Below are 72,089 nucleotides of genomic sequence, written 5' to 3'. Positions count from 1 at the left end.
ACCGTAGTGTTGCAGCCACATACATTGTCGAATACACAGCGGTACCTCTTCTGGAGGAACCGGCAGAATCTTCTCCAGAAAGTGTACATAGGAATGTCCATTTAGAACACCTGAAATGAAGCTGGGTCCCACAAAGTGATTTTGTACGATGCCGCACCATACGTTTACACTCCACGGCCGTTGACGTTGCACCTGACGAAGCCAGTGTGGATTTTCGGCTGCCCAGTACCGCATATCATGCAAATTTGCGTTAGAGTGGCTACAGTAAACACCAAACGTTTGAAAAAGGTCCTCTCTCATTTACTGAAACGCAGACCGACAAAATTCTTTACGACGTTCGAAACCACGGTCGCCGAGTGCCTGATGTAGTGACAGATGATAGGGGTAGAAATTCTGTCGATGCAGGATGCGAATGACACTCTTCTAGCTCATTCCATGTTCCTTGGCAATATGTCTCGTACCACCGTGCGGATTCATTAGCGTCATAGCCTGAACAGCTACTTCGTGTTCTCTGTCAGTTGCAGTCTTCGTTCGTGTCCTCTTATTGACTTTCAAGCAGCCTGTCCGCACTAGCGATTTAATAATTCGTGTAACTTCCTGGCGCGTCGGACACTGGAAATCCGGATAGGTATTGCTGTACTATTTTTAGAGTATGTCTTTTACATTCGGAGTAGTGTATCTAACTTCTCCTCATTGGTGTACAAGCATGCATGCAACGAATGTTGAAGTAGAAATGAGTGGCCTGCAGTGCAGACAAGTAAACAGGCATGTGTGTTTACATTATAAGAGAGCGAAGCTCGAGAGCTCTGCTTGGCGGTGTTTGCACCGTTACTGCCGATTCCGGCAACCGTGCGCTCACATTCTAGGACATTTCTCGAATTCTTTTACAACAGGTTTCAACGTCAACATCAACAAACGCTGTATCACTGTGATTATCATCTCAAGAGCTATCGAATACAGCTATAACAGGTATACTGTTTCATTTAAAAAAACATACTTGCTTCAATATCTCCATCGATTCCATCGCCAAAAACATTAACCAAACAAAGTCATACATGGCCCTCGACACTCTAACATTTGCCGAAGACCGTGTTTCGTTATCTGTAACCGTTCACGAAATAAAGGAGGTGTTACGTCTTACGTGACTCACATCGTATATATATGTGGCTAACGTCGTAAATTACGTAACCATGTGACGACCTTCTTGTTCAGTATGTACAGTCGTGCTCAAAAGTATCCGAACGACCTGAACTTCATTTCGCCAGATTCGCACGCAACCCACATAACCCAGCTGTCTAGCAGGTCTTCTAATCGCTCCTTGGTACAGTCGTTTGACTATTGAAAATGGTTCCAACAAGTCACCTCTAGAAAACACTTTCTGTATCGCAATAACTCAAGATGTAAAGTAATACCACAATACTAGAAATATCAGGGAACATCTTATCACAGATAAGACTGTCACTAAGGCTTGTAAGCTCACTTTTATTGCAATAAATGACATACCTGAAATGTTACCACTCTCATTATTACGTAAGATAGGTAATGCACGTAGTAAGTTCGTCGTATTCAGGATTTTCTCTTTAAAGTAACATACCGCACTTGTTATTTAACACACGAGCAGCTAGTTGAGAATATGTATGAACTTCAAATGACACGCAGAACCGTCTCGCCCTGCACATGGATTCAAACCCAGCTCATGCAGACTAAGATTTCGTGAGTGACGGAAACTAACAGTCATTCCGGGCTAGGCACGCAGAGAGTGATATACCTCGATTTTAGAAAGTATCAGTTAGCAAATATCAACTTTAAATTACATAACGTAAACATTTTTAACGGACGCGAATTGCTACCCAGCATCTATTGTCCCTGTCAACGAACTACGAGAGATGTTAAATATTGCTTCTTCACAAGTAACTTACTTGAAATGTCGTGAGGTAAAGCTTTGTGTTGGACAGGGATTCGAACCCAGAACCTAATCGGATTGTTATCGAAGCACAATCAACTGTGACATATCGGATTTTCTCGGCAGTAGCTAGATGTTTTAACTGAAATGACTAGACGAAACATTAGTTTTTCCTTCCCAGGACTCCAACCCGGCACCTACCGCTGTTATATTCCAGAGAAAACAGACGTTAAATACGGGTTTGTTACGCCAGCAGCGACATGTGACCATGTTTGAACAAGAAATAATATGACGAGGAGTTCAGTGCTGAGTGGAATCGAACCCCACACATATCGTTGTTGACTACACACACACACACAGACGTCAGCTACCGAATTTTTCTCCACCAGCAGCTCGGAATAACATCCTTGAACTTACAGTGATCTCGCAAATAGTTATATGTCTCACTGGGAGTCAAAAAAGTCAGATATCGTTAGTGTTGACAACGAATGAAAATGCATTAAAAATCAAAATTATTATCCACCAGCAGATAGGTGTTCTCATGCTAGAGCTTGGTAATTCATAATGAAAACCTTAGTGCCCGCCCAAGATTCAAACCCATTCACGCGCAATATGTGGAGATCTTGAGGAATCTGCAGTTTTGAACAAACAACAAATTGTAGTCGAGCAGTATTGTCACGAAGGGATCAAATTCGTCGTTAAGGGCGGTCTGAGTTGCATTCCCAGTTCAGAACCAATTTTATCGGCGTACAGAAGCTCAAATAAAAGATGGAATAAGTGTCCTGTGACCCTACATAGCGTTTGTTTCGTTACTAGAAATAAATAACTAGTATGAGAAAGGATACTGGTGATAGAATTTCTACATTTCGCCACCCCTGACTTTATTGTGGTTCAACCTAACGTCTACTTGGTAGAGAAGAAATATCATGTTTAATGTGAATTTCGGACAACAATTCCTTTATACCTTCTCCACTTGGCGCATCGAGAAGCGAATAGAGTCTTTCTCTCCCTATAAAAAAAAATCATCGGCAGAAGGTGGAATCGAATCTAGACAGTCAGTATACGAACGTAACACCTTGTTTTTTAACAGCTTTAACTCAGAACAAGTTTTCTACATGCATGTATCAATAAACTGCATGTGCATTGTCAGACTGTTATAGATAACATCAGAGAATTCGCATATATCGTTGATGATTAATTTCTCTCTCATGTTTAGTATTGTTTTAACAATACTAAATGAAACCTTACGAAAATTGAGCACTGTATTATAAGAAATGAAATAAAACTACCCACGATAGCCTTACGACGAAAGTCTGTTTTGATAAATCTGAGTATCTGAACACGAGTGTGCCTCTATCGGCACAAATTAGTAAAATACTGCTCACTTAGATTTCGATTGGGTATGTTTTTAGTTGGTATGCTGTGTCATACTCAACAGGTATGCAAATGTGGCATTTCATAAATAAAGTTATGTATTCCTAGAAACCCAAAATTTGTTTGTCAGCAGCGGAAAGAAGTGTTATCTGTTGTGCAGCATTGTAGGTTTTTCACCATTGCACTATGAGCTGAAAGTATTTTCTTGCGATTTGCTTATCAATTCATTCCCTTCATACTTATCACCCTGACTTGTGAGTCTTAGGTGAAGAACAATATTGAATTTCGTATCGTTGACGGTCGATTCGAATTTCTTCAGAGACGCTTGTATTGTGAAGCACCTTGTCAGTCAGAAAGCCGAGATCTATGACCATTAACACAGCTTACTGAGTCGAGCTGCCAAGAGGATTTGATGTGTGAAGGTTTTCTTCTGGCTTCGTTACAGAATTTTTTATGGTGATTCGCAGCTCCATAAAATGAGCCGCGGAGAAATCTTCGCCCACGCTGGCACGTGCCATGGTTAGAACTGACGACTCTTTGTACGGTTGTAATACGAGACATAGGCGGTACCACGGGGCTACGAACCCAATGCTGCCGGCATGCCACTTTCATCACGGTATTGGTCGCTCAGCCTCATAACTCATCGTAAACGATAATAAAAGTTGTCACTTATGTAAAGAATAGCATTTCTTTATTCAAAAAATTGAATTCTCTGTCTCTGTGTATTAGTTTACATGAGGATTATACAGCACGAGTCATACAAATGGAAAGGGAATATCAAGTAAATTTAGCGAGTCAGTTCAGTACCATACGCGGAAGTGATTGCACTGTCACAGTGTTGCCAAATGTTTGTGACTATGTTGCCAATTCTCAGCTGTGCTAGTAACAGCTCTGTAGCGTTGTAGGAGGAGAATCCCATGCTGGTGTCATAGGTGTCATAGGAAGATACGGAGAGGAGGCACGGGGTTTGGTTAATATGCAGCGTTTTCTCCTACCATTTGCGTCAAACATTCAGGTGTGTAATCTTCCATTACGATTACAGTTTCCCACAAAATATATATGAATAAAACACTTACCTTGTTACTTTGTGACAAAAGATGATTTCAGTACAATAAAAAATCTTTGGAAATCAACTTTGCCCACCTGTCACGAAAAGTAAGATACCAAATATTTTGCACCTCGAAATCGATTGCATCTATGTGCAGTCTTGTGATCATACAAGTAGAATTTCATGAATTGCACGAGACTGTAGAAAAATGTTGGTGCGAATGGAAGATGTAAGAATCGCAGTTAATTAATTATTCTGTACCACGCATTAATCAATTCATTTGAAAATTCAGAAGAGAAGAAACCAAAAATTATGCCCATTAAGACAGAACCTATAGTGCAGATGCGGGCACTGTGCAGATCTGGGCTTTTTCTTCTTCAGATCTCTACAAATAATGTGTACTAATCAGCGTATTCATTGCTTTCGTAATGTTTCCCTCTTGTTTAGTCTTCTAATGATGAACTGGATCCACACCCATGAGTCTGATTGTTTCTTTGTTTCCTTCCATCTACTATCTTTGTGTATTATTGTTCGGTATTCAAAAAGCAAAACATTATGCCTGCTCCCACGAGGTATTAAATAAGGTCGCAAGAAGGCTAACGAATTATAATCAAAATACCGTGAGACACCAATTTGTCTGTCGTCAAGGTGTTAAGTCTACAGAAATAGTTGGGTGTTATTGCCTGCATCCCCGGCATCCCATTGTCGTCTTCTCTTATTGAGATTTTCATATGACCCTGAACACAAGACGCCGAGATAAATGTGTATCTTCTCCGTGACGAAACATCCCACATTCCATTCATCTTGATCCATTCGTTACGTGCATCTGCGGTAATGAGTGATAGGAAAGCTGTTGTGAGGTGACGAAAAACAATAACAATGGTAGTAATAATAAATCAGTACTCAAGGATGTTTACTGCATTACAGACGGTTAACAAAATAACCAAGAAGGGCTGAGTGTTTAATTGGCGCACTGCGTAGGTGTTCTTACCACTTTGTTACTGAATTCTGATCTGGTTGTTTGCAGAGAGGAAAGAAAGAACCATGTGTCCATATATATCGCTAGTACAATGAGATATTACCTATCAACCATCCTTTCTTTACATCACGAGACGAAAATGGCGTCACTGAGCTGATATTTGGAATACATTCCTGTTCTCTCTCTCTGTCTGTCTCTCTCTCCTTTAATTTTTGTTTTTTGAGGAAAGCATCGAAAAGCGTGAATAATAAGCAAGTAGGCATATAACCTGTTTACAGTTATTTTCATCGAGATATGTAACGCAAAAATACAACTTTTAAGTGTATTATTGCGAAATTCCAAATATTGACAGTCTATTCGTAAGCTTGCTCGCATTCAGTGGGGTGAAACCTATCACAGAAGCAAGCAAAACACAAATATTTCTTGCACCATGCGCAACATACAAACGGAATATCACTGCACTGATGTGTTGTCCGATATATTGCACGGAATACATATCTGATTCATGTTTCTGAATACAGCTCTATCACATATCAATTTGGATGCGTACCAAGTGTACACTCCCGGAAATTGAAATAAGAACACCGTGAATTCATTGTCCCAGGAAGGGGAAACTCTATTGACACATTCCTGGGGTCAGATACATCACATGATCGCACTGACAGAACCACAGGCACGTAGACACAGGCAACAGAGCATGCACAATGTCGGCACTAGCACAGTGTATATCCACCTTTCGCAGCAATGCAGGCTGCTATTCTCCCATGGAGACGATCGTAGAGATGCTGGATGTAGTCCTGTGGAACGGCTTGCCATGCCATTTCCACCTGGCGCCTCAGTTGGACCAGCGTTCGTGCTGGACGTGCAGACCGCGTGAGACGACGCTTCATCCAGTCCCAAACATGCTCAATGGGGGACAGATCCGGAGATCTTGCTGGCCAGGGTAGTTGACTTACACCTTCTAGAGCACGTTGGGTGGCACGAGATACATGCGGACGTGCATTGTCCTGTTGGAACAGCAAGTTCCCTTGCCGGTCTAGGAATGGTAGAACGATGGGTTCGATGACGGTTTGGATGTACCGTGCACTATTCAGTGTCCCCTCGACGATCTCCAGTGGTGTACGGCCAGTGTAGGAGATCGCTCCCCACACCATGATGCCGGGTGTTGGCCCTGTGTGCCTCGGTCGTATGCAGTCCTGATTGTGGCGCTCACCTGCACGGCGTCAAACACGCATACGACCATCATTGGCACCAAGGCAGAAGCGACTCTCATCGCTGAAGACGACACGTCTCCATTCGTCCCTCCATTCAGGCCTGTCGCGACACCACTGGAGGCGGCCTGCACGATGTTGGGGCGTGAGCGGAAGACGGCCTAACGGTGTGCGGGACCGTAGCCCAGCTTCATGGAGACGGTTGCGAATGGTCCTCGCCGATACCCCAGGAGCAACAGTGTCCCTAATTTGCTGGGAAGTGGCGGTGCGGTCCCCTACGGCACTGCGTAGGATCCTACGGTCTTGGCGTGCATCCGTGCGTCGCTGCGGTCCGGTCCCAGGTCGACGGGCACGTGCACTTTCCGCCGACCACTGGCGACAACATCGATGTACTGTGGAGACCTCACGCCCCACGTGTTGAGCAATTCGGCGGTACGTCCACCCGGCCTCCCGCATGCCCACTATACGCCCTCGCTCAAAGTCCGTCAACTGCACATACGGTTCACGTCCACGCTGTCGCGGCATGCTACCAGTGTTAAAGACTGCGATGGAGCTCCGTATGCCACGGCAAACTGGCTGACACTGACGGCGGCGGTGCACAAATGCTGCGCAGCTAGCGCCATTCGACGGCCAACACCGCGGTTCCTGGTGTGTCCGCTGTCCGTGCGTGTGATCATTGCTTGTACAGCCCTCTCGCAGTGTCCGGAGCAAGTATGGTGGGTCTGACACACCGGTGTCAATGTGTTCTTTTTTCCATTTCCAGGAGTGTATAAAGGTATATCTTGAAATACCAGAAGGGCATATAGAGGTATTCGATTGAAACATAGCCATGGCCAATATTGTAACTGGGGTCGACAACATCGTCGTCTACCACCTTGACAACTCGAACGGTGACAGTGTTCGGCCGGTTACTCACGTTTACTGGTATCAAAGCTACAGGATGAAAACACGAACATGTTAATAACCCGAAGATCATTAATTTTGGAACCAATAGAAAGTAAAGCAGTCATCAGTCGGAAGAGTTGTTTGAACACCACAGTGCTTTAATAGGCACGGTCTTATTGGAAGTGGTATGCCGTTGCTTTCCTCCGACCTTTACTTACCTAGCCAGTTAATAGGGGAACCTACAGTTTAACGTGGCTTTCGGACCACAGTGTAACTCGGCATTTTCACATCAAAAAACACTGCCCGAGGGGAAATAAGTGTAAAATGGCACATAAAAATCGTAGGACTGACAAGGGATCGATCCTGAGACCTCCATATCCGTAGTCTTGCTCTCTATCACCTTGCCACCAAGCAGCAAACAGCGCGGTTTCTGCTTGGCATTAAAATTGGGATCTCCGTTTGTGCCTGCGTTGGCACTTGCGTGTCCCTTAGGACACATCTTTGGGATTACCCTCGTACACGTGTGTGTAAACGCCTTCCAATGCCCACTCAAGAAAGTCAAGGATACACAGTCTAGCTTCAATATTACAAACACGCCTCAGTTTGTGAATGAACGCAGACTTACGTTGATAATGAATATTTAGCAGTACTACACCCGTTGGTGTTAAACTCGTTTTCAACCAATGATTCCCATAGCTACAGGAGCACTATTTGTGATACCTCGCAGACAAAATAGTTACGAAGTGCTATCAGACGAAAAGATCAACCTGATACAAACTGTGCAAAGTTTTATTTACAACCTTAATAACTGGATAAAGAGCTTTTCCTATTTGAGATATCTGTGAACGTTGCTGCATAAGAAGATTTAAGAAGAAACTAAATTCCTTCAGCTACGCCAATGTTTAAAGAAATCGTCTTAACGGCACTAAATCGTGGTTTGTGAATCGTTTATCGGCCGTACTCTCCGCATTTCGCTGGTTGGAAGGCAAAAAGCTTACTGACAAATTTCACAGAAGGAAAAGCTGGGCGAAATGTCTCCCTCTGGAAGGTCTTGTTGTTTCATTTAAATGATTACAAAATCAGGTAAAACGAACAGCGAGGTTGTCAGTATAAGCACATTACTGTTGTCAATATGATGTTGCACCGCCCAGGGCCTGTAATGATAAGGTCCCGTTTAGGTTGGTTTGGTTGTTTGGGGAAGGAGACCAGACAGCGTGGTCATCGGTCTCATCGGATTAGGGAAGGATGAGGAAGGATGTCGGCCGTGTCCTTTCAGAGGAACCATCCCGGCATTTGCCTGGAGTGATTTAGGGAAATCACGGAAAATCCGTTTAGGTCAGGCATATTGTATACAGAAGTGGAAGAGAGAGCACCACTAAATTCTACAATCCGTATATATTGCATACACACAGAAATTACCGTTACTGTGTACTTATGGAGCCAAATGAGTTAATTGCGTATTTTCCGGTGAGAAAGAGCACTGGCGAACAGTCTCCGCTACATTAGGTTACCTAAACTGGTGTCACTCTGACCTAGAATTTGTGGACAGCGACTAAGTGTGAGGACAATGAGTCGGATGCGGGTTTTGCAACTGTGAAATACTTTCCTACATTATAGAAGCGAATATTAAATTCGAACTAATATTGCGAAAATTTTGGGCTTGGATTGCTTAGAATGAAAATCTTTCTGTTTATTGCAAAGGAAAACAACTGATTTTCTAATACATTCTCTGTCATACACAACTTGAAACAGACCACGTCGACCAAATCATATTGAAGAACTGACAGCGACGTATATCGGAAGGCAGTAAGATTCCTTGGCTTTTGGTTAGGCAGTATTCGACAGCCATTTCTAGGCGCAAGTAAATGAAGAAGGCCGCGCGTTTTTGTTATCAAGTAACGTCTTCATCAATTACTTTAGTTTTAATGTGATCTACGAGTAATTGCTGATGTTTGATATTAACATGAAAAGGATTCCGTAGACAGGGAAAGAACCTGTTCTTGGGCAACTACTTCTATAATGACCAAAAGGCCTTAAATGATCTTCAAGCACATGGGTTAAAGCAGCGGTATGAAGAAAATGATAGTAATAATGACGGTAATAGTCGAATTATCCGGTAACTTCACACTTCACAGTGGATTTTCTCGAACTAAGAAATTTGCTGAATTAGTGAAAATTTCCAAATGGCTTCACATCGAGGCTATGATGCCTAGAAGAGTCTTTACATCCAGCTGACATGAGAATAGCATAATCTTCACGTCAGAAGCTTGCTTCTACTTAATCATTTAATAGACTCGCATTTTTTCCACCATGACTAATTTTGTAAGCGAAGCATATCATCCTTTACAGTACATCCCTGGGGCTGGGAAATGTGGCCACAATGGTCTGGCGGAACGAACTATCACAGGTGCAATGCGTGGGTTCAGGCATTTACTTTTAAGAGGCACAAACAGATTTACTTTACCCCCGGTAACATCAAGAGAAAGACGTTATAACTCAGAATCCGTATTAAACGTCACGTTCCTTCATTACCAACTGGGCAGAGCCGGTTTACGTTGGAAAATGACATAGGTGGAGGTCATGGTAAACAGAAATACTGTCGCCAGTAAACTTACTTACATTAGAAAATTTTAATTTATTTAATGAACCGATAGCCATTTAAAGGGACAGGGGTCTTATTTTACTTGTACTTGATTGAACTAGAGACGTTGAAAAATTTGGTGCTGGACTGCGATTCGAATTCGTATCTCCTCTTTCGAGGATCTGAATCTCTCGGAACGGTATAGTTCAATCATTTCGTTCCTTTCCCCAAGACTGCAATATTATCTAGGTCTCCTCCAAAGGTAAGTGTGTAGCTCCGAATCCTGATCCAGTACAAAATTATTCATAATTTCATTTCAAACCCTATCACATGCACGCCGGCCTGCTAGTGAAAATCTACGTGCATTTTTAATGTCTGTTCATGTGTTGCCAACAACTTCTGGTCAAACACGCACACATCTTACTGTTGGTGAGTAAGCAGTTCATACTTTAGCTATATTCGTGGACGATAAAGAAGAACGATAGGATTGCGGTTCGATTGCGCTCAGGCACATAAATTTGTATCCTTATTTTAGATTCAAACACCTAGCAGCTGGTAAGAAAAACCGATACGTAACATTTGATTTTACTTAGTCATCAATCCGATTACGTGTTGGGTTCGTATCTCCGTCACAGAACTTCATATCATGCGCTTCATCTTTAAATGCACACGCACTATGTTACTTCTGAATTGAGGTATATCAGACATCTTTCGTGGTTAGTTAACAGGGATGAAAGGGTCTTGATAGGAGTTCCGGTTTATTACAAAAACTGTCGTCTTTTATTTTCAAGTTTAGATTTAGTTACTGATATTGGCGAAAATTTCGGTAATTCATGACTTTTCATGGCTAGTCAGCAATATGATATGATTAGATTAGATTAATACTTGTTCCATTGATCATGAATACGACATTTCGTAATGATGTGGAACGTCTCATTTTAATGAATGATTTCTTCACATATCAGTATTCAATTTCTGTACAACAGTTTTTTATCCTCTCTCTCATTCTTTTTTTATTTCTCTCTCTCTCTCTCTCTCTCTCTCTCTCTCTCTCTCACACACACACACACACACACACACACATTCGTTTTTTATTTTTGTTTGTTGTGCTCGTCTATCGGCGAGGCACGGAAACGTCCGTGAAAGAGTTTCTTAGTTTTGAGTACAGTTACGAAAGAAATATAAAAACAACTATTAGAGTTACTGATTTATGATGCTTAGTTAGCAGTCACTTCTGAGCATTATTAGTAACTACGCTCCAGTCCCTAAACCTAGTTACAGAAATACGAATCAGACGCATTGCGTATTCCAGGCCGTAGCAGCCGCGTCTTTGAGACGCCAGCTGTGGTCACTTCCCAGCCCGCTGTAGGATCACATCGGTTCGTCTTCTTCCTGATGGTACTGTAACTGAGATTTGGCAACAAGGCAAGGTATGTTTGGCAACACTGTGATCGACGAGTTACTTCCTCGTGTGCACGGAATTAAGCCTCAAAGTTCACTTGATTTTTCCTGTCATTTCCATTGAATAATCTGAGTTACTATCGCTTGAGGTGTAACAGAAGATTGTAAATTTACGGTTTTCAGCCCAGAAAAGTAGTTGCACGTGGAAATCGCAACTAATCTCATTCTTTAAATAGTGGTTTACGAGTTCTAGTTACTATTGGCCTTGTAAGAGAAGGGAGATCACATGCTTCTTCGCTGGTCCTGTGGAGACGTGCTGACCCGTGGAAAAGCGTCTGTTATGATTCGCGGTTCCAGTCTGGCTGACTGTGACGTTTTTATCCCATCTGTGAAAGGGCTACAAGCAATCAGATTAAATATCGATTAGCAAATTGAAAGAAATACTTTCAGCTCAGAGTGCAATGGTGAACAACTTACAATGCTGTACAACAAGTAACGCATCTTCTGCTGCTGACAAACAAATTTTGGGTTTCTAGGAATGTTGTTGTTGTTGTGGTCTTCAGTCCTGAGACTGGTTTGATGCAGCTCTCCATGCTACTCTATCCTGTGCAAGCTTTTTCATCTCCCAGTACCTACTGCAACCTACATCCTTCTGAATCTGCTTAGTGTATTCATCTCTTGGTCTCCCTCTACGATTTTTACCCTCCACGCTGCCCTCCAATACTAAATTGGTGATCCCTTGATGCCTCAGAACATGTCCTACCAACCGATCCCTTCTTCTGGTCAAGTTGTGCCACAAACTCCTCTTCTCCCCAATCCTATTCAATACTTCCTCATTAGTTATGTGATCTACCCATCTAACCTTCAGCATTCTTCTGTAGCACCTCATTTCGAAAGCTTCTATTCTCTTCTTGTCCAAACTATTTATCGTCCATGATTAACTTCCATACATGGCTACACTCCACACAAATACTTTCAGAATTGACTTCCTGACACTTAAATCTATACTCGATGTTAACAAATTTCTCTTCTTCAGAAACGCTTTCCTTGCCATTGCCAGCCTACATTTTATATCCTCTCTACTTCGACCATCATCAGTTATTTTGCTCCCCAAATAGCAAAACTCCTTTACTACTTTAAGTGTCTCATTTCCTAATCTAATTCCCTCAGCATCACCCTACTTAATTCGACTACATTCCATTATCCTTGTTTTGCTTTTGTTGATGTTCATCTTATATCCTCCTTTCAAGACACTGCCCATTCCATTCAACTGCTCTTCCAAGTACTTTGCTGTCTCTGACAGAATTACAATGTCATCGGCGAACCTCAAAGTTTTTATTTCTTCTCCATGAATTTTAATACCTACTCCGAATTTTTCTTTTGTTTCCTTTACTGCTTGCTCAATATACAATACAATATACAGATGTTTCTATGAATACATAACTTTATTTATGAAATGCCACATTTGCATACCTGTTGAGTATGACACAGCATACCAATTAAACACAGACCCAATCGAATTCTAAGTGAGTAGTATTTTACTAATTCGTGCAGATAGAGGCACGCTCGTGTTCCGATACTCAGATTTATTAAAACAGACTTTCGTCGTAAGGCTATCGTGGGTAGTTTTATTTCATTTCTTATAATACAATGCTCAGTTTTCGTAAGGTTTCATTTAGTGATGTTAAAACAATACTAAACATGAGAGAGAAATTAATCATCAACGATATATGCGAATTCTCTGATGTTATCTCTAACATTCTGACAATGGACGTGCAGTTTATTGATTACATGCATGTAGAAAACTTGTTCTGAGTTAAAGCTGTCAAACAAGGTTTGAAGAAGATTAAAATGCCACTACCAGACGACAGTTAACGTAGAAAATACTTTTCTGTCTATTTTGGCACGATGCGCTCTCCCCAGAAATAATACTAAAGCATCGAGATGAGTGCTGCCTGGCCGTCTATTAAACCTAAAAAGAACTAAATGTCGCGGAGAGCCCTTTATCCACATGCGAATATTTTGGGTTGAGAAGTGAAGGGAATTATGTTCAAAGTTCCATTAAATTGATAACTTCAGCAGACAGCAGAACTGCGTTTTAAAAAAAAGTAGCAGCGATCGTAATAGAACTCGCGACGCCCTATCAAGAGCGCGCGGCGCTTACCGTTACGCAAGTAGCTAGCAGCTACAGAAGTCGACAATAGTTCCTCCAGAATTTCCGCATTCCTCACTGCTGTGAAACAATGCATAAGGCCGGATCTAGAATTCTGAGAGACAGACAGCTACACATTTTCTTTTGCACTGCACGATGGTTTCAACAAACAGATAGCTCAAATGGAAAGGAACACTTCCTATTTAAATTTCTGCATCCTACACTGTTGGCAGTTCTGTGTAGGTGGCAGTTACGTTATTTTATTTCGGTGATTACAAAATAGAGTCGAATGTGTGCATTGGATAGCCGAGGCAGCTAGTTCATGGCTATTCGGTCAACCAAGTAAATGACTGTACTGAACATGCTGCAAACCACTACAGGGAGCCTGTGTGTCAGAATTCTCATCGAGTGTGCGGCACGGGTGTTATGGTGGAAAAATGGGTAACTGAGAAAACGATTTGGTGGGCTGTTGGATTGGTGATAGGTTCGTATACTGACGGTCTAGGTTCGATTCCACCTTCTGTCGATGATTTTTTTTATAGGGAGAGAGGGATTCTATTCACTTCTGGCTACGCTAAGTGAAGAAGGTATAGTGAAATTGTTGTCCGAAATTCACATTAAACATGATATTCCTTCTCTACCAAGTAGACGTTAGGTTGAACCACATTAATGTCAGGGGTGGCGAAATGTAGAAATTCTATCACTAGAACCCTTTCTTATACTAGTTATTTATTGCTAGTGACGAAACAAACGCTATGTAGGGTCACAGGACACTTATTCCATCTTTTATTTGAGCTTCTGTATGCCGATAAAATTGGTTCTGAATTGGGAATGCAACTCAGACCGCCCTTAACGACGAATTTGATCCCTTCGTGACAATACTGCTCGACTACAATTTGTTGTTTGTTCAAAACTGCAGATTCCTCAAGATCTCCACATATTGCGCGTGAATGGGTTCGAATCTTGGGCGGGCACTAAGGTTTTCATTATGAATTACCAAGCTCTAGCATGACAACACCTAACTCCTGGTGGATAATAATTTTGATTTGTAATGCACTTTCATTCGTTGTCAACACTAACGATATCTGACGTTTTTTACTCCCAGTGAGACATATAACTATTTGTGAGATCACTGTAAGTTCAAGGATGTTATTGCGAGCTGCTGGTGGAGAAAAATTCGGTAGCTGACGTCTGTGTAAGGCATTTCAAGTAAGTTACTTGTGAAGAAGTAATATTTAACATCCCTCGTAGTTCGTTGACAGGGACAATAGATGCTGGGTAGCAATTCGCGTCCGTTAAAAATGTTTACGTTATGTAATTTAAAGTTGATATTTGCTATCTGATACTTTCTAAAATCGAGGTATATCACTCTCTGCGTGCCTAGTCAGGAATGACTGTTAGTTTCCGTCACTCACAAAATCTTAGTTTGCATGACCTGGGTTTGAATCCATATGCAGAACAAGACGGTTCTTCGTGTCATTTGATGTTCGTACATATTCTCAACTAGCTGCTCGTGAATAACTTAAATTTTTAATGTCATTTTGTGTTAAATAACAAGTACATATGTTACTTTGAAGAGGAAATCCTGAATACGACGAACTTGCTACGTGCATTACCTATCTGACGTAATAATGAGAGTGCTAACATTTCAGGTATGTCATTTATTGCAATAAAAGTGAGCTTACAAGCTTTAGGGACAGTCCTGTCATAAGGTGTTCCCTGATATTTCTAGTATCGTGGTATTACTTTACATCTTGAGTTATTACGATACAGAGCAGTATTTTATAGTGGCGTCTTGTTAGAACCATTTTCAATAGTCAGACGACTGTACCAAGGAGCAATTAGAGGACCTGCTAGACAGCTGCGTTATGTGGGTTGCATGCGAATCAGGCGAAATGCAATTCAGGTCGTTCGGATACTTTGTAAGTAGGCTGTTTATGTTTTCTTATTGGCAACGTTACGTAGCGCTCTGTATGAAAATCACTGGCTGTGCTGTGTGCAGTCTGTGGGCAGTTTGCATTGTTGTCTGCCATTGTAGTGTTGGGCAGCTGGGTGTGAACAGCGCATAGCGTTGCGCAGTTGGAGGTGAGCCACCAGCAGTGGTGGATGTGGGGAGAGAGACGGCGGAGTTTTGAAATTTGTAAGACTGGATGTCATGAACTGCTATATATATTATGACTATTAAGGTAAATACATCATTTGTTCTCTGTCAAAATCTTTCATTTGCTAACTATGCCTATCAGTAGTTAGTGCCTTCCGTAGTTTGAATCTTTTATTTAGCTGGCAGTAGTGGCGCTCGCTGTATTGCAGTAGTTCAAGTAACCAAGATTTTTGTGACGTAAGTGATTTGTGAAAGGTATAGGTTAATGTTAGTCAGGGCCATTCTTTTGTAGGGATTTTTGAAAGTCAGATTGCGTTGCGCTAAAAATATTGTGTCAGTTTAAGCACAGTCATTCATTAATTTTTCTAAGGGGACGTTTCATATGTCGACCCTTCGCCGAGGATACCTCACTGGAATCTTCTGATTTTTTCTTGTGGTTTGTGTAATTAATGTAGATTTTGTTTATTGCTAGCGCGTAATTGTAGAGAGAATCTCCTTTGTAGTTGCAGTCTTTCATTGTTGTACAGTAAAACAGGTGTGGCACGCATATAAATTTGCACCAAGTATTTCGCAGCTTGAAATTAACTAAATATTATTTTCAGCGCTATGTTAATGTGTTCTCTTATTTTCTGTGTTATCGTGTGAAATATTGTGACAATAATGGCGTGTGAAAAACGTAACACTAGGCTCCAAAGTAAACAGAGAAATAATAGTGACGACGAGCGTAGCTTACCAGCACCGCTGTGTAATGAATTAACAGACATTCAAAGTAGTAATTTGGTAACTCTGCATAGGGAAATGGAACGGGCGTCAAATAATGGTGTAGACAGTGAAACAGGTAGTGAACAGGGAAGCATTATCGATCGATCGGTCGGCAACAGCTCGCCTCAGGAATCGGGTATGACAGAACACAATATTGCAAATACTGTAGACTCAGGTTTTGGGTTCTCACCGTTTTCTCAAATGAGTCAAGACACATTTTCCGATTGTCAAAATGTGAATGTTGCCAGTGCAAATTCACTGCCGAAAAGCACTGAGGAACATGTTTCAGACACCAGTGCATTGTTATTACAATTAATGCAACAAGTGGGACAAAAGCTTCAAAAGTTAGACACAATGGAACAAAATCAGAGACAAACACAGCAAAAGCTTCAAAAGTTAGACACAATGGAACAACACCAGAGACAAACACAGCAACAGTTAGACGCAATGGAACAAAATATTCACACCACGCTTGAACAAACACGTGAAGATCTAACTACTGAGTTACATAAAATCGAATCGAAATGTCAAAAAGTCTGTAACGACGTAAAAACACAAATTTGTGAGCATTTTCAACATATTTTTTCGCGGCATGAAAATGCATTACAGAATCATGAAGCAGCCATAAAAGAATTGCAAATTATTGTTCATGAAAATCATGAGACCTTGCAAGCTAAAATTGACTCAGTTGCATCTACCGATTCCGTTACGCAACTTGCAAAAACTCAGGAAAACTTAAAGGACACAGTAGAAAGACTCATGGAGGAAATTAGTTCATTATCAGATAAAGTAGTTGAACTTTCGGATCAGCTAAATAATTTATCTACGAAGGTAGATGATAATCTGAATGACACAAAACCGGTAGTCTTTAATGACACAGAAGAGTGCGAACAAATTAGGAAATTCAAACAAAATCAGAATCAAATTAAGACGCAACACCAAAGAGAAATTCGGGAAGTACAAGATCAGCTGACACAAGCAATACGAAAATTACATATTTCAGAGGACACTCGCGCTCCAACACGGGAAGATGGACTTAGAAATACGGAACAACCACAATAACACAGGACACTTCGGAAATTATGAAAGAAATTGGTAAGGCACACCGAATTTTGAGATGGAACCGCCGAAACGACGTAACAATGACCGACATGTGACTCGCCGACATGATGATTTTGACTATAAGCTGTTCATTACTACACGTAAATTCAAAACATTTAAGAGTTCTGGCAACGACATTCATCCACAAGCATGGCTCCATCAATTCTCTCATTGTTTCCCTCCCAACTGGTCATTACAGCACAGATTAGAATTTATGTGTGGCTACTAAGAGAATGAACCAGCTGTAAGAATGCGATTGGTCATTCATGATTGTCACAGTGAAGGAGAATTTTACCATGCCTTCCTCTCAGCATATTGGTCTCAAGCTACACAAGACCGAGTAAAACATAGCATCATGATGATGAAACACTTTGAACAATCTGAATTTTCCAGTCTTGTCAAATATTTTGAAGACATGCTGCATAAGAATCAATATCTTTCAAACCCATACAGCCCTTCAGAACTCATCCGCATTTGCTTAATGAAATTTCCTGAACATTTAAGAAATATTATTTTGGCAGGACGTTGCAAAGACGACATTGAAGCTTTTCAGGGACTCTTACAAGAATTAGAAATTGACACAGACAGTCGCGGGATGCGGAAACAGGAAAACAATCACTACAGGTAACATCCGTCACAATTCCATGACGACAGAAACAATAATTGGACACGACAAGTCTATTTTTACAACGTAAATCGTAACCAAAACAGACACCACCCGTATGACAACCACTGGCAGAGTAATAGTTACAGAGAAAGATCGCATTTCCGTAGTAATGAATATGACAGAGACAATCATAGAAACAGACAATTTGGCAACCAGAACTATTATTATCACGGGAGACAGAATAACTTCAGACGCAACGGTCCACCGTACAGTGATAATTCAGGGAGAAATTCTCCACCACTTAACCGACAAGAAAGAAACTACAGGAACTACCGACATGGCGACAGACGATATAATCATAACGACAGACCTGAATTTCATCAGAACTGGCGGGATTTAAACAGGGCTGGGCCCTCTGGGCAAGGTGAATTTGTAGAAGTTAGACCTCCAAATCCCAATAACAATGCGCGCCAACAAAGAAACAGACAATGACTCGCACCGCAGGCAGCCATGTGCGCCGGCTGGCTCAGAGAAAAATAACATAGACGCTAACATTGAGAAAAATTCCAGTATTCTTTACCGATGTATACCACATGATAATTGCGTCGAAGTTGAAACTCTGTGTACAAGGAAGAGTAAAGGTTTACACCACATTTCCCATGTAAAACCGTTTATTGAAAGATAATCTGCTTTTTAACTTTGTCTTTGCCATATAACTTTTCACTTTACATTGCTAATATGCTTTGTCAGACTTAGAATCTTTAACATGCAACAATGTTTGAAGTTAAATATCCAGTCAAGAGCCAAGAGAACTTATTTAAACAGAAATTACGAATCCATTGTTATTGCGAACAGACGACACAGTGTTATTGTGTGTGTCCATTCTTGCTTGTTAGTTGCACGATTACGTAATGACTACAAGGCTCACATTCTTAGAACATTTACCAGTACTGCTAATGAATTTTAATGCAACATTTTGGTTTACTTGAAAATACATTCTGGATTTAAAGTACTTTCTGTGAGATACCAGATGACACAGTGGTTAGTTTATGTGACAGCTACACGATTTTATCACGACGCTGCTAATGAATGACAATTTACAGTGTTGCTTTTGCGGTGTATCTGCTTTATATCTGCACAGTTTTTCTGAATTATTCTGGAAAGTAAAACGTGTTTTAATAGTAACTTTTGTGGTATAGCTACAACGAGACTGCCTTTTCCATAGCACAACAATACATTACAGCACAGTACTTTCTTCATCATGGCAATAAGCGTCATAACTAAGATATCTATATGCAAAGCATTTCACTTTTGTTTATCATGCGGTAAGTACATTGACTTCTGCAGAACTTAGCTTTTGGAGGACGATAACTACGACACTTCCACAGAGATTATGTTGCAACAAGATGCACAGTTTAGCGCTACAGTACACGTACTTGAGTGATTAATTTTATACTTAAAACATTTATTTTTAAAGATTTTTGAATTACAAAGAAAGTTTTCTGTGATACATTTCATTCCATTGCTGTAATCTGTAACACCTGAGGGTATAATTACATTTATCCTCAGAGGGGTACACGCTTACTTTGTGTACCATGTGTGTGGAAAGCACAAGGATCCCTAGCTAATATGGTATTTGCTTATACAACTTTACACATCGGTACCATATTTCTCCAACACAGAATTACACAGATATCTGATTATTTAACAGAGAAACAAGAATTTTTTTTGTGTCAGTGACACATGTTTACGCAATTACACAGTTTGATAATTTCACACTTATGAAATTGTATTTTGTCTGTACTTTGTGAACTGTTCATATTTTTTTGGAACCATTGTGATACTATGAGAGCTTTGAATGATGTAGAATGATGTATTTGGTATGAGATCATGATTTTAAAGTACGTTTGAGGTAGATGACACTATTGAAATGAGCAGAGAATTTTTTTTAGGTTTTGAAATTATTGGAGGAAGCTACGACGATTTTGAGAGTTGACTGAGGTGTTATGATGTTATTATTACGATGACTATGTGTATTATGCTGTTGCGGTATGTTTATGATCAATAAGCTGATGCTATATGAGTTATTTGATTATGCTACGTATCTGTTATGATGAAATATTGAAGAAGTGTCGACGAATAAGGTAAGGAATAATGAGTAGTGGTTAGGGACTCTGGTTTGTGAAAAAGGTTGTTGGAAACCAAGAATCGTACCTTAGGAGTTATGAAATGTATGTAAATGTGTGAATGTATTAGAATGCCGACGAAAATTTTTTGGACTCTGTTATATCAATAGGATTTTGTTTCTACAGATTTGTAACGCAAATTCTTGACCTGTGAAATATTTTTATATGAGACTGTCACTGTAGCGGAAACTGCTGTCATAAATGTGGTGTCACCGCCAGACACCACACTTGCTAGGTGGTAGCTTAAATCGGCCGCGGTCCATTTAGTACATGTCGGACCCGCGTGTCGCCACTGTGTGATCGCAGACCGAGTGCCACCACAAGGCAGGTCTCGAGATACGATATAGCACTCGCCCAGTTGTACGACGACATTGCTAGCGACAATACGGACGAAGCCTTCCTCTCATTTGCCGAGAGACAGTTAGAATAGCCTTCTGCTAAGTCCATGGCTACGACCTAGCAAGGCGCCATTAGCCTTACCTACTTTGAGAGTTATGGTATAAATGTCTCAAGAAGAACGTTGTAAACCAACAAAGATTAAAAGTTAAGTATAAAGCAGCTACGTACTTTTCTTGCTACCATTCAATAGTTATCCTGTTCCAGACTTGACGCCAGTCGGCGTGTGTGTACGCGTGCCTTTCGGCTCCCTTCTCAGTGTGGCGTAACTAGCTTGTTACGCCACAACAATAAATATTTCCGTAAGAAAGTTAAGTGACCACCTGCATGTAATGCGTCGTGGGCATCGAGCTGTGTCAGACGCCTGGAGAAAAAGCCATTAGTGTGTACCTTTTCAGAGGCACAGGTGGAGAAAAAAAAGGGAGGCCATTATCCTCGCTATTGACATTCCTTTGTAGAAAGCATCGCAAATACGACACGCTCAAACTTGAAAACATATGATTATACTGAGGAGCTCTTAATTTATGATATTTACTAAAATGCCTAATGAAACGATGAGAAACATTCACGGCTATTGTCTTGCTAGTTGAGAGAAATGCCATATGGCTTGCTTTACGTATATATTAACTCATTTTGTTTAATATCTAGTTTCTAGCTGCACTTCAGCGTTGGTTAAAATAAAATTTTATAGATGTACTAATATAAATATTTTCTGTCTACAGATCAAGTGAATAATAATTTTTTTCAAAAAAATGAGGGAGCACAAAAAGACATTTACCTTCACAAGAACTGCGTTCATAATTTTCTTTTCAAGTACTTTTTAATTTATTTTGTAGAATAAGTTGTGGTGCACCACTTTAATTACATAGACATTAAGATGTGTATTTACATTTCCCTTGTCTGCATTGTTGTCTTTAGTGCAATATTTTTTTTGCTTGAGTGTTGTCATGTTTAGATATAAGTTATTTCATTTGCTGCTGCTGTTTGCCAGGCATAGTGCTACTAAATTTCACTTTGTATTACTCTGTTAAGATAGTTTTACTACTGATTTATTTTTCTTGTTGATGCACATTGGCTCAAATTAGTTGTAATGTTGCATTGCTTGGTAATTTAGATTTACTGTAGCTTGCTTTGCAATTTTCCATTTTTTTTGTCATTGCTGTTTGTGTTAATTGTTTTGTGCTGCTGCATTGCCTTGTCCCTTAGTTTAGCATCTGAGCTCAGTAGGTTTAAGTTAGCTTAAGAGGGGGTAGACTATATAAGACACTAACTATGATGAATTGGAAGAAATGCATAGAGAAGCTATAAGAAAATTGTTTGGCAAAAAAAGTAGTGCACAGTGGGAAAAACTATTTTTGAAAGAGGATGTGAACAGAATACAGAAAGCATGCTTGGATAGGATTTTTTTTTTGGCTGGAGCAAATGTTGAAACAAGAGGGATGATATATGGAATGAAGTTTTGGGTTGGACTGCAGTACCAAATGTTACACTGAAAACAAACCCTGTCCTTTTCTCCTGTGTTATTCTGCTATGTGTTTATGTACCCTTCTGTATTTGTCTTTTTCCTGTCTTTATGTGTTTAGCTAATAAGATTTATGTGGTAGAATTTTTCAAATACTATGTTATTTTCTGTTTAAAGATGCTTAGACATTATTTATTCTGTTCTGTTTTAATGCTCATGTGTGAAGTTGATGTTTCGAAAGTTATTCTGATCTTTTATGTATGTACTCATGTCATAATTCCTGTAACACTGATGTATATGTTATTTCGATTCTTTTGTAAAGCTTGTACTACAAATGTTATCTGTATTGTTATGTTCTTTAATGATCTATTTTGTACCTTTGTAATCGTATTCTTATGTTATAAAATTGTAATTGAGACCAGTTCATCATATTATTAACTTGTAAGTTCCATTTCACTGCACACGTTTCTGTTGGTCATAGTATATGGACAATATGTGAGAAGTAGGGACTGTTAGTGTTTACACGTGTGTTAATAATTCAGCAAGGGACTGGATAACAGCATTGCTGGTTCTAAGGACAATTCCAAAAACTTTGTGAGTGCACAAGTGTTGGTTATGGACTTTATATTGTCTGCAAGACTATTCGATGATGATTATGCTCGTGCACAGTCGCAGCAGATGGCTGCTGGCCATCTCTACAAGGACTACAATGGGTCTACACCTTTGATGATTCATCAATACCATTATTTCTACAAGGACTGTAGTGGGTCTGCACCTTTGGTGGCCCACCTATACCATACTCTCTACCAAGACTATAGTGGGTCTGCTCTGTGATGACCTACCTACCAATATTCTTCAAAACGTCGAATGACTCTGCTGTGGGTTTGCTCTGTTGTGGCCCATTACCTGTCTGCATGTCGAGAGTCAGCACTGTCTTTCCGTTGGAAGGACAACACTACTTCTTCAAGACTGCATGGAAATCCACTACTTCCATGTGCATTTTCTTTTACTGCTCAGCCTTTGAGAAAAACACTGCAATTTTACTGTGATGAATGATCAGGACTGTCTTTATGGACTGTGAGAAAATTTTAGCTTTTGACCAACATTGTATCAATAAGTGTGTGCATTTGATATCTTTGTTATTGTAATTATGAAAAATTTTATCAAATCATTATTGGCCACTGCCCAAAACAATTTGTAAAATTTTTTGTGGGGAGCATGGGGGCTATGTAAATAGGCTGTTTATGTTTTCTTATTGGCAACGTTACATAGCACTCTGTATGAAAATCACTGGCTGTGCTGTGTGAAGTCTGTGGCCAGTTTGCATTGTTGTCTGCCATTGTAGTGTTGGGCAGCTGGGTGTGAACAGTGCATAGCGTTGCGCAGTTGGAGGTGAGCCGCCAGCAGTGGTGGATGTGGGGAGAGAGACGGCGGAGTTTTGAAATTTGTAAGACTGGATGTCATGAACTGCTATATATATTATGACTATTAAGGTAAATACATCATTTGTTCTCTATCAAAATCTTTCATTTGCTAACTATGCCTATCAGTAGTTAGTGCCTTCCGTAGTTTGAATCTTTTATTTATCTGGCAGTAGTGGCGCTAGCTGTATTGCAGTAGTTCGAGTAACCAAGATTTTTGTGAGGTAAGCGATTTGTGAAACACATAGGTTAATGTTAGTCAGGGCCATTCTTTTGTAGGGATTATTGAAAGTCAGAATGCGTTGCGCTAAAAACATTTTGTGTCAGTTTAAGCCCAGTCATGTGTATAATTTTTCAAAGGGGACGTTTCAACTTTTGAGCATGACTGTAAATGACAGCGTTCGTGATTCAGCTCAGCAGATTGTGACGATTTGTAGCACCTGGTGGTTGACACACAGTGAATGAAGTAGTGATATTTACTAACATGAAAATGGGTCATCAAGGAGCTGAAACTAGTTATCAGTAAAGAAATTTTTGAGATTTTGGCTTTGAATTCTTAAGAAGACATTTTAACATAATAAATCACCTGTGATCTTATTCGACTATGTCATTCAACAGCGAAAACTTGAGATGCTGTATTTCAGATAAATTAGTCATGCTATGACTTTTTGGAATGAAACGGTATGTACACTTGACAGCAAAAAAAGTGGGTCACTGCCGAATACAACCAACATAACGTAGCTGTGTTGCAGGTGCTCTAAACACCAAAACTCTGTGGAGTACAGTCGTTTGACTACACACAATGGGTACCACAAGAGACTACTAAGAGACCAAAGGTCTTTATGGCAGTCAGTCAAGCATCAACTAGTATCGTCATACAAAACATATTAGAAAACACGTTCTTAGCGATGAGACACTCCATAACACTCATAAACTAACCTTAATTACAACAAGTGACATTCCAAAAGTTCTGCAAAAACGGATTATTTTACATATATTGTACAGTAATCCTTAGTCAAAATTAAATACTTGAGACAATATATGGAGTTACAAAGCTGTACGGCAATTGGAAAAAAGTTTTTCACTCAACGGCGAGTGGCTCTGGAAACTGGATATTGGACGAATTAGTTGAAAAACGAGACTAATGGCAACAAGCACTCTAAGGAATTCTCAACATTAACAGCGAATCACCAGTAATATCATTGTTCTCGTAACACATCAACAGCTACGTGTACACAAGCTTTGTTTCTGCCTTATTGAGACCGGATCACTAGGCATAAAGAGACGTGAAGTATAGATGTTCGCACCAGTATCAGTTATCAATTCAGATCCTGAAAATAAACGACTAAAATGTTTATACTGAACTGGGAATCCTGTCATAACAGTTACCGTCCTGAGAACTACCCCCAACGACGTTTAATATGGTGTCATTCAGAAGGAACAAGGAATGCTCATGTTTAAAATTGAAATGCCATCATATAATGCTTGTGACAGGAATGCGAACCCAGCACCTAATCGGATTGTTAACGAAGTGCAGTCATGCTCAAAAGTATACGAACGACCTGGATTGCATTTCGCCTGAATCCCATGCAACCCACACAGTGTAGCTGTCTAGCAGGTCCTCTAATCGCTCCTTGATACAGTCGTTTGACTATTGAAAATGGTTCCAACAAGTCACCACTAGAAAACACTGCTCTGTATCGCAATAACTCAGGATGTAAAGTAATACCACGATACTAAAAATATTAGAGAACACCTCATAACAGATAAGACTGTCCTTAAGGCTTGCAAGCTCGCATTTATTGCAATAACTGACATACCTGAAATGTTGGCACTCTCATTATTACGTCAGATAGGTAATGCACGTAGTAAGTTCGTCGTATTCATGATTTCCTCTTCAAAGTAACATACCATACTTGTTATTCAACACAAAAAGTCATTAAAAATTTTCATTATTCACCAGCAGCTAGTTGAGAATATGTATGAACTTCAAATGACACGACGAACCGACTCGTTCTGCATATGGATTCAAACCCAGGTAATGCAAACTAAGATTTCGTGACTGACGGAAATTAATAGTCATTCCTGACTAGGCGTAAAGAGAGTGATATACCTCGATTTTAGACAGTATCAGTTAACAAATATCAACTTTAAATTACATAACGTAAACATTTTTAACGGTCGCGAATTCCTACCCAGCAACTATTGTCCCTGTTAACGAACTACGAGAGATGTTAAATACTGCATCTTCACAAGTAACTTACTTGAAATGCCGTGAGGTAAAGCTTTGTGTTGGACAGGGATTCGAACCCCGAACCTAATCGGATTGTTGTCGAAGCACAATCAACTGTGACATATCGGATTCTCTCGGCAGTAGCTAGATGCTTTAACTGAAATGACTAGACGAAACGTTAGTTTTTTCCTTCCCAGGACTCCAACCCGGCACATATCGCTGTTATATTCCAGAGAAAACGGACGTTAAATACGGGTTTGTTAACCCAGCAGCGACATGTTACCATGTTTGAACAAGAGATAATATGACGAGGAGTTCAGTGCTGACTAGGAATTGAACCCCAAACATATCGTTGTTGACTACTCACAAAGAGAAGTCAGCTAACGAATTTTTCTCCACCAGCAGCTCGGAATAACGTCCTTGACCTTGAAGTGATCTCGCAAATAGTTCTGTCTCACTGTGAGTCAAAAACGTCAGATATCGTTAGTGTTAGCAACGAATGAAAATGCATTAAAAATCAAAATTATTATCCACCAGCAGATAGGTGTTCTCATGCTAGAGCTTGATAATACATTGTGAAAAGTTTAGTGCTGGGCCAGGATTTCAACCCATTCACGCGCAATATGTGGAGATGTTGAGGAATCTGCAGTTTTGATCAAACAACAAGTTGTAGTCGAGCTGTATTGTCACGAAGGGATCAAATTCCGCATTAAGGGCGGTCTGAGTTGCATTCTCAGTTCAGAACCAATTTTATCGACATACAGAAGCTCAAATAAAAGACGTAATAAGTGTCCTGTGACCATACACAGGGTTCGTTTAATCACTAGAAATAAATAACTAGTATAAGAAAGGTTACTTGTGATAGAGCGTCTACATGTCGCCACTCCTCACTTTATTGTGGTTCCACCTAACGTCTACTTGGTAGAGAAGGAATATCATGTTTAATGTGATTTTCAGACCACAATGCCATTATACCTTCTTTACTTGGCGTAGCCAGAAGAGAATAGAATCTGCCTCTCCCTATCAAAAAACATCGGCAGAAGTTGGAATCGCACCGAGACCAACATCATATGAAACTACCATCAGTCCAAGAGACCACCAAACCCTCTTCTCTACGACTCATTTCTCTATCATAACACTGTTGCGGCACACAAGATGAGAAATCTGACACACAGGCTCCCTGTAGTGGTTTGGAGGATGTTCAGTACATTCATTTACTTGGTTGACCGAATCGCCATGAACTAGCTGCCTTGGCTACCCAGTGCATACATTTCACTCTATTTTGTAATCACCGAAATAAAATAACGTAACTGCCACCTACACAGAACTGCCAACAGTATAGGATGCAGAAATTTAAATAGGAAGTGTTCCTTTCCGTTTGAGTTACTCTATTGCGCTATCTGTTTGTTGAAACCATCGTGCAGTGCAAAAGAAATGCTGTAACTGTCTGCCTCTCAGAAGTCTATATCCAGCCATATGCATTATCTCACAGCACTGTGGAATGCCGAAGTTCTGGAGGAACTGTTGTTCACTTCCAGAGGTGCTCTAGCTATGTCACAGTTAGTAGCGTAACGGTAAGCGTCGAGCACTGTTGATAAGACGTCGCGTGTTCTATTACATTCGCTACTACAATTTTTTTAAAACACAATTCTGCTGTCTGCTGAAGTTAACAATTTAATGGAACTTCGAAAATAATTCTCTTAACTTCTCAACCTAAAATAGTCGCATGTGGAAAAAAGGCTAACTTCTGCGTCATTTTGTTCTTTTCAGGTTTAATAGACGGCCATGCAGCAGATGCGCTCGAAGCTTTTGTATTATGTATGGGGAGAGCGCATCGTGCCAAATAGTCAGAAACGTATTTTCTACATTAGCTGTCGTCTGGTAGTGGCATTTTATTCTTATTGTTTTAACAACACTAAAAGAAACCTTACGAAAACTGTGAACTGTATTGTAAGAAATGAATTAAAACTACCCACGATAACCTTACGACGAAAGTCTGTTTTAACAAAACTGAGTATCTGTACACAAGCGTGCCTCTATCTGCACGAATTAGTAAAGTACTACTCACTTAGATTTCGATTGGGTCTGTGTTTAAATGGTATACTGTGTCATACTCAACAGGTATGCAAATGGGGCATTTCATAAATAAAGTTACGTATTCCTAGAAACCCAAAATTTGCTTGTCAGCAGCGGAAAGAGGCGTTACCTGTTGCGCAGCATAGTAAGTTTTTCACCAGTAGGATGGAGAGGAATGTTTGAACTTGAAAAGATGTAAGGAAACGTTTGATCTTGTAATGTTGTGATAAAAAGCTCATCATGTGGCTGTGAGTTGAAACGAACACGTTTACAGCTGACAACGCACGAAGAGATGTCGAAAATGCAACTATTTTTCACCAGTAGTTCGGAGTGCACATGCTAGGGCTTGAAATGAAATAATGAATATTTTGTGCTGATCAGGATTCGAAACCAGATAGGTGCCTTGCGAGGACGCCTAGAAGAGTTTGCAATCTTCGGGAACACAGTGAAATCGAATTCTAATCCCAGTCCAGCACCACAATTTTCAACGTCTCAGTTTCAAATAAAGTATGAGCCTTGTGAACTTACATGGCCATTGGTTCATTAAACGAAATACGTTTTCTAGTTTACGACGGCTTGCTGGTGACAGAGTCTCTGCCATAGGGGGTTTCTCCATCTGTCACAGCTCAAACGAATGCTCAGTCGGCAGCGATGTTATCTTTACTGCGGATATTGAACTACGGAGCTTACTGGCGTTCTGCACTTGGCGTTACTAGGGGTGAAGGAGAGCTACTTGTATGTGTTAAACATCTACGGCCGACGTGAGATGTGAACCTACACGTTTTACACATCAATACAAGATTAATCCACCAGACCACAGAACCCCCTGCCACGCACATAATTATGAATTGCAGAGTATTCATTTAGATGTAGATGCAGATGTCAAGGGACGGGTAACAGGAAGGAGGGCGGGATCTAGGAAAGGATAGAAGTGCAGAAGTGCAAAATATAAGAGTGAAATGCTTGCAAAGTATTGCTTACTTAGATGTGTGCCACAGTTCGTTATATCTTAGGACCGAGAGATAAGGAAGGACTGTTCTCAGAACGAAGAATGGGTTATAGGGAAGGGGAGATCAAAGAATACGGTTTCGTAGGTGGCGAGGGGAATGATAGAGAGCAAAAACAGCAACAATTAAAAGAGAAAATGTAGCGTCATTGGAAACCGCTAGATTTGTTTACAAAGTTTTGGGGGAGTGTAATAGAAGGGCACTTGCGGCGATAGTGTCAGAGAGAGAGTGTGTGAGAGAGAATAGAAGAGATATTAACAACTAGTAAACATAAATGTTCAAATGTGTGTGAAATCTTATGGGACTTAACTGCCAAGGTCATCAGCCCCTAATCTTACACACTACTTAACCTAAATTATCCTAAGGACAAACATAACACCCATGCTCGAGGGAGGTCTCGAACCTCCGACGGGACCAGCCTCACAGTCCATAACTGCAGCGCCTAACACCGCTCGGCTAATCCCGCGCGGCGAATAAACATAATATGAAATCGTTGGCGTATTGTGTGGAGGACGGAGGGTGTATTCATGGTTGGAGGGTAAGAGAGAGACGTATTTGAAATAACAAAAAGTACTGTGACAGAGTCCATCTACGCTGATTAGTTTGTAAGTATGTAGACAAGGTATAAATGAAATCAAAATAGAATACTTAACAAACTGTATATTCAAAAGAAACCCACTTGATTTAAAAGGGCAACTCAAAGGAAAGCCAACCCACATTGTATCTTTTCTGTTGCCACGCGATCTTCCACTAGCTCTCAATGAGGAAAAATGACGAAAAAGAAGACATAACAAAACATTTTAAGAACTCTAATATTTTATCCAGAATCCTTCATTATTTTGTACTGCTATCACGCGTCTTGGCATAGAATGTATAAGCCGGCGGACGTAACAGCCTGAAGAAGCAACTTTCTCCCAGGCTTCCAGGACGCAGTCCCAAAGAGCGTCCTCAGTAGTTGGTTGGTTTCGTGGCCAGTTGTCTGTTAATGTTCTGGCGACCTCAGCCCACATGTTTTCCATGGATTTCATATCAGCCGCCCGTGGCGGCCGGTCCATGACGTTGACGCCAATCGTGGAGAGCCACTGCTGAACAAATGCAGACTTGTGAATGGGAGAATGGTCCTCTTCCAATGTGACGTCCCCTTCTGCGTACAGCATTCGCACTGACGGAAGCATCACATTTTCCAATATGTGGGCATACTGCGCGCTGTCCTGAGTTCCTTCTATCCTGTGAAGAATTCCCGCCCCTCTCGCAGAATTCCAACCCCAGCAGGTAACAGATAGCCGGCCACTTCTTCTCGTCGTGATTACATATTCGCGTCGATGGCGAGTCACTTGTGGCCTGTAAACGATTCGTGGACTATCGTTATTGGTGGAAAACACCTTCTCATCAGTGAAAATGACGTTGTTCCACGACGCCCACTGATGGAGCTCCGCAAATGCTAGCCGGTATAAAACGTAGTCTTCGCTGAGCTCTTGTTTCACGGCGGATCGTCGTGCATGCAGTCCAGCGTCCCTCAAAATTCGGCGAATCGTGTCACTGGAGCCGGGGAAGTTGGTCTCCCGCCGCAACTGCTTCGCGTTCAGAAAGGGATTTTCTCTGCTCCTAGACAGTAGGTCCCTGTCTTCCTGCTGTGAGATCACTCTCTTCCTGCCTGAGCCAGGAGCCCTGTTGGTGGTGCCTCTTTCAAGGCAGATCTTCCACCATCTCGTTGCAGTGGGATGTATTACGCCATACCGTCTGCCAGCTTCTATGATGGAACATCCTCCTTCCTCAATGAGAGCGACGACTCTACCTCGGTGGGCCGGAGTGGCCGAGCGGCTCTAGGCGCTTCAGTCTGGAACCGCACGACCGCTACGGTGGCAGATTCGAATCCTGCCTCGGGCATGGATGTGTGTGATGTCCTTAGGTTAGTTAAGTTTAAGTAGTTCTAAGTTCTAGGGGACTGATGACGTCAGCAGTTAAGTCCCATAGTTCTCAGAGCCATTTGAACCATTTTTTGACTCTACCTCGAATAGACCTCTCCCAGTGAGCCATTACGGCAGACAGCCTGATGTGTATTTCTGCTTGCCGCTCTTATACTGATTCCAGGAGAGGAGGTAAACATATTTACGTCAAACGGAGCGGCAGAGGCAGAGGCATTCGGCGCAGCCGTGCTGGCTCGTCCCGGGCTGGTGGCCCACCAACGCCACCGCTAGCTCGCTCACTTGCGTCTCGTCTCGGCCAGCCTGGCTGGCCCGTAGCTCGCGAGCCGCGGTTAGTACGGACCCGGGCCGCATGGCCACAATCACCCCTTGAAGGATCAAAAGTTACACCTAACCTACCCACGTCTGTAGTACAAACTAACGCAGCTACAGCTATTATGCTATAACATGTGCAGGCACACCTACAGTTGACGATTTATTCAAATATTTGACGAACAGTACTTTCAAAAATACATTGATTTTAAACATAGCTACCACAAATTATTTCACCTAGCTACCACAAAATATTTCACCTAGCTAGCGATAGCACGACGCAGGAAACTATACTTTCTTGTAAGCGCTGTGCATTAGATATAGCCTTAAGAAAACCTGTATTCAACCACGACAACTAAGCGGAATGTAAAAGTAAACAGGTTTGGCGGCAGCTTCTCCAAATAATAGCATATACTTAGTATATACTACACGTTTTGTGCACTTATAACATGTACTCAGTGTCTCTGAAATAATACGGCTGCACGACGGAAATTACTTTCTGCCGAGGTACTTCATTTACATCTCAATGATACACGACCACTAGAGAACATTGCTCTTTATGGCAGTCAATCCACTTGTAAATTAACATCATGATATCGCAGATTTTAGGCAAGACGTTACTAGGGATGAGCAAGGCCTTAAGGTTTGCAACTAAACATGCTACTCCTAGCTACTACTGAATATGAAGTTGATTATCAACGTGTCTTCATAACCATGTGTGCGGCGTTCGACTCTCAGTCAGCATAGACGTTTTCGTCACCTTATTTCTAGTTAAACGGGTGCACATCTCGCTGATGGTGGACCAACATTGAACATTTCTCGTCTGTTCCTGGTCAGACAACGACGGCGGTAGGAGCCGGTTTCGAATCCCGGTCGGGCAATACGACTTCAGTCGTCATTTAAGGTTCCAACCCCACTACTGGTGACAAACTGTGATACCTACATTCTGATTTTACGTACTTATTCAACAATCTGATTAGGTGCTGGGTTCGCATCCTTGTCCCCATCATTACATGATGGCATTTCAATTTTAAACATGTGCATCCTTTATTCCGTGACAATGCAACACTATACAACGCCTCTTTCGAGGTTAATTACCAAGAAGGTAATTGTCATGTTATGGTTCCTGCTTTCGTACAAACATTATCGTCATTTACGTTCAAGTTGAGAATTGATAACTGATACTGGTGCAAACGTCAATATTTGACGTCTCTTTCTGCCTAGTGATCGAGTCTCGATAAGGCACAAAGCTTTGCTTGGTTAACAATGGCTTTACGTTATGGGTTTGCATCTGTTTCTAGAACGAAGACGTTGATTATGCCATTTAAAGTACAACTTTGTGTACAAGTAACTGTTGATGAATAATGTGAACAATGATATTACTTGTGATTCGCTGTTAATGTTGGGATTTCCGTAGAGTGCTTGTGGCCGTTAATCACGTTTTCTTTTAACTGTTTAGTATTACATAAAGTTGATGCAAACCCACTCTCCGTTGAACGTTGAACGACGTTCAGCATGTGTTGGGTAAACCTTTTAGACGGCAAAGAACTTGTTTCCAATTGCCATACAACTTTATAAATCCATATACTGTCTCAAATATTTAACTGTGCCTAAGGATTACTGAACAATTTATGTGACAAAACTAGTTGTCCCATAACATTTGAAATGTCACTTATTCTAATTAAGTTTAGTTTACAAACGTTAAGGACTGATCACTTCTGTACTATCGTGGTGTTATGCACTGTCATAAAGACTGGTGTTCTCTAGTAGTCTCTAGCGGTACCCATTGTGTATCTTACAACGACTGTACTGTGGAAGGTTGCAACAATGTGCAACACAGATATGCTATGCTGGTTGCATACATTCAGGTGCAGCCTACACGTTGGAATTCAGGGGTGACCCACTTTTTTTGCTGTCGAGTGTACATCCCACGGAATTCCGTGAATAATCTGTAGATGCCAGTATTGCAGTTTTCTGCGACCTTGATCACATCAGAAAGAGGTTATGGACGTTTTGTGGGTTGCTATGCTACCTATAACGATATGTTCAGAGAGGAACGACATGAAACCCTTGAACATATTTCTTTACCAGCATTAAGATGAGTCTATGTGTATACGAGAAACATGTTACGTCTAATAGTTGTACTCGTAGTTGTCCAGATAATTTTTTTCCAGTTTTTCCTAATCTTCAAACGTTTAACTAAAATAAAATCCGCTAAACAGCCTACAGTTTGCCGGTATTAAGATGAGAACATGTCCAAACCCCAGTCTCGAGGTGGATGCCGTAATCCAGTTGAACTATCCAAAACTTCTTTCGCCTATCCAGTCTGATGGATCGGCACGTTAAACCATGTGGCTGCTTCAGCACATGTCTATGGCCTTGTTTCACGATTTTCAGAGTGTCGTAACAGATGCAGTCATTAGGAAAATATTTATATGTCGATCTCACTTGTGACAAAAGAACCTTCTAGCTGTCGATGCAGCACCAGCATGCTTGCTGGACCCGTACTAGAAGCACTTATCCGTTAGCTCAAGAAACATGACAGATACTGCTTTATACTCACTGTTTTATTTTGCGTTTAGAGTATCTACAGAATCATTTGGTACATGTAAAACTAATTGTTTAAAATATAGAATTACTTTATATAACAGTAAGTAAATTTTGTTTGTAACAGATGTTAATATTGTGAATTTGAAATCTGTAAATGTCACAGTGTAAACTACACGTAGATGTAAAATCACAGAACACTGGAGAGATCGGACAGAGCGGGTCGGATATTTGCAAACGTCAAAGTAACTTAACCTTATTATCACAGTTGCGTATCTAGTGATCTTAACCAGCTGATTGCCGCGGGTGAAGCATCGATTAAATCCTTCATGGTTCCTCCGAACTTTCTCGTTGGGCATTTGTATATCACGTGCGTTAGTGACTGTTCTTTGGTTCCACAGTCGCACAGGGATCAGCCATTTTCCACCTATACAGAGTTTCCTTGGTCTGGGCATGTCCGGTTCTGAAGTGATTAACGGCGCTACATATCTTTCTTGGGAGCTTCATTCCTGGGAGGGGCAGAGTGAGCTCCAGCTGCGCCGTTCGCTCATGCTCGTGATAGCAGCTCCCCTGTTTCTTCCAATCTTCTTGTACATGGATGGCTACCGGCTGTACTCCTGTTGTGCCCTCCCACACTGGCTTTCATTGGTAAGTTATTAAGTATTTCGTGAGTTGGTAAGTCTTTTGGGAAAGCTGTATCGTTTAATTTCTTCAATTTATGAACCGTTGCCTGTTGGCATCGAAGAGCTGGGGTATTATATTAGTGATAACTGGAAGTCATGGCAAGGATCTCGATTTTAGAGTGCCAGATATCAATCTCATTGCATTGTTCGGTGAATATCAATCCTATTAACGTGGCTCCTTCTACTCCACATGGGGCAGCAATACTCAGAAATCGGGTAAAGTAGTGACCATGCAGCAGTTATTAGTGTGCTGGTGCTCGCTTCCCAAGATGTGCTGGCTTACTTCCTCATTACGTTATTCTTGCTTTTTAATTTCTGTCCCATGGTCTCCAGATGTTTCTTATATGTCAGGAACCTATCCAGGGTTATTCTCTCACATGTGGGAAAGTGGTTGTGCTGTAGTCTCCTGCTACAAAGCTCTACATTCAACTATGTGTTTGCTAGGTGGGTGCTGAGATGGAAAGCACTGTCCTCGGTTTTGCAGAAGTTCATACACAGTCTCCACTTTCTGTAACACTCTTCTACGTTGTTTCGGTTATTAATAAGTGGTACTTCAACTTCTTCAAATGTCTTGTCTCGGGTTGCTATCTTTAGATCATTAGCGTAACTAAATTTATCAGCTTTCGTGTCAGGCACGTCGCTGATGTAGAGATAAAAAAAAAGGGTGCTGAGACTGATCCCTGAGGTACATCTTTCTTGATTTAATATGGACTGATTCTGTAATCCCCTACTGAGACCCTGAAATACCTGTATCTTGGAATAGTTTCCATTAGTGTTACAACACCTGTGGAGGCTATGGTTTTTCTAAATTTTAGCCTAAGTTCGTCCAACCAAACGGTATCATGTAAGCTGTGGACTAGTCAAGGAAGGATACTGATGTCTTTTGTTTTCTTCCGGAGACCCGTTTCAATGAGTGACGTCAGGACCAAGACCTGGTCGCAGCAGTTTCGTTTCGATCTGAAGCCTGTTTGGTGTTGGGGAGTTACATCATCGATGAAATGGTGTATCCTGTTATATAAGAGCGGTTCCAGTAATTCGTGACATGCTCAACAAGGGTAAGGGGGGCGGGGGGGAAGGAGGAGTGATAGCTGGCTGCATCGTCGGCAGGTTCCCATGGTTTAAGATGCGCTATTTTGAATTGTTGAGGGATGACATTATTCTATAATATGTCAATGTAAAATATCAGTGGTATAACTTTAGCAGGCAGGGGTGGGCTCTTGGTCAAAAATGTTTTATGAACTCAGGAAACACTCCATGTAATCCCGCCGTATTCTGGGCCTTAAGATATTTTATAGCTTTAGATAGTTCACTTGCTATAAAGGTCAAGAATAAGTTTGGATCCTCTGTGGCGTCTCCGCTGGTGACTCTAAACCCCTGCTTAAAGACTTTTTTCGAATGCTGAGTTTACTGGAACATCCTTACGAAGCTATTGGTATTATTTCAGGAAGGGAGTGGTTCCTTCGAAGTGCATGGTTTGATGCATCACATGATAAAACAAAATCTCTATCAAAATCCGGAAATAGCAATATCAGACTCGATATTAAAGCTTCTTTTAGCCCCTCAAAAGCATATTGGCACTCTTCTGACAACATAAGTTTAGTACTCTTTTTTAACAACTGTGTCAACGGTCTAGCAATATCAGCAAGTCCTTTTACGAACTGGAGGTGATAGTTCGCGACTCCTAAGAACAGTTGAAGTTCCTTCACAATTTGTGGTACAGGAAATTCACTTACAGCTCTAATCAATCTTTGGTCTGTCTTAACCTCATTGTTGCTTATGATATGACAGAGGTATGCTACCTCTTCCGTCACAAAATTACATTTTTCTGTGCTCAGTGTCAACTTCCCTGCTTTTAATCTAAGGAATACTTCTGTTAATCACTGCAAACACTGTTCCATATCACTCCCATAGACGAATATGTCATCGAGGTACACTAAGCGTTGCTGTGGTTTTAGGCCTCTGAGTGCTCCATACAACAATCACTGAAACGTTGCGGGTGCATTTTTTAATCCAAATAGCATTCTTCAGTATTGGTAGTGTCCCCAGGGTGCCAAAAATGCTCTTTTATGTCGAGCCTGCAGTGCAACCTCTATCTGTTGGTAACCTCTCTTCAGATCCGTTGCTGAAAAATATTTGAGTTGTGATAAATGGGCCATGGTTTTTGTGATATTTGGCAAAGTGTAAGTGTCTGTTATGGTTTTCACATTTACATATCTGTAATCACAACAAAACCTATATTTTCATGTTCCACCCATTGATTATTTTGACACATTGACTATTCCTACTGTTCATGCCCTATTAATTTCTTGAATTATTCCACCTTTCAGCTGTTTCTAGATGAATTCCTCGAAAATTGGCTTTAAATACCTAGGTATTGTCTATGGTTTGCGGCAGACTGGTGAATCATTTCCCATTGGTGTGTAGTGCTGCGTGATATGCGTAGCTGGTAATGGCTCTTTGGAAAAAATAAATCTTTAAACTAGAAAAGTAATTTTTCCATCCATTCCTTATTGCTGCCCTCTGGGTGCTAAACTTTTCCTCATAATGCAATTTCCATGGCGTTCAGAAACTGTCTGTGGCTGACATCCCTTGTGTCCCATTCATCTTCTTCCAGGATATCCATCTTAGCGATTAACAGCCTCTTTGTTTATCCTATGCCCTCTGCGCTCAAATTATCTGTAAAAACATGTAAGCTATGTTCTTTTCACCCTTTATTTCTTGTACATGTACAATACCTCTTGTAACTAGACAACTCACCAGATCTAATGCTTCAGTCTCTCCTAAGGGCTCCACCACTGACAAGCTAGATTCAACACTGACCCAGAGTGTTTTACTAGTACCCTCAGGTACACAATCTTGTAAATCAGGTCTTAGTTCGCAATTTCATTTGTTCATCTTTCGTGTAGGTCTTAGTGTAAGCGTTCGCAAATTAATCTGTTCATCTTTCGTGGCAGACTCCCCTCTTGACATTCCTCCACTGGAAATGGTTTCACCTAACTGAAACATTGTTCCGTCAAGTTCCACTCTAAGTTGCCGAAGATCGATTATCCCACAACGCTGATATAAGAAATGTAATCCTAGAAGCATGTCCATAGCCTTCACTCACGTGTGGAACAATCGCTACACATTGTTTAAACTGAACCATATCCAGGCAAAAGTCTGTGTCCACTGATCCTAATGGTGTGACATCTTTGTCCTACACTCTACGCAATCTGTACCATGGTGATCCCATTGCTTACGTTTCGCCATAACACTTCTGGTGACCGACACCTGCGCCCAAGTGTTCAATAATATCCTGCAACCCTTTTTTCATACTATTCCTCTTATCGCGCAATCAATCTCTGCATACGATTTCGTAGCAACCAATCTTACTGGGAATGACCGTAGGTGGACCTGGCGTTCTCGCTGAAGTTTAACGCTTTACGCTTCCCCAGTCCTCTACGTCTAAAACTGTTACTTCTTCTTACTTTGTTCATATCACCCTGAAGTTGGTGACAGCTTCCTTATATACTCCATTCGTCCACACCTGAAACATTTTGTATTAGTTGCAAAGCCGTTTACCCTGCATTCCAGTCGATAAATGATGTCCTCACTTTCTACAGCTAGCCGCACTGCCGTGCATAAATCCATCGGACCCACTCTCTGTACACGTCTTGAAATTTCCGCATGCAACCCTCTTAAAAAAGCATCGAGTATCCTCTGCTCTTGCAAAATAATTTCATTGACTGCAGCATCCCATCCTCATTCATAGGTACATCCATTAATTTTTCTTATCTTATCCGCAAAGTGTTCCACAGTTTCCGTATTTCTCTTAGTTATTAACCCTAATTGTTCCCTATAGTGTCTGGCACTATCTCGTTTTGTACATCTCTGACTTAACCCTTCTTTAAAATGTTCGAATTCCGTGGCTCGTTTAAGAGCTTCTGTATATCCTATATAAATTTTGGCTTCCTCTGTTAGTCTCAATTTTGAAACACTTCCTTATCAGAGCAACATTCCATCTCAGCCAGATTTGCAAGGTCTCCCACAAAGGCCTGCACATCCTCGGTTGCCTTACTTACCAGAAAAAGGAACAATTGAACTTGCGACTGACAAACCTACATCCCATTGTGACGACTGAGGATCTACCAACCCACTCTGTTCTGTATTATCCTCTGTTTATTGTACCACCTAACCTAAAAATGTGCGTACTGCTTCCGGCTCTGACACACCTTGAGTCCCTGGTTCTGTCGAAGCTTCGTCCTTGAATACACTCATTTTGAGAACTAACATTCACAAGACAAGAAAACAAAATACCTTAACTTAATTCTTACGTCTAATCAATAGTCATCTTGCCTCCTCATCTCGCCTAACCATATGTCCCTAACGATTACATGTATAACATTTTACTTGAACTGATTCTGCACGTGGCGCTGGTTCTGTACTTGCAATAAAATCAACTTTACAAAATACACAACTGTGAAATCTTTTATCCATGACCAAAACACAATCAAATTTTTTTTTGGATTCTCTGTAATGTAGGCTGTAAGTTCAGACATTGCCGTAATAAGGCGAAGTCAATGATCTGACACCAGTGTTCGATGAACAATGGATTTTCATCCAATAGAGAGTGAAATGAGACGTCAGGACAGCAGTAGATTTGTTTAATTAACTTCTTTATTCTATCTCTCAGCTGTAGTACATCAGGAGCAGCTTCTCGGAGGTGTTCAGTTGGCTCTCATATGAAACAATAGATTCCGACATTACTTAGTGCGCAATGAACGGGGTTGAGCATGGCATCGTTCAAATGATGCTGTCAGCAACGACTCTAGCTGTGTCCGTGACAGCATGGCAGCAGAGCTGACAATACCATGGACGCTTCCATGACCTCACACAAGCGAACAGGAGGCTCTCTGCTCTGGCGGCAGCTGCTCTTATGAGTCCGTGCAGGCTGCCCCATCCTGTGGTGAAACAGCGGACCACGTACTGCATTCCAAGATGTCGCTCTGCGTGTTACAGGGTCATGGCATAGGCTGTGATACTTGGACGAGGATATTTTAGTACACGAATGGCTGAGTACTTATACACGACAGACTATATTCGTTTAGGGCTTAAGACAGGTACTCCAGACACTTCCATGGTAGCAAGTGAGGAGAGGTTTCTGTCCTTTTGTTAGTATATTGCAGCATCAGCTGTTGCTATACTGCGCTCAGCTGGTTCTGCTCCGCATCGCGTGTCGGCCATTTATTCCTTTGCAAAACTTAACACTCTTGCCCGCCAGCCGATGGTTCTGTTGCAACTCACTCCCGCTCTGGCGTACTTTTTGACCGAATATAGGCAATGCGGTACACCATAAATGAAGTACTGTAGAAAAATGTGTCGGATTCAGCAGCACCAGATAAAGAAAAAAGTCCAGATAAACATAATTTCGATGATTCTTCTTTTCCAAATCATTGATGAACACTTTACCAAATTCTGGAGTCAGTAACAAATATAAAACGTCTAAAATTCTCGCCACTTGCGTGTACACATCCATGTATGCATGTACTCGTAGTACCATAGACTTTTGCATACTATCAAACACATCTCGATGATGACAGTTGGTTACACAAGCTCCCAGGACACGTTAATGAAATCTCTGTCCTACTCCTTAAACAGATTGTCCTAGGTGGCCTCACAGATAACACTCCGGAGTATTGTTGTCGGGGGAAAAGGGTGCTCTGCTGTCCATATGTCATCACAGGTATCAGACAGTGTACTACGAAGTACTGGAAGCTCATCATTCACAAATCTCACGATTTTTGCCTGATTTGTAGGGATGAATCCTGTAGCTTGTCTGGAAGATTATCAGGGAATTTATTGTAGACAGCAGCTTTAAGATAGGGGATTGCAGGTGATTGGGTGAGATATGTGCTCTTCACTCATTTGCAGTGCGACAGAGTGCAAAATAAACTTTATACGTCAGCGGCAGTGACAGGAGACGACCAACGCTTTGCTATCTATGGCAAAGTCGCTTGTTTGAGCGTATCACTGTGCAGATATTCCTCATGATTCCAACATGGCGTTGAGTCGAGGGTTCATTGCTCTGTTCTTGCAGACTATATGATCCTACCACTGCAGCCCACACACTAATCTTAACCCTAGGATGCATGGTGCCGAAAACACACATGAATGCATATGCAGGGCCTCCAAGGCCCTGCCCTAATTTAAAATTTTCCTCTTTTCATATAATCATTCTTTGGAGTTAAATTTATTTCTGTCAAATTTATTGTCATATTGAAAGATTCCTAAGATATAGTAATAGGATCTGGTGGGCCTGATTAACATATTATTAATTTAAAAAAAACTCTAAGAGTAAATTTTTATCAGTTACATCCATTTACATACAATATATACAAATAATTTTATTAATTCACTTGTAAGTTGCAGTTTACATTGTATAACATTTATTACAACCAATTTCTTCAATTATAATATACTCATTATTCACAATATTATGTATATAGGCAATATTTTGACAAAAAGTTATTATTCATTGTTCACATAAAATTGCATTTTTCTTAGTTTTCAACATGTGACAAAAAAGAAGCACGAAGAACGCCACTATGTTCCTTACAAATGTTGCTTTTACACTTAATGCATGTCATAGCACTTTTCCTGTGTTTATTATATGGACAGTAATTGCATCTTCTTTTTCCTGAAACGGGTAGTTGGTTCGGCAATATGACATCTTTTTGAACACCACATCTTTGCATGGCATCAACGATTTTCTTTGGAAGATTAGGGATCTGAATACGAAGTTCCATTAGTGATCTTAACCATTTCCTCTGCTAAATCTCTTAGGAACAAACGCCTTTTATCACTTCTTCCACTATGGTATGTCAGATGTTGGGCGGAAAATAAAATTTCACTGTTTATTGCTGCGACGTCCATCTTATTCATCTATAATGCAAATGGCCATCTTCTTATTTGTCTCTTGCAAGTGTAATAACGAATTTTCTGGTCCATTTGATCTACTCCACCCTTCGTAGAGTTATAGAACTTTATTATATCTGGTTTCTTTTTTGCATGAGTTTCATCAATGTTTCTGTCGTGATGCATTGTGCTAATGAGAACTACAGACTTTTTCTTCTTGGGAACATAACTCACCATTGTAATGTCACCTCTAAATGCAAACAAAGAGGAATGAATCGCTCTTGAGGCAGATGGTTTCATCTCATTAGGAATTTCTGTTTTTTTTTTTTTTGTTTTATTGTTCCCATCACTGTAATTTGCTTCTGAAGCATTTCTTCTGCCAGCTGCACACTAGCAAAGAAGTTGTCAACAGTAATATTTTTTGATGATCCTTCAATGCTTTTAGCAAGACCTTTCACCACATTCAATCCAAGATTTTTCTGAATAGGTTCATGGGGCTTCCTTCCCGTGTAAACAATTCCGTTTAAAGCATATGCAGATGTAGCATCATATAACCAAAATATTTTTGTGCCATACTTGGCTGGTTTAGGGGCATATACTGGGTGAAGCTGCATCTTCCACGGAATGGGACTGGCTGTTCGTCAACTGTGAGCAAATCGTTGGGAATCATTCTATTTCTACACTTGTCAATAAACAATAAATAGTTCCCATACATAGCGAACAGCTGCAAGTTTGTCATCTGCAGATCGAGCTTCACAGGTACGCCTCTCATCAAATCTAATCATTCTCCTTATATCCTCGAATATATTTACTGACATGGTGGCCTTATATGTAGGATTTGCCTTTTCATCCAAGAATAATTCTCCAACAGGGACATCCCAACTCTTCTCAACGCCAGAAAGCAGTAAAAGACCAAGAAAACCCTCCATTTCAGCAAGTGAAACGTTTTTCCACGTAAAGCAGCCACTCTTCTGCCTTCAATATTAGTGCAGTTGATGGTTTCCTCCAGTATTTCCTTGGAGATGAAATAGTCCCAGGCGTCCTTAGGTTTACAGGTTTTCAAACCACGGGCTGGACCAGGTGCCTTCTTTACGATATTATGGACAGGTGTACGAAAAGTTGCAGGAGGATCTAATTTCCTAATCGTTCCATTCCGACTAATGTATGTGTGGTCTTCTATACCTTTTTGTGGTGGTTCTTCATTTTCAGACTCTGATGAAGTAATATTATCGGAAGGACTGTCATCTGCCTCAATATTCACAGCTGCAGGTTCATTGGCTGATTCTTCACTACTTGCATCTTCAAAAATATTTCCCTCCTCACAAGAATCATCTTCTACAAACCACTGAGCCACAACTCTTTCAAAATTAGCTGCATTTGCACGTACTGACTCTCTTGCTTTGCGTGTCGAAGCCATAGCAAAAAGCGTGTCTTTAGAACAGCAGCTTGTGCAGCACTAAACGAGTCATACTCGTAACAATATGGGCCTTGCAGCAACAAACTGCAGTAACAATGAGACTGACAAGAGCAGCACAGGATAACAATACTAAGCAATAATAGAACATTTGATAGCAAAAAGATCAATAATACATCGACATCGCCAATATGTGAAAGTAGTGTGTATTATTTTTTAGTTATACTATTACTACTACAGCTACTGCTGCTGTTGGCACCCCTGTTGCTGGAAATATCACTACAGTTATTGTTGAATTAATAACTTCTCCCAAACAAATGTTGAAGACAATATAGGCTAAAGAACATTTATAAATCTGTGAGGGCTTCTGAAGCCCTGCTTATGCATTCACAGTGTATGGGCAAACGTATTGAATTATACAAAAACTTAAAAATGTATCTCGTTCAGACTTGATAGAAGGAATGTCACAGTGTTAGTGAAAGAGTACTGGAAAGCAGTTTGAAATCAAACAAAAAATTACAACTGTGATCCTCAGACGTGGCATGTCCCCTCAACGACTTAGTTATTTAACAAATTGCAATTTTAAAATCTTAATCTTTGCCTTCATTCCTTCCTTCCATAAATTTCTATAAATGCCCATACGTGCATGTACAGAAGATGTACCAGAAATAAGATCGTTTATTAACTCCAGGGTGTGGGGTAGCTAATGCACCTAGTTTCTACATTTCATTGTTTGGATTCCCTATTTTTGTAGCTTTCAAATTCAATGAGAGGTAATAACTTTTAAATACAGTGTCTTCTCAAAATTTAATGTAAATCTATTTGCTTTGAACTGTGTTTTGATGTTTTCAAATACTCCATAACTGCGTTTTCAATAAGGGGAATGGCACAGTTTTAATTCCCATATTTTTACTCTCTACAAAAACGACCGGATTTACAATTTTTTTCAGTGCAGGACCCAAACGCAGAACTCTTGGGATTTCGTTCATATTTTTTGCCATTCAAGCGTAACTTAGGATAATTAAAGGTCTCTACGAATAGTGAGTTTCCTTTGTTACGAGACGGCGACTAATTTTTCCAAAGACATCTCGTATAGCTCCACAGATTGTATGCAAGTCGTTGAAAAGGGGTCCACAAGCTCTAAAGGATGTATTCAGACATCTTCATTCACAATCGCAGAAGCTGTAACGTCGGGTCGGGTCGCAGAGCGCCGTTGCCACGCACGTGTACGGCAGTCTTTCTGATCTCCTGCCTGAGTGACGCAACACTCGACTGTGCTTCGCCGGCAGTTTCATAACTGCTCTTGCCGCCGGGCGTGGGCGGCGCTGGCGTCGTCGATTGCGAGAGCAGAGCAAGAAGCGGCGACGGGCGAGCTCACAGGCCTTCATTAGGCTGCGGCCTGCTAGGGGGTGGGGGTGGGGGTGGGGGGGGGGGTAGTCTCCGCGTTAATTAACTGCCTCTCGGGGCCCTGCCATTTACCTGCGGCTCGTGCAAAAGACCCTCCGTCTACATTCATAGGTGGCGTGCACACACAATGCGGTCCCCTCAGCGGAAAGTAATGAGCTGATTGAAGTTTGAAATTGCGGAAAAAATTGTAACAAAAGGTATCGCGGGAGAGAACTGGCTTCTCCCGGTGCCTTCAGTCGCATCGCTGCTGTGATGTGCGAAGAAGTATCGAAAAGTAACGCACATTAATTTTTCTCTCCCCTGGTCTTGCAGCTGGGTTGTTGAAATTTCGCAACGATGTAATTTAATGTCTGCGCTACATAGGGTATTTTGATTTCATGTGCAGCTCTATTGGGAGACGCCTGAACTAAGAAACAAACATGATGAGGATGTTACTGTCATCAGCTTGTGAAGATGGCGAACTGTAGTTCGATGATTTTTGACCAAAGGGAATAAACCGAGAAAAAATCACAGGAACGTGTATGGCATGTCGCTGTCTCCAGCCGGTGTGCTTTCTTCCAAGAGAGCCATGTGAACCTTAGTGATTCGCCACGCTCCGGGTGGTTGGTAACAGTTGTGAACACGAAGAATGTCGGAGCCATTGAGGCAGCAATGTTGAACGACGGGCGTGCGCAACTGCGAATTTCATTGAAACAGTTCAATATTTTCCATCTACATCTACATCTACATACATACTCCGAAATCCACCATACGGTGGATGGCGGAGGGTACCTCGTACCACAACTAGCATCTTCTCTCCCTGTTCCACTCCCAAACAGAATAACGGAAAAATGACTGCCTATATGCCTCTGTACGAGCCCTAATCTCTCTTATCTTACCTTTGTGGTCTTTCCGCGAAATATAAGTTGGCGGCAGTAAAATTGTCCTGCAGTCAGCCTCAAATGCTGGTTCTCTAAATTTCCTCAGTAGCGATTCACGAATAAAACGCCTCCTTTCCTCCACATACTCCCACCCGAGTTCCTGAAGCATTTGCGCAACACTCGCGGGATGATCAAACCAACCAGTAACAAATCTAGCAGCCCGCCTCTGAATTGCTTCTAAGTCCTCCCTCAATCCTACCCGATAGGGATCCCAAACGCTCGAGCAGAACTCAAGAATAGGTCGTATTAGTGTTTTAAACCGGTCTCCTTTACAGATGAACCACAACTTCCCAAGATTCTAACAATGAACCGAAGACGGCTATACGCCTTCCCCACAATTGCCATTACATGCCTGTCCCACTTCATATCGCTCTGCAATGTTACGCCCAAATATTTAATCGACGTGATTGTGTCAAGCGCTACACTACTAATGGAGTATTCAAACATTAAAAGATTCTTTTTCCTATTCATCTGCACTAATTTGCGTTTATCTATATTTAGAGTTAGCTGCCATTCTTTACACCAATCACAAATCCTGTCCAAGTCATCTTGTATGCTCCTACAGTCACTCAACGACGACACCTTCCCGTACACCACAGCATCATCAGCAAACAGCAGCACATTGTTATCCACCCTATCCAAAAGATCATTTATGTAGATAGAAATTGCCCAAATATTTAATCGACGTGATTGTGTCAAGCGCTACACTACTAATGGAGTATTCAAACATTAAAAGATTCTTTTTCCTATTCATCTGCACTAATTTACGTTTATCTATAATTAGAGTTAGCTGCCATTCTTTACACCAATCACAAATCCTGTCCAAGTCATCTTGTATGCTCCTACAGTCACTCAACGACGACACCTTCCCGTACACCACAGCATCATCAGCAAACAGCAGCACATTGTTATCCACCCTATCCAAAAGATCATTTATGTAGATAGAAAACAACAGCGGACCTGCCACACTTCCCTGGGGCACTCCAGATGATACCCTTACCTGCGATGAACACTCACCATCGAGGACAACGTACTGGGTTCTGTTACTTAAGAAGTCTTCGAGCCACTCACATACTTGGGAACCAATCCAATATGCTCGTACCTTAGTTAGGAGTCTGCAGTGGGGCACCGAGTCAAGGAATATGGCATCCGTCTGATACTCTTCATCCATGGTTCGCAAGATAAAATGTGAAAAAAGGGCGAGTTGCGTTTCGCAGGAGCGATGCTTTCTAAAGCTGTGCTGATGCACGACATTGTTCTTGAGACGCTGAAATTTCGTAAAGGTAATGCTCGCTGGGTTCCTACGAACCTGACAAACAACCACAAGGGCCAGCGAATAATGACAAGCTTGGATCAGTTAACTCATTACGTCGCCGAAGGGCATGACCTTCTGAAAGGAATCGTCACTGGTTGTGGGCGTACCACTAAATGCCCGAAATCGAGCAGGAAACATGCTAGTTCCCCAGCACGATAAAAGAAAATCAAAATGACACAGTCTACTAGCAAACTGCTTGTGACAGTGTTCTGCGATATGCATGATGTGTTACTGGTGGACTTAGCTGAACACGGGACCATTGTGAATGCTGCAGCCTGCATTAAAAACGGTTCAAATGGCTCTGAGCACTATGCGACTTAACTTCTGAGGTCATCAGTCACCTAGGACTTAGAACTACTTAAACCTAACTAACCTAAGGACATCACACACATCCATCTCCGAGGCAGGATTCGAACCTGCGACCGGAGTGGTCGCTCGGCTCCAGACTGTAGCGCCTAGAACCGCACGGCCACTCCGGCCGGCCCTGCATTAAAACTATGGTTAGGTTGCGTCATATCCTTCGTGATAAACGCCACAACATTAATGCTGACGGTGTCACACTTCCTCATGACAATGTTCGCCCCCGTGTCGCTGCTTCTGTTGGTCAGAGTATCGCCAGATTTGGGTGGGAGGTGCTCCAGCAAACACCATACAGTCCGGACTTTGCACCGTCGGACATCTCCAATGAAGATATCTTCAACTTTTGTAGTCCTGTCTTCCTCAGTTGCGTGTAATATTACAGTATATCGATAATTTTTACTTAGGGACCGTCTGACACCAAAAATGCAACAGGATCATAGTATGTAGGAAATCGTCCACGCAACCTTCCACTGATGATGCCTTGCGGAAAAAAAGGTGAAACGCGTAAGGCACTAAAATTGTGTTTTATTCAGTTTTTTTCAGACGGTCCATAAGTAAAAATTATCAATATATCGTAATCTCCAATGAAGAAATTCCTGGTCGGCCAACTCTTTTGAGACAGATGCGGAAGTGAAATCAGCAGTCCACAGATGGCTACACTCCAACCAAACGGACTTCCGTGGACAGGGGATATTGAAACCGCTACAACGATGGGAGTAATGTGTTTAGAACGTTGATGACTACATAGAAAAATAGGTACAAGATGTCAGTTCATTTGTTTTGTTTTGTTGACTATTGAACTTTTTGATAGTAAAATTACTGTGCGCTACTTTCCGAAACTCCCTTGTAATACGAAACCGCGATCCCTACTTTCCAGCCACCAGTTGTTACTATCTTAATCATTATTTATTGGTGTGTTTTTCAGAAACAATCCAAACAGAACACAGCATTAAGCTTATTTGTTATGGATACTCTAGAACACGTGACCGTGAATTGAATTTTAAAAATAAAAAAACGCAAACACTCTTTTTCAAATTTCTGTTCATTCTCATAAACTAGTTTTCGAACCTTACCACGCTTATCTTCTGATGGAGCACTCGGAAGTTGCGTCTTTGTTCCCGGATTGCGATGAATAGTTCTAGCTCTGTGGCAAGAAGATTTTCACCCAGAAAATAAAGACCGTTCGGTTCAAGCAACGACAGAAATTTCGGTTTCGGTCAGTTTCGGCCAAAAATATTGGTTTCAGCCGCAGCTTCGGTTTCGGCCAGAAATCAGCCGAATCTTGGCCGAGACCAGCTTTAGTGAACTCATGGGTGAAGTAGGATCGCGTTCCGAACGGATTCAGCCAAAATAGTGGTTGACTTCAGTGGGCGGGACGCCGTTTAACTGTTTTGAGTCTTTCCAGAGCGTAAAATATGTGAGTTTTTTTGTTGTTAATTGCAATATAATGTAATCGTATCTGATAGCGATTTTCTTATTATGAGTTAATAACAATTTAACTTACTCAGTATTGCACTTGATGGAATGGATTATCATACTCTTATTTTGAAATGTTTTATCAATGAATTTCCTTGAAAGAAAGGGGCTTTTTTTAAATAACCGAAACGGGTTTAGGTAACACTGGTCATGTGGTACGCAGCTTTTCCGGTTAAGTTTGCGTAGATTTGCACTGACAACACTCATACTGTTAGTCGGAACTGTGACATTATTTCTCGAATTACATTCCGCAGCACTGATTGAAGTTGATTTATTGACTGTAAGTAATGTACATTACATAATTAGGAATGACAAACAGGTGATATGTCAGATTGTTTGTCTATTGCAAAAACAAAAGTGCGTAAAGCTAGCGCTCCCAAGAAAGGAATTGTGAAGGCAACTTATGGAAGCAACCAAATTATTCCTTTCTGCATACTTTGTATTTTGGTGTGATATGGCGTTAGTCATGTCCATGTTATAATATTCCGTAATACTTACTTCGCAGGTTTGTGGTACACCTAAAGAGTAAATTCCTACAGGGAGATATGTGGGACTGTAACGTTTTTAATATGAGGTGGAATTTTTTTTCGTAGATATATCTAGTTCAGTTTACTTATTCCGCAACTTACTTTAACTTTTTTAGGTATAAAGTGACACAACAAAGAGAAAAAATCGACTTTGAAAGTACTTTAACAAAAGTACCACCGATTTATCTAAAGCGGTTTGCACAGTTTGCAACAAAACGCTTTCTTTGGGTAACCATGAACCCAAAAAACAAACATTACATGGACTGAAGCAACAGTTACCAAAATTTCATGGCTCAGAATATAAGCTAGTTTTAGAACGTCTGTCAGAATTGGACGATTTTAAAAATTAAACCAAATCAAAGTGAATGGATTCCATAGTGTTCTTGAGCACCGGCACCAAGAGGGATGAAAAACTTAACCATATTCAGTCAACCCTTCCGAATTTGACCATTAAATCTGCACACTGGCCAGACGACCATGAAAATACCAAAAGAATAGACAAAGCTATTATGGATTTAATAAATATTCATACGCTACCGTATTCTTTGGTAGATGGCGATGCATTCCGACGGCTCAATTTTACTGATACACAGGCTGTTCTCGAATGTCAACTAAAATCTGAATTTTTTTTAGAACAAAGCTGATGTAGTAGGTCTGCGGCATCAACGTTGTTCAAAAAACGGCAAAGCGACAGTCAGGGTACAGAATCTGATTGCGAAATGCAAGTGGTTAAGTGCCACCATCGACATATGGCCCAATGCAACCAAAACATGCTCACGCCTCAGTTTTCAGGGCATTTCACCATTGAAGACCAACATTTGAAATTTATACTTGGTGCAACTGTGATGGAGAAAGATCATACTAGTCGATATACCGAACAAAGGATAACAGAGACGGTTAGCGTATGGAGAGCAATCAGCAAGATTTTTCTGATATTACGTGACAATGCACCAAATATGGCTTGTGCAGTGCTTGGGCAATGCGAGTCTAAAATATTTCCTGTTCTCAAATATACAAACCAGAGCCACAGTAAAAACGTACAGTAAAATCTTGGCCAGTTCCATCACACTGAACATGCTTCCAGAAAACAAACAGACTGTCAGAATCAGCCGGCTGAAGTGGCCGTGCGGTTAAAGGCGCTGCAGTCTGGAACCGCAAGACCGCTACGGTCGCAGGTTCGAATCCTGCCTCGGGCATGAATGTTTGTGATGTCCTTAGGTTAGTTAGGTTTAACTAGTTCTAAGTTCTAGGGGACTAATGACCTTAGAAGTTGAGTCTCATAGTGCTCAGAGTCACTTGAACTGTCAGAATCAATGTGGAGAGCAAAAACATGCTTCGATATAAGATGTTGATGTGAGATGTAACGGCACATACTTGATGCTGCAAAGACTTTTGGAACGAAGAAGGGCAGTAAATTTGTATAGAGTTCAACATGGTGAAGTTAACACACCTCCCCGTTCTGAGTGGAATGTTATAAAACATCTCATAGATGTACTGTAATTTCTCTATGAAGTCACATTGGACTTATCTCTGAGCGAAGCATGTACACTGAACAGCTAAAGAAACTGGTACACCTGCCTAATATCGCGTAGCACCCCTCCGAGAACGCAGAAGTGCTGCAACAAGACGTGGCATCGACTCGACTAATGACGTGCTGCAGGGAATTGATACCATGGATACTGCAGGGCTGTCCATAAATTCGTAATAGCACGAAGGGTGAAGATCTCTTCTGAACAGCACGTTGAAAGACATCCTAGATATGCTCAATAATGTTCAAGTCTTGAGAGTCTGGTGGCCAGCGAGAGTGTTTAAACTCAGAAGAGTGCTCCTGGAGCCACTCCGTAGCAATTCTGGACGTCTGGGGTGTCGCATCGTCCTTCTGGAGTTGCCCAAGTCCGTCGGAATGCACAGTGGACATATACGGATGCAAGTGAGCAAGCAGGATGCTTACGTATGCCGGCCGTTGTGGCCGAGCGGTTCTAGGCGATTCAGTCTGGAACCGTGCGACCGCCACGGTCGCAGGTTCGAATCCTGCCTCGGGCATGAATGTGTGTGATGTCCTTAGGTTGGTTAGGTTTAAGTAGTTCTAAGGCTGATGATCTCAGATAGTCCCATAGTGCTCAGGGCCATTTGAACCATTTTGCTTATGTATGTGTCAGCTGTAAGTGTCGTATCTAGACGTATCAGGGGTCCCATATAACTCCAACTGCATACGCCCCACATCATTACAGTGCCTCCAGCAGCTTGAACAGTCCCCTGCTGACATTCAGGGTCCGTGGACTCATGAGGTTGTCTCCATACACGTACACGTCCATCCGCTAGATACAATTTGAAACGAAACTCGTTCTACCAGACAACACGTTTGCACTCATCAACAGTCCAATGTCGGTTCAAAAAATGGTTCAAATGGATCTGAGTACTATGGAACTTAACTTCTGAGGTCATTAGTCCCCTAGAACTTAGAACTACTTAAACCTAACTAACCTAAGGGCATCACGCACATCCATGCCCGAGGCAGGATTCGAACCTGCGACCGTAGCGGTCGCGCGGTTCCGGACTGTAGCGCGTAGAACCGCTCGGCCACTCTGGCCGGCCCAATGTCAGTGTTCACGGGCATAGGCGAGGTGTAAAACTTTTTGTCGTGAAGTCACCAAGTGTACAAGAGTGGGCCTTCGGCTTCAAAAGCCCATACTGATGATTTTCGTTGAATGGTTCGCACGCTGACACTTTTTGATGGGCCAGATTGAGATTTGAGGCAAATTGCGGAAGAGCTGCAATTCTGTCACGTTGAACGATTCTCTTCAGTCGTCGTTGGTCCCGTTCTTGTAAGATCTTTTTCCAACCGCATTTGATGTTTTACCGGATTCCTGATATTCCCGGTACACTCGTGAAATGGTGGTACGGGAAAATCGCCACTTCATCGCTACCTCGGATATGCTGTGTCCTACCGCTCGTCCGACGTCTTTAACACCACGTTCAAACCTACTTACATCTTGATAACCTACCATTGTAGCGGCAGTACCCGATCTAACAACTCCGCCAGATGCTTGTTGTCTTATATAGGCGTTCTCGATCAGAGCGCCGTATTCTGCCTGTTTACATGCACTATGTAATGAAAGAGGAAGCAGCCTGGTAGAATTTTGCACAGAGCATAATTTAATCATAGCTAACACTTGGTCCAAGAATCACGAAAGAAGGTTGTGTACATGAAAGAGACCTGGAGATACTGGAAGGTTTCAGATAGATTATATAAGGGTAAGACAGAGATTTAGGAACCAGGTTTTAAATAGTAAGACATTTCCAGGGGCAGATGTGGACTCTGACCACAATCTATTCGTTATGAACTGTAGATTAAAACTGAAGAAACTGCAAAAAACGTGGGAATTTAAGGAGATGGAAACTGGATAAACTAACAGAACCAGCGGTTGTGGAGAGTTTTAGGGAGAGCATTAGCGAAAGGTTGAAGGGAGTGGGGGAAGGAAATACAGTAGAAGAAGAATGGGTACCTTTGAGGGATGAAATAATGAAGGCAGCAGAGGATCAAGTAGGTAAAAAGACGAGGGCTAGTAGAAATCCTTGAGTAACAGAAGATATATCGAATTTAATTGATGAAAGGAGAAAATATAAAAATGCCGTGAACGAAAACAAATGTCTCAAAAATGAGATAGACAGGAAGTGCAAAATGACTAAGCAGGGATGGCTAGAGGAGAAATGTAAATGTAAATGTAAAAGAAATTGAGAGGTATATCTCACTAGGGGCAGGATAGATTGCGCCTACAGGAAAATTAAAGAGACCATTGGAGAAAAGAGAACCACTTGTATGAATATCAAGAGCTCAGATGGAAACCCAGTTCTAAGCAAAGAAAGGAAACCAGAGAGGTGGAAGGAGTGTATAGAGGGTCTATACAAGGGCGATGTACTTGAGGACAACATTGTGGAAATGGAAGAGGATGTAGATAATGATGAAATGGGAGATACGATACTGCGTGAAGCGTTTGACAGAGCGCTGAAAGACCTACATCGAAACAAGTCCCCGGGAGTAGACAACATTTCATTAGAACTTCTGACAGCCTTGAGAGAGCCCGCCCTGACAAAATTCTTCTATCTGGTGAGCAAGATGTATGGGACAGGCGAAATACCCTCAGACTTCAAGAAGAATATAATTATTCCAATCCCAAAGAAGGCAGGTGTTCACAGATGGGAAAATTACCGAACTATCAGTTTAATAAGTCACAGCTGCAAAATAATAACGCGAATTCTTTACAGACGAATGGAAAAACTGATAGCTGACCTCGGGAAAGATTAGTTTCGATTCCGTAGAAATGTTGGAACACGTGAGGAAATACTGACTGTACGACTTATCTTAGAAGATAGATTAAGCAAAGGCAAACCTACGTTTCTGGCATTTGTAGACTTGGAGAAAGCTTTTGACAGTGTTGACTGGAATATTCTCTTTTAAATTCTGAAGGTGGCAGGGGTCAAACACAGGGAGCGAAAGTCTATTTACAGTTTGTACAGAAACCAGATGGTAGTTATAAGAGTCGAAGTGCGTGAAAGGGAAGCAGTGGTTGGGAAGCGAGTGAGAAATGATTGTATCCTATCCCCGATGTTATTTAATCTGTATGTTGAGCAAGCCGTAAAGAAAACAAAAGAAACATTCGGAGTAGGAATTAAAATCCATGGAGAAGAAATAAAAACTTTGAGGTTCACCGAAGACATTGTAATTCTATCAGAGACAACAAAGGACCTGGAAGAGCAGTTGAACGGAATGGACAGTGTCTTGAAAGGAAGATATAAGATGGACATCAACAAAAGCAAAACTAGAATAATGGAATGTAGTCGAATTAAGTCGGGCGATGCTGAGGGAATTGGATTAGGAAATGAGACACTTAAAGCGGTAGATGAGTTTCGCTATTTGGGGAGAAAAATAGCTGATGATGGTTGAAGTAGAGAGGGTATAAAATGTAGAGTGGCTATGGCAAGGAAAGCGTTTCTGAAGAAGAAAAAAAATTTGTTAAAATGGAGTATAGATTTATATGTCAGGAAGGCGTTTCTGAAAGTATTTGTATGGAGTGTAGCCATGTATGCAAGTGAAGCTTTCGAACTGTGGTGCTACAGAAGAATGCTGAAGATTAGATGGGTAGAGCACATAACTAATGAGGAGGTATTGAATAGAATTGGGGAGAAGAGGAATTTGTGGCACAACTTGGCTGGAAGAAGGGATAGGTTGGTAGGACATGTTCTGAGGCATCAAGGGATCACCAATTTAGTTATGGAGGGCAGCGTGGAGGGTAAAAATCGTAGAGGGAGACCAAGAGATGAATACACTAAGCAGATTCAGAAGGATGTAGGTCGCAATAAGTACTGGGAGATGAAGAAGCTTGCACAGCATAGAATAGCATGGAGAGCTGCATCAAACCAGTCTCTGGACTGAAGATCACAAAACAACATACACTTTGTGATCAAAAGTATCCCGACACCTGGCTTAAAAAGGACTTAAGAGTTCGTGGGGCCCTCCATCGGTAATGCTGGAATTTAGTATGGCGTTGGTCCACCCTTAGCCTTTATGACAGCTTCCACTCGCGCAGGCATATGTTCAGTCAGGTGCTGGAAGGTTTCGTGGGGATTGGCAGCCCATTTTTCATGGAGTGTTGTACTGAGGAGAGATATCGATGGCGGTTGGTGAGGCCTGTCACGAAGTCAGCATTCCAAAACACCCTAAAGGCGTTCTATAGGTTACATGTCAGGATTCTGTGCAGGCAAGTCCATTACATGGATGTTATTGTCGTGTAACCACTCCGTCACCTTGCATTATGAACAGGTGCTCGACAGTGTTGAAAGATGCAACCCAGAATTGATCGTCAACAGTGGGAAGCAAGAAGGTGCTTAAAACATCAATGTAGGCCTGTGATGGGTGATGTGTGGCTTATGAGCAGCCGCTCGACCATGGAATCCAGGTTTTATCACCTCACACCTAACTGTCATAGTACTTGCAGTAGATCCTGATGCAGTTTTGAGTTCCTGTGTGATGGTCTGGGTAGATGTCAGCCTATTATACATTACGACCCTCTTCAACTGTCGGTGGTCTCTGTCAGTCAACAGACGAGGTCAGTCTGTACGCTTTTGTGCTGTACGTGTCCTTCCACGTTTCAATTTCACTATCACATCGGTAACAGTAGACCTACGGATGTTTAGGAGTGTGAAAATCTCGCGTACAGGCGTATGACAGAAGTGACACCCAACAACCTGACAACGTTCGAAGTCCGTGAGTCCCGCGGAGCGCCCCGTTCTGCTCTCTCACGAGGATATGGAGTACCTGGTAGTAGATGTCAGCACAATGCACCTAATATGAGAAATGTACGTTTTTGTGGGTGTCCGGATACTTTTGATTACATAGTGTATCTCTATTTGAATACGCAGTTTCTTTGGGGCTTCAGCGTATTTCTGTAATAAAACCTCTGTTATCTGTACTGAACCGCAGATTGGAAGAAGATGAGAAAGTGGCTAATTTGAGAAACGCACTGCGTGAATATTTAAACAAGAAATGTTCTTATGTTATAAGACATGCTTCACTGATGGCTGTGCCATTGCTCAACCCAAGGTTTAAATCTAAGTATCTTACTTCCGTCTAAGTGGACATTGCAGTGTCCGAAATAACTGAATTGTTGAAGGGGCATAACGATAGCGTACTGGCAGACAGCGGAAATGAGCTTTCAGCTTCTGCAGAACAGAGCCAGTCTGCATTCAGCAGGAGAGAGAAAATCTATGGGATTCACACTACAAGGTTTCTGATAAGATACAGTCAGACACAGACACAACAGTATTGCAGGATCAAACTTCGATGTTCAAGCAGACAATCCAGAGTTATCTTCCGGAATCACTGTTACAACGCAACGCTGACATATAGTGGAACTCTAGTCTGTATCTAAGAAAAGCGCTCATGAAGTAAATTTTTGCTCCACCTACTAGCGTTCCAAGTAAACAGCCGTTTCAGTGCCTTTGGACAGATTTATGCAGATCGTCGAAGTAATTTGCTAGGTAAAAATGTGGCAAAATTTCTTTTCTTATCTTTCAATGTAAGGCGAGAACAGAAAGATGTGATTATACGGCAGTGATAAAAGTGGTAGTGCGATCTCCAGACCAGATGTGAGGAAACGCAGATCAGCAAATAGTAAGTAATTACATTTTTCTACAAAAAAAAAAAAAATCGCGAAGTGAACTGTTTGATAATCTATAACTAACAAAACTGTACCGTTATGGATCCAACTGATGATGCCTTAGAACAGGAGAAGGCGAAACCGCGTGTGGGATAGATAAAGTAAATAGCAGCAGGAGCAGGCAGTTTTATTTAGAAAAGAAGTATTTATATTCAGAATGAGATTTTCACTCTGCAGCGGAGTGTCCGCTGATATGAAACTTCCTGGCAGATTAAAACTGTGTAACGGACCGAGACTCGAACTCGGGACCTTTGCCTTTCGCGGGCAAGTGCTCCACCATCTGAGCTACCCAAGCACGACTCACGGCCCGTCCTCACAGCTTTACACAGCTTTACTGGCTAAAGTTTCATATCAGCTCACACTCCGCTGTAGAGTGAAAATTTCATTCTAGACTAATAATGTTTATTGGGAAAATCAATTGTATTAGATATATGAAGTTCCGTCACTTCTGTAGAGGCCTGGGTTGAGAGCGCTGCTGCTGTCGGAATGACGGAGTGTGATGGAGCAGGACAGTTGACGCATTGGGCGCTAATGATACGATATTAGCGAAACAAGTTTAGCGTCATGTTTTATACGCCATGACGGCACCCACGCCAGCGGCAGTGCAGCCCACGACCTAGGGATTGCGGCTACCGCCGAAATAACCGGTTTCTAGTTATATCGTTTTTTTTAAACGTCAGTTTAATCGGACTGTTAAAACCGCTACAGATAATCCACTTCTGAACTAGTCTACTTTCAGTCTATTCCTATTACTGTCTGTAATAGATGTATAAATGAAACAAAGATTGAAAAATTTTGACTCCTTTAGTCTCAAAACACATAGAATCAAAATATTAAATTTAAGAAAGAAATAAAGGAACATTTAGTCCATCCACTGTTTGCTGTTTTTCTCGAATAGTGGTAACTGGTTAACTACTACAAGGAACGACCTGTATTCTCCTACCGATTCTAATTTTTTTTTAAATACGAGTTTTGAGCAAACTCATGTTGTAATATGGGATCATACCACTATTTGGACACTACGAATACTCAGTGTTAAAGGGTGAAAACTGAGTTGGAGGACATTTTTCGTGTTAATTTGTCCATTTTAAAGGGCTAATGAAAGGGCACGCTAAGTAGACACAGGCAGTACGTCAGCTGCTTTCTACTTTTATTGTAAACCATGAATGAACTGTTAAGTTTGCTTCTTTTATTATGTAACAAGTTTGCTCTGTCTCCTCCTGTTTATAATCTTTTACAGCAAATGGATCATTGTACTTCATCGATACCGCACTTCGTAAAATATTTTCAGACTAGGGATGGTGCCATTCTCTAACACGCAGATGATGACACTGAGAAACTGCGATATAGACCAGATGGGGCAAGTCTTGCACTCTGAAAGTACGCGAGTGCCACGTAACAGGACACGCCACAAGATAGCAGGTAAAATATTGTCTCAGCAGTGTTGTACTATTTCTTATGGTGTTTGTTGCTCGTTTTTGACGGCACTGTTATTAAAACAGCACTGATCGCGTTTCCAATTTTCTATAATATTGTAATATTTCAAAGCAATGCAAATTTTACGAAAGAAGATTACGCGTTCTTTAAAAAAAGGTTTATTTAAAAATGAAATTTTTAGCACTTCTGCAATGGCCAACCGATATTTGAATTTTTTACCCTTTTATTAGTAAAGAATAAAAACATGTGCTATAATCTAGACCAAAGGAACACTGCAATATACCGGTTATTCAGAACTGAAATACTAATAACGGTTTTAACTAGACGGTTTTTCGCATCCATAGCACGACCTCGGAAAGTGCTAACATTGTCTCAGCAGTCTTCGGAGGATGTCCACGTAAACACGAGAGGCTTGCGGACTGGCGTAGACCATACAGCAGGTATTTCTGGCCAGGTATTACCCTCGGCTAATTCATCAGCAGCTCTGCGCACTGTGCAGATGAACAACATACTAAAATGTAGACTTTCACGACCGGAAATATCATGTCCATTACAATTATCCGGGCTGTTATGCCGTGGTCGGTTGACGAATTCTGTGTCGATTCCCAACGTTTCGTCTCCGACTGCGGGAGACATCTTCAAGGGGATCCGTAGCTCAATGGAAGGTCCAACACACCCACTGGCTCGCTACTGACTGCCGCTAAATTCCGTGTCCGCGCGCTCCCACGCCGCGGCGTGACGTCACGTGTTTTGAAAACGTCAGTGCAATTGGCCGCCGTCCGTCGCCGTCGATCGCCGTTGCCATCACCCAGTAGTGGGCGGGTGGTACACATCTTCTTTAACACCGGCATCCATATGCCGTTTAATTTCACACCCTCCTCCTTACGGCTGAAATTATTAGGGTGTTTAGCGATTTCGATTGCCTCCCTGTAGAGCCTTTCGTAATATCCGCTTGTGGCCACTAGTAAAAAAAATTTTCAAATGTGTGTGAAATCTTATGGGACTTAACTGCTAAGGTCATCAATCCCTAAGCTTACACACTACTTAACCTAAATTATCCTAAGGACAAACACACACACCCATGCCCGAGGGAGGACTCGAACCTCCGCTGGGACCAGCCGCACAGTCCATGAGTGCAGCGCCTTAGACCGCTCGGCTAATCCCGCGCGGCGGCCGCTAGTACTTGCGTCTCCTCGAAACGAATATTGTGGTTCCCTGGCTGGAAAGCATGCTCCGCAACAGCTGATCGTTCCGTTTCTCCTCTTCTGCAAATTCCCTTATGCTCTTCCAAACGTTTAGAAACAGTTCTTTTAGTGGTTCCCACAAAAACATCACCACAGCTGCATGAGATCCTATACACTCCAGCTTTTTCCAGTGGTTTGCGAGCGTCCTTGGCAGGCTTAACCGACCACGGCATAACAGCCCGGATAATTATAATGGACATGATATTTCCGGCCGTGAAAGTCTACATTTTAGTATCAGACGCCTCTACGAGCAGGAGATGTCAAGAGAAGTGCGACGCCTGGAAGGACTCCAGAAGAAGAGAGTGCAGCTTTTGTGTTCCCTCACATTCCTGTCTCGTTGCAGAGCCGTCGGCGTTATACCGAAGTTTCTGAAGATAAAGCGACTGTTCTATTCGGGGAAGGCACAACGCATTTTCAAACGGACTGAGGAGGCCTTACTACGAGAGCGCATTCAGCAGACCCGACGGGACTTGGCAAGCACAAACTGTAAGTTAATGTCTCTCCATATTACGATCAGTAATAAACTGTGCAGCGGCGACTGGGATAAAATTGATAGACTACTGCATGATACCATGGGGAAGCGTATGTTGACAACGTCTAGTAGACAGAAGAAGAAGTTTGATAATTTGCTACCTAATCAGACTGTTCGGCATTTAGACGTTTCCCTGACCGTTATCAATTTGTCCAAACGTTCGTTATCTGACGATGAGACATCTGTGCTTGCCAAGGGAGGAAATTTTGCTGTTAGTCCGCGTTTTGTGCCCACGGAAGAAATTATAGCCAGTGTAGAAGCAGGAATTCGTAGTGTGGATTCTGTAACAGCTGAAGAAATCCGTATAGAAACAGTAAGAATATTAGCCAATGCAAAACCACCGAAAAGTAATATAACTGTGGGTGAGAGAAGAGCTTTAAAACTCCTGAATGACGACGATAGTATTTTGGTTCTCCCAGCTGACAAAGGAAGCGCAACGGTGGTTATGGATGTGGCCGACTATTGGAGTAAAGTTACTGATCTGCTGGATCCGCAAGCATATAGGAAGCTGAATAAGGACCCCACTAACAGCGTTCTCAGAACTGTGTCGCGGTTAATAAAAAAGTCCTCCATTGAAGAGAGTGTACAGAAAGGTCTCTGCAATTCGGTTGCGCTACCACCGAGGCTTTATGGATTGCCCAAATTTCATAAAGAAAATGTGCCGTTAATATCGATACTAAGTGCCATTGGTTCGCCCACCTACTCGTTAGCCAAGTTTTTGACTACGCTGCTAAAACCTCATGTGGGCCGTTCGGACTCTTATATAAAGAATTCGACACATTTCATCAGCAGATTGAATGGCATAGTGGTCCAGCCGGAGGACATATTGGTCAGCTTCGATGTGGTATCGCTGTTTACGATGGTTCCACTTAATGATGTATTGGAACAGCTGGATCGAATTTTTCCTGCCGATATTTCAGAACTGTTTAAGTGTTGTTTGACGACCACATACTTCAAGTGGAATGAACAGTTTTATGAACAAACGGATGGCGTGGCTATGGGAAGCCCCCTAAGTCCCGTAATTGCAAACTTCTTTATGGAGAAATTCGAAGAACAGGCTTTAGGTACTGCCAGTAAAAAACCAAATGTATGGTTCCGATACGTGGATGACACGTTTGTGCTGTGGAGACATGGTAGGGAGGAACTAAGCCGGTTCCACGACCATCTGAACAGTATAAACTCGAGAATTCAGTTTACAATGGAGGAGGAGGTAGACGGCAAGTTACATTTCCTCGATGTGCTTGTTTTTAGAAACGAAAATGGTAGTTTGGGCCGCTCAGTATACCGCAAACCCACGCACACGGACCGTTATTTGCACCGGGATTCGAACCACCACCCACAACAGAAGCGGGGTGTTATCAAAACGTTAGCGGACAGAGCTAGAAATATTTGTGAACCTGAGTTGCTCGACGCTGAGATGGAACATCTCCATAATGCACTAATGAAGAACGGATATTCGTCCGCCGAAATAAAACGTGCGTTGAGGCACCCACGCAGAAATCATACTGACGTACAGGCTGCTGCAAAATCTAAAGTTTTCCTGCCGTTTGTTAAAAATGTAACGGAAAGAATAGGGAGGATCTTGACGAAGCGGAATATTACCGTAATTTACAAGCCCACGAGGAAGATACAGGAATACCTTAAGCCTGCCAAGGACGCTCGCAAACCACTGGAAAAAGCTGGAGTGTATAGGATCCCATGCAGCTGTGGTGATGTTTATGTGGGTACCACTAAAAGGACTGTTTCTAAACGTTTGGAAGAGCGTAAGGGCAATTGCAGAAGAGGAGAAACGGAACGATCAGCTGTTGCGGAGCATGCTTTCCAGCCAGGGAACCACAATATTCGTTTCGAGGAGACGCAAGTACTAGCGGCCACAAGCGGATATTACGAAAGGCTCTATAGGGAGGCAATCGAAATCGCTAAACACCCTAATAATTTCAACCGTAAGGAGGAGGGTGTGAAATTAAACGGCATATGGATGCCAGTGTTAAAGAAGATGTGTACCACCCGCCCACTACTGGGTGATGGCAACGGCGATCGACGGCGACGGACAGCGGCCAATTGCACTGACGTTTTCAAAACACGTGACGTCACGCCGCGGCGTGGGAGCGCGCGGACACGGAATTTAGCGGCAGTCAGTAGCGAGCCAGTGGGTGTGTTGGACCTTCCATTGAGCTACGGATCCCCTTGAAGATGTCTCCCGCAGACGGAGACGAAACGTTGGGAATCGACACAGAATTCGTCAACCGACCACGGCAGCCCGGATAATTATAATGGACAAGATGAACAACAGCAGATCCCCTCCACCAAGGAAGGCCGATTATATCGATAGCTGGCAGCAGCAGTTAGTGTGTCCGCTAAATACTGCTCCAGATTGACGGTCGTCCCAACACCGTCAGTTTGCCTCAGCAAGCTGAAGGTAGAAGTCTCCAAGTCGTCTCATCGGTTGTTGCGACGTCAGCAGGCCACAGAGACTGAGTACAGCAAACCAGACAGGTAGCAGTTTCGAAGTCGGACGTCATATTGACGAATGGTAACAACACTTCACAGGTTCCGTCTTGTAATTCATCGGAAGAAATGGAAGGCTATTATTTACTGCTCGTCTGAGGCAATGGAGTTATGCCCGATTGGCAGTGACCGAAAGTAGCCTACTTTTCCAGCTCGTCAGCGGTCTTCACTGCCTCTCTATTTCGCAAGAATGGCTTTCAGGTATTCAGATCGTTGCCTTTACACCTTATCAGCAGGCTGTAGGTCTTCTTGTGAAACTTTTCCTTTTTATTACGAAACTGAGCTGGGAAATTAGAATGACACGATTTCTTCTCCTTGGCAACGGCATTGCCACAGTGGTAACACTGGTTCCCATCAGAACACCGAAGTTAAGACCTATCGGGTTTGGCTGGCAGGTGGAAGGCCGACCGGATCTGCCGAATGCTGTCGGCAAACGGAATGCTCTCAGCTCTTGTGGGGTCAATTGAGGAGCTACTTGACTGAGAATTAGCGAACTCGGTCACGAAAAATAGCACTGGTCCAAAGAGCGGTGTGCTGAACATATGTCCAATCATCTAGTGACACCTACTGTCTGTGGATGATATGGCGGTCGGACGGCGCCGTTGGGCCTTCAACTCCTGTTAGGACAGAGAAGAAGTACTCTTCTGCTCGCTGAGATTACCTTCCTGAGTTTCAAATTCAGATCTCTCACTCGTGCGAGATCAAGCAACATCTTCGAAGTTCTTCTGCTATTCCCAATGTAGGCTTCCTGCGTGGTTGTGGGTCTGATTTGCGACGTGGGACGTTGTCCTGGCTTGCCTAGGCTTGGCTGGTTTGAAAGGACTTTGAGAAAATTTGCATTTGCCCATAATACATTTCTACTGTGTAACACTTCTCTAAGTAATCACCTCCTATATTGAAACACTTGTCGTATCCGACCACGAGTTTCACAATTTTCATATTATATTCTTTTGCTGCCAGTTCATTAAGCCAGGCGGTCACTGCATTGAAAGAAAACGAGGCTCTCGAATTTTCGCCGTAAAAGTGTCTCTTCTTTCTCTTTTCATGGGCAACTGGCTTCCGTAACATCTGTGCTCATAACGCTGTGAGTGGTGGTTGCAATAAGTCGCCCTTGTGTAGTTGGTGGGTGGTGATTGAAAATCCCGACGACTGTGAGATAAGACAGTTATTCGATTTCTTTAAGCTCAAAAGGTGACGCAAGCATAAATTTTCTGACAACCGATAGCTATGTTTAGCAGTGACAGTGTCATGATCCAGTGAAACGTCATAAAATGGTGTGAAATATTCAACAATGGACGAAAATGTTCATGATCAAACTCGTCCTGGACTCCGATCATTCATTACAGATGCGTTGAAAACCGCAGTGATCAGAAGAAAGGTAGTCGTGTAGCTCTCGAGTCACGACAAATTTTACATTTTGTTTGGGAAGTGAGGCATGTCTTCTTGGTTATTAATGAACTGCTAACTTCTTACTTTCATATATCGATAAGCACACATCTAAGAAAGTAGTGCATAAGCTTAGGGACCGATTACCTTAGCAGTTTGGTCCCTTAAGACCTTACCACAAATTTCTTACACATTTAAGAGCAAGCCATGTTGATCTGAGATCTTTGGTTGTGTTGTTACACCGTCTCTGCCTGAGGGTGCTCGCAAAGAGAGCATTATCATTAGTCGAGGTGTGTTGGGAAGCAGATGTAGAACTGAATGTTCAGGAAACTTGTATCTGGAATTGTGCTGCGAAATACTTAATACAGAGTTAATGGAAAAGATTGACTAAGACAATAATGAGTTTTTATGGATTTTGAAAAGAATTTTGGGAAAAATTAATGTAAGGTAAATTCGCAGCTTTGCATATTTGCACATAGATAGTTAGCACTCTGTTGTAGAAGTAATTTTCGTACCGAAATTTGGTTGAATCGTATCTCTTGGATTGCTTACAGTTGGGAAGTTAGTTTTTCTCTGTCAGATAAAATGTTTATGAAAGAATAGAGATAATTGTGAGTAGGTTCATGTTTCGTGTAAAATAAAATTTTGAAAAATCATCTTGTTAGAACTGTTTCTGAAATCAACCATTTTTATATAAGATCTTGACAGTAAAGCTATAACGTGTTTCTTTGCTAAAAGCTGTTTTAAGAAAATCATTTTGTAAAACATTAGGGCCCACTATTATTCCCTTGGATTAAATACTATGTTGCTTGCGTCTGCGTTGTACGTGGCGATACGCACGCTTGAACATCATTTTTAGTTTACCATTTTACTCTAGCTTTGCTGCGGCACTGCTTGCTGTGTTCCACTTTCTAGAGAACTTCTACTGTGCCGAGGTAAGTGAAAGAATAGTTCAGGGCCATAGTCATACAATCACACTATACATACAAAATAGTGTCATTACACAGTTAATCAGTGACTACGCCAGATAGCTTACATTCAGTTTGGAAGTTATTATCTTTCTATAAAATTACATTTAACTAAACAGTGTAATATACCCGCGAGTGAAAAATTTTTCATTTACTGAGGATTGTTTCCGCATGTTAGGTATGTAAATCAGCAGTGGACTTCAATTACAGTAATCTGGATTGTTTATTCAGACAAAATTTAGCAGTTCATTTGATATGCAATTTTTATTGGTTTTATTTTGGCGTTTTTTTATATTATTGAAAACTGTCCACGGTGACGTCAGGCAATACACAACCGTTCACTCGACTGCACAATGCAGGGATTAAGTAATAACATAGTAATTTTTCAGTAATTACTTTCGTATAGATTTACTTTACACTCCACATACACACACACAGAAATAAAAAGCAGAACAGTTACAGTTTCCAGAGATGTTTCGTTCTGTGGGTGGTGAAACTGTGTCGCAACATCTCGGATACAACAAAATCTGTGCACGACGGGCTGCACGAGAACCGAGTGAGCAACGGAAAACTCAAAGAATGGGCTCAGCGTTGAGACTCTTCTCTTGATAACACACAGATGGAGACGCCGTTTTTAATCGGATCGTAACCGGCAATGAGATGTGGGTATCTCAATCACCCCACAGAGCAAGGGCCAATCATTTGAGTGGTATCATTCCTCAAATCCAAAAAATTTAGACTCTCAACACAAGAGATCATAGCAATAGCCTTTCGCATCGTAATGATGTTCTTTTGATAGATTTCATGCCGAAAGGCACTACAATCAGTGGAAATTGTTAAAGTTGGTTCTCAAAACCGAAAGAAACGAGAAAATTCAGATTCTCTCAACACGAAAGATGATGGCAACAGTCTTTTGGCATCCTAATGGTGTTTTCGTGATAGATTTAGTGCCAAAAGGCACTATGAGCAATGCAAATCTATGGAAACTACGGCGAAATGCACTACGCTGAAAAGCAGCTGTAACTATCCAAAATGGAAAGGTAGAAATGCTTTCTGGAGGAATTGTGCTGCTTCACCATAATTCGCGGCCTCACACAGCTGCTGTAACTCAAGAACTGCTGGACTGATTCGGAAAGGGACTTTTCTTTTTCAACACACACCCTACATTCAGGACCGGCTCCTAGCGTTTCTAAATTTGTCGTAAGCTGAAAGAGTATCTGGGCAGTAAGCGTTTTGGAAGTGATGACTAGTTGGGGAATGCAATGAACACCTGTTTTAATGAACTGGCAGTAGAAGAGTATTACATGGGAATGGTGAAGCTTGTGCTCAGGCACGATATATTTTTAAATGTAATAAATGATTATGGAGAGAAATGAGGATGCCAAATTTAAGTAACTGCTTTGTTATTCCAATAAATGTTGCGTCTTTCATTTTATGTAACCAACCGTCGCTGTTTTCTGAATGGCCCTCGTCTCGAATGATTCGTTAAACGGTGAGCTGATCGGAAAATAACTTCTTTTACTTACCACTTCAGTATGGGTGACACTGTAATCAGTATACACCTGGCAAATTCCATTTTAGTTGTGTTTTGACCCAGTATGGGTCACTGGATAAGCGAACAACGTGCGTGGGCAATTAAAGTGGTTTTCAAATATGGCATGGTAGGAACGCAGCGTTTCTTTGGACAAATTTTGACACTAGTCGTAATTATCAAGTTCTGTCCCAGGAGCCGATTACGAAATGGGTTCAGCAGTTCAGAGCATCAGCTAATTCAACGAATAAATCGCCACCCTGTACTTCTCGAAAGGTTCGCACCATTAACAACTTTGCAATAGTAACAGATGTTTTTCAGCGAAGTCCAGCACAATCAGCACACAACCTTCGCAAGTACTTAACACCTCGGACAGAAGTGTGCGAGGGATTTTTTACGTGAATATTCATTTTCGTCACTACAACCTCCAAGTGGTACAACGATTATTTCATAGAGATCAGCAAGCACGCCACAAATTCTACACACAGCTTCTGTAAACTATCAACACTCAGTCCGATTTTCACGACAATTCCACGAAGTCTGACGGGGCGGCTATGTGAACAAACAGATCTGTAGCTATTTGGAGCCGAAAATTCTCTTAAAATGCACGAAAGATGACATCACAGCGCAAAAGTTACCATGTAGTGTGGCATGCGTGTGCAGGGTGTGACTGGTCCGTACTTTTTTGAGAATGATGCAGGTCGGTCTGCAAACAGCAACATCAGACTGATATGTTGTTATTTTGCAGAAATTTGTAATGCAGAAAATGCTTCATATGAATGCAGTCACTATGCAGTCGTTTGATTCAAGCAGGTGGGTGCAACATACCCGGAACGTTCATGACAACCTGACACAGAATGTGTCTAGAGCGTGTTGTATCTACTTTTGTGACGCCAACTAACCACCATGTTCGCTCGACTGTGACTTCTTTCCGTGTGGACTTCTGAAATCCAAAGTATATCCTAAACAGATTGACAAATATTGAGGGCTTGAAAAACAAAATTCACGCAGAAATCGAGGCCTTGAGGAACGAGCCTCTTCGTAAGATTATTGCGAGTGTGCATGTTCGTGCCGAAAAACTGCATTGGCAACAAATCTATTAAAATTGTAAGAAGTGTTCTATCGAACAATACATACTAACAATGCATAGCTGTATGTCTTCATGGCCAAATGAAATGTTTAGAGTAGCTCATTGTATCCGGCACATCTTATACACGAGTGTTAAATATAATGGCCAACATTTTGTAAATTTCTTATAACCATAAAGTCAATGACATTTTTTTTAAGAAAACAACTGAAGGCTTAGTTATTTAGATACGAGTACAGAGCACAAGAAGTCATCTATGACATTTTATTGGCTGGCAACATATCGTAAAACTGCATAAGCAAGTAAGAAGTATCATTCTGGTTGCGTGTGCACTGGCGTTGGTAAAGGGCTAGCTGGAACGAAATTATCTGAATCTCCTAGAAGGTACAGGTTAATTAAGCATAATATAATTAATAATAATGTTATTAATACAAATTTAATTGAATCTTTGAATGTGAATAAGTGCAGTAAAGAAGGAAGATTAGGTTTTAACGTGCTGTCGACACTGAGTCATTGGAGACAGAGCACACACCAATAATGTTTCAAGGATGGGAGCAGGAAATCGGGTGTTCCCTTTCAAAGGAACCTGCCGGCATTCGCTTGGAGCTATTTAGGATAATGAAAAACGTAAATGTGGATGGCCAGAGTGGGGATCTGAACCATCGTCCTACCGTATTGGAAATCCAGTGTTCTGACCACTGTACGACCTCGCTCGGTCAGAAGGGAACGGATGGAGGATGGTGGGAAGGTTGCCTGCTTAGCAGCACCAAGCTGGTAGATTTTAGAAGGTCTGTTGGAAAAATTTGTGATGGTAAACAATTTTTTCAAAACGTGACTGGCTGCAGTTTCAGAGCTCCTATGAAAGATTCATTCATTTTCAAAGCTCTATTTTTTCCGAAGTATTACGTGTACACTTATGATCGAAGGACAAATAGAACGGTAAGTTCACCAAGTAGCCCTCTACAAATGTTCTGTGAGTGCTCTTCCGGCCACAAGATACCTACTGACAGTGACCAAAGAGGACCCTGGAAGCCGCGTCTGGCGGGCGCGGACCGCGAAGAAAAAACCCGATGTGGCGCGGTCCGACTAGGGAGCGCGCAACACCTTACAGGTACAAATACTGGACTCGATCCCGCAAAATATCTTGTGAGAATGACGTGAGCATCAGACAGAAGTCTCGTTTTTTCAAAATGTCAGGACGTACGATGTTATCTACATCTACATCTACGTGGTTACTCTGCAATTCACACTTAAGTGCCTGGCAGAGGGTTCATCGAACCATTTTCATACTACTTCTCTCCATTCCACTCTCGAATGGCGCGTGGGAAAAAGGAACACACAAATCTTTCCGTTCGAGCTCTGATTTCTCTTATTTTATTACAATGATCATTTCTCCTTACATAGGTGGGTGTCAACAAAATATTTTCGCATTCGGAAGAGAAAGTTGGTGATTGAAATTTCGTAAATAGATCTCGCCGCAAAGAAAACCGCTTTTGTTTCAGTGACTGCCACCTCAACTCGCGTATCATATCAGTGACACTCTCACCCTTATTGCGCAATAACACGAAACGAGCTGCAGTTCTTTGAACTTTTTCGATGTCCTCCGTCAATCCTACCTGGTAAGGATCCCACACCGCGCAGCAATATTCCAGCAGAGAACGGACAAGTGTGATGTAGGCTGTCTCTTTAGTGGGTTTGTCGCATCTCCTAAGTGTTCTGCCAACAAACCGCAATCTTTGTTTCGCCTTCCCCCCAATATTATCTATGTGTTCTTTCCACTTTAAGTTGCTCGTAATTGTAATTCCTAGGTATTTAGTCGAATTGACAGCCCTTATATTTGTGCGATTTATCATATAACCAAAATTTATCGGATTTCTTTTAGTATCCATGTGGATGACCTCGCACTTTTCTTTGTTTAGTGCCAATTGCCACTTTTCGTTCCATACAGAAATTCTCTCTAGATCGTTTTGTAATTGGAATTGATCGTCTGATGATTTTACTAGACGGTAAATTACAGCGTCATCCGCAAACAATCTAAGGGGCCTGTTGAGATGATCACCTAGATCATTTATGTAAATCAGGAACGGCAGAGGGCCTATGACACTACCTAGCGGAACGCCAGATATCACAAGGTGGGTGTTTTTTGCGTTGATCGTAATATCGCATAAATTACTGACTAATAGCAAATTAATCAGTATTGTTAATAGAATGACTCTTGTGGCATTTTGCTTCTGTATACTTGTGTGTTGCTCACCTCAACACCGTTTTCTCCTGCTGTAATTTGAACACCAGCGACTTACTCAACTTCATTACTTCGAATATACGTCCTGTCACTCCCGTCAGAAGTATAATTCCCTCCTTTTTCTCATCGTGAATAAACTATTTCCTTGCAGAACATTTTACACCGTCCAGTGACATGTATGTGATTACGTGTCAAAAGCCTGAACAGCTACCTTTTGCAGCGAAGACCGCTACGAGAGGTGCAGGAAGAGAGTCAGTGAAGTTCTGGAAGGCAGCGACCGGGATGTGGAGCCCGTGTGTACTCCATCACGTTAGGTTTATCAGAAGAGCTAACAGTTGAGTCGAAGTAGTCCTATAGGTTCTCGATTGGGTTTAAATCCAGAGGGCCTGGTGGTCAGAGAGTACAGCATCATGGAGCTCTTCGAACCACGCACGCACATTGCAGGTTGTGTGACATGTTGCACTGCCCTGCTGGTAGATACCACTGTGCCAAGAAAAAACAAACTGTACGTATAGGCTGATCAGATTTCAAAGAGAAAAAGCCATAACACTTGTGTTCACATTTTATATCTAACTTCATTACTACGTTTAAGCTTACCTCTCATGTCAGTTATCGTGATTTGAAATCCATTATAAACAGCTGAAAAGTCGTAGCAAGAATGTATACTCCTTTTGTGAATTGGAAAGAAACAAGTAGGTACATTACAAAGAAACACAATTCTTTTCTTCATAAATAAAATAGACTGATATGTATTCTTCTTACTGTAATAACTTGGATATATTTTCTGCAATGCTTAGTCGATTTCTAGGTACTTTGGTACATTTTCTTAATCCCAAAATCTGTGTAAAATTACAGGTCAGTAATTAGAGACAAATTACACATTTCATAACTAAAATTTAAGATTTCTTTTGACTACAGACTGTTAGGGCAAGCGTGCATACATGCGAAACAATACTCTATAAGCAGTTCTAACACTCACCGCATCGCTCATATTCTTCACAAAATTAACTTCCATATGGCTGCAGTCTCGTTAGGAGAAATTCTGTAAATGATGCTCCTTGAGTTTTGATTTTACTTGTCTCCAGGGGCATAAAGTGGAAGGATGGCAAGTATCTTTACGCATAAGATGAGTTAAATTAAATGCAGCAGGACTGTAGAGGGCATTGTGAAAATATATATTTCTATAATGTTCTACTTCTAGGAAACTTGTTTTTGTCAATTATTTAACTAAATAAGAAATATTACCGCATGCATTTTTTTCCTCGGTTAAAAACAGAACAGTTATGTGTCCCGAAATATTTTCTCGGTTCACTATGATATCTATGTGAAAATCGGAACTGACTGGTTAGCCTATGCAAGAAGAGGTGGAAACAGTCCACAAGGACAGACGCATACTTGTGTTTGTCCATTGTGCCTTCCAGAATAACGAGATCTCCCAGGGGATGCCAAGAAAACATCCCCCCCCCCCCCCCCTCCCAAACCGTAATGCTCACTCCTCCCACCTGTATCCTTCCGATGATTCTTGCAGAGTTTGCTCTCAGACGTTTCATGCCGATGGAGCATAAAACGTGATTAATCTGAAACGGCCACCTGTCGTCCCTCAGTAGACGTCCAGTTACGGTACCGGAGTGCAAATTCCAGCCTCTGTCACCGATGAATAGCAGTCAACATGGGTGCATGAACCTGGCGCCAGCTGTGGAGGCCCATACGCAGCAACGTTCGCTAAACGGTCGTTGAGGACACACTGTCGATAGCTCCTTGATTCATCTGCGCGACAGTTTCCCAACAGTTGGTTGGCCCGTAAACTTCTGTGCAGCCATCATTAACCTCTGTCGTCTGTGGTCCATGGTGCACCGCATTTTCCTCGGCGACGATTTCGGATACCGCCATTTTTCCATGTACCGTATACTTTAAACACGCCGGCACGTGAATAGTTTACAGACATAGTCTTTTCGAAAATGCCGCCACGCTTGGCCCGAAAGCCTATGATCATGGCCTTATGGACTTCAGACAAATTGCTCCGTTTTCGCATTACGGCAAGTACTGCAGTGTTTTCCACGTCCCCCGGGACACGCATTATACACGCTCCACTGCAAGTGCTGTCGCCCGCCGTCTGTGAGTGGTTACTGCGCGTCGACGTCGAATACGAGTACACGCGATGTTCATTTTAATTTGACTGGACCGTGCATACTCACATTATTTCCACATACTGCAAACGCATTTTCCATCGTCGCCTTTGGTTTTACTACCCCGCAGAACGCTAACGAAATGGTTCAAATGGCTCTGAGCACTATGCGACTTAACTTCTGAGGTCATCAGTCGCCTAGAACTTAGAACTAATTAAACCTAACTAACCTAAGGACATCACACACATCCATGCCCGCGGCAGGATTCGAACCTGCGACCGTAGCGGTCGCTCGGTTCCAGACTGCAGCGCCTAGAACCGCACGGGCGCTCCGGCCGGCAGAACGCTAACGGGGAATCCTTTTCCCCACTGATACTTCTACGTCTGACTGGCACCTATCTGTACATTTTTGTTGCCTGAAATGGAGTAAAAGTATCTGCTTTCTTCCGATGAATTAACCTTAGTAAATTTTTTTGTATAACTGAAAATTGTGAGTAATTACCACAGTGATGTTACTTCTAGAAACTTTCGCGTTAGGATACAAATAGTCACTGCATATGTGTAATTCTACTGAAATACATTCGTAAAATGATAGCACAAAGAACAACGTAGTTTCGCCAACTGTTTCTTGCACTGTATTGGCCTAAGACGGATATGACGCTTAAATCAATGAAGAACTTTTGAAAAGACAGAACGTAGCATGTTTAAATGCAAACAGCATTGACTGACTAGTTACATTGGAGAAGTCTGTAATTCCAGATTAAACTCAACAGCAAATTTATGTATGAATTTTTGCCGCCGGTGCCCCGATGGTCTCGAAATTGTGACAGAAGATTATTAGACCTTCATGACCTACGAACAGAAATATTTAATTCATTCCTGTTACTTACGCCAAATTTTTGTATGAAGCTAGGTTTTGACTTGTTTGGTTTTGATGAAGCATTTAAGATATGTATGTTTCTACTACCGTAACATCATTTACGAAACGCCCTGCCTTTCATACACATTTGCGGTGTAAAAATAACACGACTACCCAGAAAGCAACCATCGTTTGACCATTAACGATAATGGGAGTTATTAAAGCCAGTTTATTAAAAAAATCTTAGCACGTAATTTTATTATTTATTTATTTGATCTCTATTCAGA

This window comes from Schistocerca piceifrons, chromosome 6 (genome assembly GCF_021461385.2).
Source record: "Schistocerca piceifrons isolate TAMUIC-IGC-003096 chromosome 6, iqSchPice1.1, whole genome shotgun sequence".
NCBI classification, from domain to species: Eukaryota; Metazoa; Arthropoda; class Insecta; order Orthoptera; family Acrididae; genus Schistocerca; species Schistocerca piceifrons.
The sequence above is the reverse complement of the archived record's forward strand: the minus strand, read 5'-3'. Positions refer to the sequence as shown.